This window comes from Argentina silus (assembly GCF_951799395.1).
Source record: "Argentina silus genome assembly, chromosome: X".
In the NCBI taxonomy this organism is placed as follows: Eukaryota; Metazoa; Chordata; class Actinopteri; order Argentiniformes; family Argentinidae; genus Argentina; species Argentina silus.
Window position 1 is genome coordinate 6,118,754 of NC_139653.1, and position 72,089 is coordinate 6,190,842.

At 42.7% G+C, this 72,089-nt stretch overlaps 2 protein-coding genes and 1 pseudogene across 3 annotated transcripts; 1 reads left to right on the forward strand and 2 right to left on the reverse strand.

Moving 5' to 3' along the window:
- Positions 1 to 19,839: 19,839 nt before the first annotated feature.
- comtd1 (catechol-O-methyltransferase domain containing 1) lies at positions 19,840 to 22,364 on the forward strand (the record flags this gene model as incomplete). The annotated part of the gene is made up of 6 exons (XM_083696198.1): positions 19,840 to 19,983; positions 20,346 to 20,451; positions 20,554 to 20,672; positions 21,761 to 21,815; positions 21,908 to 22,041; positions 22,212 to 22,364. 6 exons carry the CDS (start codon positions 19,840 to 19,842, stop codon positions 22,362 to 22,364), a joined length of 711 nt encoding a protein of 236 aa, XP_083552324.1.
- A 17,953-nt stretch (positions 22,365 to 40,317) lies between these two features.
- vdac2 (voltage-dependent anion channel 2) lies at positions 40,318 to 49,428 on the reverse strand. The gene is made up of 9 exons (XM_083694530.1): positions 49,318 to 49,428; positions 47,701 to 47,772; positions 47,400 to 47,449; positions 47,126 to 47,278; positions 46,892 to 46,944; positions 45,922 to 46,149; positions 45,251 to 45,401; positions 43,084 to 43,141; positions 40,318 to 41,501 (listed from the first exon to the last, which is right to left on the reverse strand). The coding sequence occupies exons 2-9, from the start codon at positions 47,765 to 47,767 to the stop codon at positions 41,410 to 41,412; spliced, it is 852 nt and encodes a 283-aa protein (XP_083550656.1). The 5' UTR covers positions 47,768 to 47,772; positions 49,318 to 49,428; the 3' UTR covers positions 40,318 to 41,409.
- Positions 49,429 to 54,648: 5,220 nt separating this feature from the next.
- On the reverse strand, positions 54,649 to 55,567 carry LOC310823355 (phosphatidylinositol 3,4,5-trisphosphate 3-phosphatase and dual-specificity protein phosphatase PTEN-like; annotated as a pseudogene). The gene has a single exon. The product of its transcript is annotated as a phosphatidylinositol 3,4,5-trisphosphate 3-phosphatase and dual-specificity protein phosphatase PTEN-like (transcript).
- Positions 55,568 to 72,089: the final 16,522 nt, after the last annotated feature.

The following is a 72,089-nucleotide window of genomic DNA, read 5'->3' on the forward strand; positions in this document are numbered from 1 at the left end:
TTAGAGCATGCCAACATGTGCCTCTTGGCCCCAGGCCAGCAGGGCTTGTGTAGGAGGGATGAGCACATGAGAATAGTATGTCCACTGAAAAAAACAGGGCCAGACACCAGCTCCATGTACAGGATTTAGCATAGATATGTATGCTTTCTTATCACTTTGCATTACTACTAGTTATTAACTAATGTCATTTCTTGAGCACAGTTTGCAATGTTGAAAAGAGATAATGTACTCAATCAACAGTTTGCAGTAGCTTCGGGTCCTATACTGCTAAAATGCGTACCACCCTCAATTTGTCTTGTCTCCAAGCAGACGCCATCCATGAGGTGGCAGCACTCCGTGGTAAATTGTAATACACACTAACAGATTATAACAAAGTATGATCTGTCACGTGAATCTTTGAATTAGCTGATAGGGATCTTAATTTGTAAAACCTCTGTAACATTGGAAATATAAAAGCATGAAACAGCTATACAGATTCAAATGATATGAAATGATTTTATTACGATAACAACTCACAGTCCATTCTTGCTGTTGACATCAGAGAGAAGGACATTCTCTGTGTTTGTAAATCATGTGACAAAAACACCACCAAAATAAAACACCACCAAAATAAACGCTTCACTGTTGATGAAACACCCACAGAGTTCATTAAATAACGGCCTTGCTTTGTCTCTCTGTGTCTCTGAATCCAGGATGTTGTCTTTTTCTTGGAGAGGATAGGAGGATGCCCTGTGGACACATGCAGCCTTCTTCTGCTCCCCTCCCCTCCCCTCCCCTCAACCTCCCCTCTCTTCTCTTCTCTTCTCTTCTCTTCTCTTCTCTTCTCTTCTCTTCTCTTCTCTTCTCCCCTCCCCTCCCCTCCTCTCCTCTTCTGTCCTCTCTGCTCTGACAGTCAATATGAGGGCCCAGGGTTTGGAAGTGCGGACTAAACTGTGAACATCATGCAAATGACACTGAAGCATTCAAGACCAAGACCAAGACTACAACCAAGACTGAGACAAGACCGAGACTACAATCAAGACAATCAAGACCAAGACAAGACCAAGACTACAACCAAGACCAAGACAAGACCAAGACTACAATCAAGACCAAGACAAGACCAAGACTACAATCAAGACCAAGACAAGACTAAGACTACAATCAAGACCAATACAAGACCAAGACTACAATCGAGACCAAGACAAGACCAAGACTACAATCAAGACAAAGACTACAATCAAGACCAAGACTACAATCAAGACCAAGAATACAACCAAGACCAAAACAAGACCAAGACTACAACCAAGACCAAGACCAAGACCAAGACTACAACCAAGACCAAGACCAAGACCAAGACTACAATCAAGACCAAGACTACAACCAAGACAAAGACTACAATCAAGACCAAGACAAGACCAAGACCACAATCAAGACCAAGACTACAATCAAGACTAAGACATGACCAAGACTATAATCAAGACCAAGACCAAGACTACAACCACGATCAAGACCAGGGGCCCGGGGGTGAGGGCGCAAGAGAGAGAGAGAGAGAGAAAAAGATTTAGAGGGGAGCTTGGAGCTCAGTTCAGAGGAATACCCTGAGGTTAAGGCCAACCAATCCTGGCTGGTGGGTGGGTGGCGGAGAGGGGGGTTAGTATATAAGCTTAGAGTAGACAAGCCCTGTTCAATGTAGGCACTCTGTTTAATAATAATTATTCTGAAATATTTATCACAATGGAGACATAACACGGCCTGAGATCGATGTCTCGAACTTCACATAAAATTGATGAACAAGAAGTTTTTAGTTCTTTATTCAAGGTTCAGGTAAGGGTAATGCTCAAGGCCAAAGATAAAACATGGACTGTGGGTAGAAGTGCCCATGAACAGAAGAAAAGCCTTGGAATAGAACATTAGCCCATTGTAGGGCCAACAGGGGGGAAATTCTAAAATAATCTAGACACAGTACATGACGTAATACTGTAGTAGCAGGCATTTAACATGGTTTGAGTGGAGAATGATGAATGTGCATAAGGACCTCACCAAATCCTCCCGGCACTGTGGCCCATATATCCTCATGCAGTCAGCGCTGAATTGTAAATCAACTGTCTCTCAATTCCATAAGTGATTCATTACTATTTATCGGTGATCATTTACGGAAGTGGTTTCAGATGCTTTTTACTTGGTGGTGGCAGTAATTTACAAACTATGAAAAAAAACAATGCAGCTCTATTTTTTCTTTTTTCTCCTCGGCTGTGGCCAATGTGGTGCAGTCTGGAGGATAAATTATATAGGATGTGAAGGCTCATCGATTCAAATGCTTGATGTTGTTGGTAACGCAAGAGAAATATCTTCCAGGCCTCCTCTTCGGCGTAGAATGCAGTGAAGGTACACAGCTCTGACGTTTACTGTTCAAATACACAGGCAGTACAGCAGGGATGTTTTGATAGCTGATCCAACAAACTAAAAAAGCCAAAAACAGAATAACAGGATCTACAAAAGATATTCAGCTATCCTTGAAAGGAAAATATATAGCCTAGTAGTATAACAGTAAAAAACTAATCAAACTGATATTGTACAAAGGTTGTGAGAGTATTGTTTTTGAAAGTTTTTTAAACATTAAAATGCAAATGCTGGAGCTCTGTTGCTTTTGCAATGTTGTAATTTGATGGTTGTTGGTTACTCCCATGTTGGTTGGAAAACAGTTTATTAGATGTTGTTTTGTGATGGTTATTTTTCAACATTGACTTAAGGTTGTTATCTAATGTTGCTGCATGACTGCACATGCTTAACACTGGCAGTTGATGGTCAGCATCAGATCATCTCACAGTTGAAAATAATAGTTTTTAAAATGTTGCCTATTTGAGTAAATACAATTTTAAAAGTCTAATATTGATGTAACATGAACTTCCTAACCAAATGAATACCTAAATAAAAAATGCTAAAATAATTTCTATTTGTTCCCCATGGTATTTCACTTATCTGAGCAATTGTGTCATTGATATGATGACATCTTTTACAATTAGGATTACATTTTACATTTGAAGTCATTGTACTCACTTTTTCATTGTCCTCACTTGGGATTTGAACTTATAATATACAGTATATTACCTCTTGTAACATACATGCCTTATTTTGTGCACCTCCAGGTCAGTGCAGAATTCAAATTAGACCCTCATGACTACATTTTGGGAAGACCACACATCTGCACTTTGTTAAAAGTTGCCCTGGGCACTGTTATCTAGTGTTTCAGTTAATCTACATTCTAACCATTGATTTAATTGACATCAACATATATATTTCAACAGCTTCAGTGTTTGCATAGTTGTCTAAGGTTGGTAGCATATCGTTCTGTTCTGTTACATACTGAGGATTTCTTAATCCTCAAAGTGTGAATAATGTATGAGTGTACATTATTTAACCTTGTTAATGTTACTCGCCCATTACTAAAATGTAAAAAAAGTCCAGAAACATAGATTATACAACTCCATTAGGCAAAAAATTTTTAAGAAGTTTAAAAAATGAACACGATACATAGCCTACAGTATATCACTAATAGGATAATGTAACAGTACTAAACACTCCATGCACATGAGGTTAAAAACATAAAAGAACATAAAAACAATTAATGAATATTTATCTAAAAATAGACAGTAAAATTTGTAAAAAAGTTTACATTTCAGACCATGCTGAAAAGGCTATTACACCAACAACAACAAACATTTCTTCTTACAACGTTACAATGTTGGATCATGACTGTCAAATAATGACATGTAATGTAGAAAACATCCTTTACAGACCACATGCAACCTTGTCACAATGTTGTGTGATGACTGTCAAATGCAGATTTTTTTTTGCTGAAAACCTGTAATAGGCAACATTTTAAAAACTATTATTTTCATCTCTGAGAAGGTCTGATGCTGACCATAAACTGCCAACGTTAAGAAAACTTTCATTTTCAACCCATGATAAACAATGTAGCAACGTTGGATGATGACCATCAAATGACAACCATAAACCAATATGATATGATGGTGTTCCCTCATTCTACTGTGCAATGTTTGTTTTTAATGTGGTCCCACAGTTATATTCCATAATCTCTCTATGGTTGGTATAAGACAGTGAATCAACTTCCTTTTACAAACCTTTGGAGGTCTGGAGAATTTTAGATTAGCCAATCTGGCTTGGATTGAACTGGACAGAGCGATGGGAGAATGTGCTCGCAATTTCATTGGATTTTACATTCCGAGAACCCTCCCCCACATGCCCATAGAACAGTTGCTTGTTGTTATGTGCGTCATTTTTTCCGACCGAGTAGGACGATAGGCGTGCATGTGTGCATGTGTGTATGTCCTGTGTCGTTCTCCATCCCTCCCACAGATGCTGTGGTGGACCTCCACTGCTCTTTCTGGAGCTGTGTGACACTCACAACGTCAACTACAATCCCCTTCCCTCTTCACAGTCACTGGAAAGGTCAGGGCAAATTAGCGGGATGTGTAAGAAAGCCCTGTCGTTCTGCATTAGCTTCCTGGCCTCAGGCACTCTGGCAGACGAGGCCTAAACATCAGACCAGGGTCATTATTTCAAACACACAACCACTTAACTTCTTTACTCCCCTCCTCTGAGGACAAGAGGGTGGAGGGGTGGGTGGATGAGGAGTGAGAAGGGAAGGGGAGGACACCTACAGTAGTTGCGTTTTGTCCCCAAAGTAGGCTCCAGTATAAAGGCTTTTTTTCTTGTCTCTCAACTGAGCGTAATTCCAGCACACCCTGGGTGAATTAATTAATTACAAAGCTGGCTGGGTATCAAAGGTAAATCTGATTTAATTATATTCCCTACGTCTTTGTTAAGAAGCCAACTGTCAGGCTATGGTAAGTGGGCTGTGGCCCTCTGTGGTGCCCGAGGCATGTGTGTGTGTGTGTGTGTGTGTGTGTGTGTGTGTGTGGGTAAGCCGTGATCAGCCGAGTGGGAGAAACAGGAATTAACAGGTACATGGAGATGGAGGGATACCCAGGTCTCCCGGGTGAACCGGGTGGGTGAGTGGCACATCCCTGACAGTTCTAAAGTCCCAATGAACAAGAGCAACGTCCCCTTGCTACATTCTGGGGGAAAACACAGGTACAGTGCAGATTGACACACTTTCTCTCCAGCAAAGATACTACAGGGACTTTCACTCCAACGGTAGGACCATCTCAATGCACAATATATTGATATTCCATGATAAATCTGGCTTGCAAATCACACATACATGAAACTTACACTCCCTAACTATCACAACATGCAGAAGGAAAGACAACGGTCGAGAGACAGTCATACATTCATTCATACACTCAGTACAGTAGTAGGACAATGACAATTACATCCTATAGAAAACACATAGAATCAACTGACTCCTCAACTGACACCCCATGTATTGATCAGACATCAGATACAGTTAATGTTTATGGGAGATTAAACACATGTCAAATGCCAGCCGCAATAACACTCAGTCATACTTTGTCCACAAGCCTAGGGTCGACACACCCACTGTATTGGAAGAGGTCACATTTTCACATGTACTAGTAGTACAGTATATGAGTATGTAGGAACATCAACAGTATGTCTATGTGGTTCATAGTTCTTACAATATTTTACTTTAGTTTGCTTGCAGTGTGTTTTATCTGATAGTGAAGTCTTTGTGTGTGTGTGTGTGTGTGTGTGTGTGTGTGTGTGTGTGTGTGTGTGTGTGTGTGTGTGTGTGTGTGTGTGTGTGTGATATAACTCATTTATCTAGAGAGGACATCATCACTGACGACCACATGACCTATAGGCCAGAAAGAGAGGGTGCTTTGAGGGGTTTGTCACCGGTCCACGATGCTGTTTATAGCACAGAGGCCTCAGATAAACCATTTGTTGGGCAAACGAGGTAAATGAAGCATAATTGGAAGCCCATTACCAAATTGAAAAAACAGGTGCCTTTTGTATTAACTGTGTTAGAATCGAAGAGAGGGTGCCTCTTCTACTCTGTAAACCAGAATCAAACGGCTGGGCTCAATAATTATAATGTTCTGAATCCTACTGAGGGGCAAGAGAAATCAATAGACTAAGGACAAAGAACCTATAGCCATCACTTAATTCTCTTATCACAGTGATTTAGGGGAAGAGGAGGATGTTAAATAACTGTAAATCTTTATCTATGACTTTGAGGGTGCTTTATGGCAGCTCTTGCAGGCGTCGCACAGACAGAATGTCCATACCTTCTGCAGGACACACAATTTATAGCTTTATTACCCTTTGTCTTAAAGAGCACAGAGACATACCATGGAGGAAGGAGATAACAGCCAGCGAGGAGGAGGTGGGGGGGTGGGGGGTGGAAAAAAGAATCGGATGCCATCATCGCCAGAGACATATCTCTGTGACAGGTTTATAGTCCAGGTTTTTTTTTTTTGGGGGGGTGGGAGCCCTCCCCTCATCTCCACCTGCACCGCCACATTCCCCACTCCACCCTCCTTAAAACCCTGCCCCTTGTGAAATGAGCGGGATTCCATTTTCAGATTTATTTTAGCGTTCACATGCCACCGCCACACCCCCCCCCCATTAGACCTAGAGGTCACTGGGAGGACTGAGAGGTTGGGGGGTGGTGAGAGCAGGGAAGGAGGAGGGTAGGAGGGAGGGAGAGAGGGTTCTTTTTCAACACAGTCATGAGTTCCTCTAAGCAGGGCAGATGCTTCCTCATATTTTCTGGCCTCCCTGACAAGCGGCTTATTGTTTCCCTTGATAAGGCTGCAGTGTTCCCTGGTAATGGGAATTAGAGGGAGGCGTAAGTCACCCAGATGCTGGGTGAGACTGAATCAATAGATAATGGGAGATTTCTTGTGGATGCTAAAGGCACTGTTATTATCTGGGCCGTTAAAAAGAGCTAGGCCCTTGTTTGTCTTGAGGGAGCACTCGTGGGCAGTGTGAAGAGCAGAAATATGGGTTACACTTGACTTGAACCCTCTGTCAAAAGGACTAACAGTGTCCGCCTATAAAAACTGACTGTAGACTGCTGTTGACTTTAAACGTGTCTACATCACGACTGTGTGGAGTCAGTTGTCATAAACTGTCATCATCAGATGTCATTACAATTTTACAGCATTTGTTATGTCATTATCATGACAGTGTTATTCTAATTATGTGTAGTCTGATTGTCAGATTAACAATCATTCTACTATATCTAGTCAAGAAAGGTGTTAGTAGTGGTCATGTTACTGACAGGTGAGGGGGTCAACTTATAAAGAAAAAGTCAAGGTCAATAACTGTAAGAAGACATTTCAGTATGATGGTCTATTGCTTAGGATAAACATAGCAACCATAACACAACATGATAGTTTGTTATTCCCATTCAGATGATTGAACAATATCAGCATCAAGTGAATGTGTTTGTGTCCCGTAGTTTGCTAAGTTATTACCACCAGCTGCTCTGACAGAATGTGGCCGTTGGCCAGAGAGCCTCTCTGCGTGTGTGCAGGAGTCAACAGGGAGTACAGAAAACAGTAGTACTCTGATGAACTAAACACTAAGTGAGCCCAAGAGGTTCAAGGGCCAGGACCTAGAGACCTCTGGGTAACAGCAGTGTTTCTCAACCAGTGTATCTCTACACATAGGTGTGCCATGACATACGATCAGATATGCCACAAAAATGTACCCTTAATTAAGTCACTCGTAGCTGGGAACCTCTAGCTGTAATCATGAAGGCATCAGTAAACAGAGAGAGAGAGAGAGAGAGAGAGAGAGAGAGAGAGAGAGAGAGAGAGAGAGAGAGAGAGAGAGAGAGAGAGAGAGAGAGAGAGAGAGAGAGAGAGAGAGAGAGAGAGAGAGAGAGAGAGAGAGAGAGAGAGAGAGAGAGAGAGAGAGAGAGACTAGGACAGCTCCCCCTGCAGCTCTGGATCACATTAGCATCTCGGGTCTGAGGTGGTGTTGGAAAAAATTACTCACTGAAGCCATGTGACACCCTCAATAAATTCAACTCCCTCCTTAAGTTTTAAAGGCAAATGCATATTGTGGCCATCACTTAGCGTCTGCCCTCTCCGTGTATGTGGATAATTTGTTGTAACAATGTGTTACCACAACTTGGTAACCAGACCCAGCAGCTGACTACAGTCCAGTGAGCAATGTGCCAATAAAGAGCCGAAAAAAAAACCTCTGGAGATTAATTAGTGTATTAATGGTGGCGCATGTGTCTTCACAATTAATAAATTCCACTCCATCAAGCAGTAATTTAATTATGAATTATGTATTCGTCCGCCATGAATCATTTGTACACTTTATTAGTTAAATTGGGGGATAGAATCCAGGCATATCATAGTGATTTAAATTAATCCTTTGGTACATTTTTATTCCGGATAGTGGAATGTGTGAGGAGTTACTGACCTAAGACAAAACGATGTTGAGAATGCTGTTGCTAATGGCGATAAAAGGAAATGTAATCACAATATAATAATTGACAAATTAAGCAGAGGGAGCTGCATTCTTTTTTGGCAATGACTTTGTGAGCCATCAAATCTGTTTCTCAAACAGCTGCATGTCCAAAAGAGGTAATTACATTCTCGGTAAACACGCATAAAACCTAACCAAACACATCAAGCACCCGGCTGCAGATTAAGACTGATATGGAGATTTTATTCTGTCCTCACAACGCCACATCTGGATGGTAAATCAAGAATAATGTTCTATTTTCAATATCAACTCATGTAATGGATATCGTCCCGTTGTAGTTATTAATCTACTTGTCCACACGTCATAGTAGTACTGTGTGTTTGTCAAAGTATGGAAATTAAATTAAATTAAATTATTTATACTAACATATAAAATGCTTCCCCATTGGTCAATAATTAATGGGATTAGTACTTTGGGTTTTACTGCTAGGAAATGTGTTGCTTTAAATCTCTACATTTCCTCCCAAAGCTGATTTCAAACAAAGAAAATACATTCAAGTCTGAAACACCAACCCATGCTGACTGGAACTAATATAAATAATAATAATAATAATAATAATAATAATAATAATAATAATAATAATACATAGAATTTAGTATGTGCTTCAAACAATCTCAAAGTGCTACAGTGAGTGCGCTAAAAATAAATAAAAACAAAAACACAGCTGACACTAAAAGGGCAGGGACAACAAGGGACACATCTTAAACTAAGGCCTTCCTAAAGAGGAGGTATTTTTGGTGCTGTATGTGTACCCTGTTTCACTTTAGGGGTTTTAATGGAAGATTATTGTTTATTATGACTTACGGGCAAGTAATGCTAACCTTCCACCAAGATAAGGGTTATCTTGGTGGAAGGTTAGCATTACTTGCCCGTAAGTGAATATAAACTCTAGGGTCTCTCTCTCTCTCTCTCTCTCTCTCTCTCTCTCTCTCTCTCTCTCTCTCTCTCTCTCTCTCCTTCTATCTCTCTCTGTGTCTCTCTCTCTCTCTCTCTCTCTTTCTCTATCTCTCTCTCTCTCTCTCTCTCTCTCCCTCCCTCCCTCCCTCTCTCAGTCTGAGTCTACTCCGTCCTATATCCTTGTCCTATATCTCAGCTACTGCCATTCATTTTAATTTGTAAGTGAGTGAATTTGAAAGAGGTTTGAAGGTTTTAATGCACTAAGCTGTCCTCTTTCAGCTTTGATTAATTTGTTTCAGGAAATGAAAAGTAATTTAAGTGTGTCAACTGATAGCGTAATATCGGGTTGAACTTGTTGCTCAGAAGACAGCCAGTCTGACTGAGGCTGACGAAACACTGCGACAATCAGAGAAATCCAGAGCGTGTGTGTGTGTGTGTGTGCACAATGTGCATGTGTGTGTGCAATGTGCGTGTGTGTGTGTGCAATGTGCGTGTGTGTGTGTGTGTGCAATGTGTGTGTGTGTGTGTGTGCAATGTGTGTGTGTGTGTGTAAGCAAACTAGACTGACTGTCATTTCAGAAGCATTATTTTTTTTTCAATAGGTAAGTGAACTACAAAAGCATAACAGATAATTTGTCTTTTCTGCCAATTTAAGCATAAAAAGTCACAAAATACTTCACCAGTCAAAATCAAGGTCAGAAAAGTCAAAGTTAGTAGGTATTGTAAGTAGATGTTCTTGTGGTACAGAACAATGTGTGAAAGTATTGATTCCCCCCCCCCCCCCAAAAAAAAAATGTCCCCCTAAAACTGTATAAATGTTCACTGTGTCCTGACCAAAACAACACCTCATAATGACAGGTGCTGGTTTAAGACATCTGTCTCTTCATCTCTCCATCTCCTTACTTTCTCCTGACAGGGAGATAGGAGAGAGAGAGAGAGAAAGAGAGAGAGAGAGAGAGAGAGACAGAGACAGAGATAGAGAAAAGAGAGAGAAGAGAGAGAGAGAGAGAGTGAGAGAGACGCACAGGGGACCAGGAGTGTGTTTAGGAAGGAGATGGCTGTCAGACAGTAGCTGTCAGTCGGCCCTTTTTGATGCCATCATCTTGGCGCAGGCCTGTCTGTCTCACAGTATGACTGCTATCAAAGACGCACTCAGAGCTGAGACAGCTAGGCACAGGATGGAGAGAGGCAGGAAATCCACACCTTCTCCCCATTTACACCTGGCAAATAGTTTCTTTTTTCAAATCCAACATTTCGGAAATCTGGGTCTCTGTGCATTTTGATGAACGCCATCACACTCATCCTGCCTTGTAAGCAGAATGTTCGCTGAAAAGCAACAGACATATTTAAAAGTTATTACGGAGTGCACACTTTATTCTCAGATTTCTGCAGACCAAATAATAGGTTCTTTGTGAACATATTATACTAACTATACTATACGCCACGTAAGTTATAATTAAAGATACAATTAACTCTCAGTAACGTATCTTATAATTCATGTAACTCTCATGCAATGTATCTTCAGTTTTTGACATATATTTCAGCACAGATAATACATGCACACAGAACTCTTTGGTCTGCAGAAAAACATTTATTTTAAACTGGTGCTAACACTAGCATTGGTTGTACATTGCTTTGTGATAGCATCCCATCTGTTCTCATTTCTGGTGTCTGCTTTTCATCGTGACCCGGACAGATCCCTCAGAGAGAGCACTGGGCCTTAGTTCCCACACCACACCTCTGATAGTCCCTAAAAACCAGCAGGATGACTCTGCCCAGATGACGAGATGACTGCTGCTGGGTTATACATGCTCACACACACACACACACACACACACACACACACACACACACACACACACACACACACACACACACACACACACACACACACACACACACACACACACACACACACACACGCCTTCTGAGCTCCAGAGAGGAGTGATGTTCCTGCCAAGACAATGTTTCCATTCTCCCTGCTCTGGTCTGTCTATCAGGTAAACAGCCAGACAGTTCAGCTCCCCAGATGGGAGCCTCTCTGTCTGTTCTGAATGTGTATCTGACTATGTGAACTACTGTCAACACTCAACAATTGGCCTTGAAATGGAGCTAAACTATTGAATTCATCATACATACATAAAATGTTAAAGATGTACCCAAAAGCTTGGGTTGTCTGTTTATTGGCACTCACAACCCCATAAAGGGTTTCCATCCTTTCCGAAACACATGCGCCATAGAATCGTTGACGGCATTTTACACAGAATATAAACCATAAAAAGCAATAATAAACATAACTGGAGCAAATAAATCGGATTCATAATAACCATAAAGTGGGATTTATGTAAGCTAAGATAGAGTCTTTGCCATAATTGATGGCATAAGCCGCGTCAAGGCATCAGCGAGGCACTAATATAGTCTTATAAACACACCACAAGCACTGCTAGAGTACCTCCATCTCTCCTCTTTGGCCCGCCTAAGTGCATAAGTAATGTATTGCTTTCATAAGAGCGTGCAACTTTGTAGCACTAACTTGGGCGGAAATATGTCTCAATCCTTTGGGCAGTGTGATTAAGAATAAAATACTGCGCACATTACCTCTGTATAAATTCAAATAACGACATAAGCAGAAAAGGGTTAGCTGCGCTGAGTGTTCAGACGGCTGTCGAGGAGAGGCCCCTGTGACAAAGGCAGCAGGCGCTGGAGGTATCCATCACAAATGCACACTGTCCCCCTGGCACCCAGGCTAATGTATCACCTCTAGATTACTGTAATATCTGTCTGATGGATGTGTGCTGAGCTGTGCAGGTCGGTGTATGCCCCAGACAGGAGCCTCCATCACTGGGTAGCTGTGTGAAGATAGGGCCCCTGGCCCTGGAGGTCCACACTGTTCCTCCACTCTCTTCTCCCCTTGAGCCTTCAAGGACCATAGCACCAGTTCCTTCACTCCCTCATCCCTCCTGTGTGTGTGTGTGTGTGTGTGTGTGTGTGTGTGTGTGTGTGTGTGTGTGTGTGTGTGTGTGTGCGTGCGTGCGTGCGTGCGTGCGTGTGTGTGTGTGTGAGTGACGGAGGCTGTGGGCACTGTGAGGCTCCTGGGAGCCACTTGAGCCTGCAGGAAGAGGGTTTGATAAGGCAGCCAGCTATTCGTCAACCCAAATGAAGGCAGTAAAGTTGAGTGGAGGAGCACAGGCATGGCCCCAGGTTGGCAGTCGGACCCTCAGAGGAGACCTGTGACTAACACACACACACACACACAACCACACACTCACACGCACACACACACACACACACACACACACACACACACACACACAGAACAGTATTTGCACAACCTACAGAGTATATTCCCACACACCCACAGCGTAGAAACATACACACACACACACACACACACACACACACACACACACACACACACACACACACACCAGCCAGCAAATCCATCATCTTTATTTCCCCCAATGTTCGGCTGCACACTGCACACAAAAATATTTATTTTCCCTGATACATTTTTTTTCCTCAAGAAACACAAAGAAATCACACCTCGCCTTCTCCTTGGCTCATGCCAAAATAATCAATGCTTTCCAGAGAGGGACCCATGGCCCTGACGTGTGAGTAGGGAAGGCAGCAGGATGCAGACATAGCCCCAGGGCTCTCGTTGCAGATAATAAGTGAGGAGCAGTCTTTGGGTATGTTTTACAGCTATCAAGACTCATCATATTTGACATGCATTCTGGTGTTTACACAGTCTCCGCCGTAAAATCCTCTGCAGCTAGAGAGCCAAACAGAGCTGGGTGCAGAGGGAGGGAGCGCACACAACGCAGCGGAGCAGCAGCACACTGATTCTACTATGAAAAAGCGTTTTGAAAGCGAAGCCAGCCATGCTCTCTCTCTTTCTCTCTTTCTTCTGCATGTCCCATCTCTTATCCACGGCACTATTGGCGGCGTTAGCACCTGTCAGCTGACTGACTTCTTGTTCCCCGCGGCTTATGAAAAAATCATGGCTGTTGGGCTTCAGAGGCTGCATTCCCATCAATATGAATTCACCATGGTCTTCATGGAACATTAGGCCCAGGCCCTGTTTTCATACAAAATGCCCTGTGCTCCTCTGCCTCACAGATACATGGGGAAATGAAAAAAGTAAATAGTCCTTTTTTGAATGTTACATCCGCTCATGTGTGGAGTTGTGTCGCCTAGGAGAACCACACCATTAGCGGTTGATATGTTTGCCTCTTAGAAGCACATTGGTACCCTACAGAACATGTATCTCCAAGTGTTATAGAATGTACTCGATTAGAAAGTTCCCTGTTACTGTAAGTGAAACTGTATAATAGGCAACAAAGCCTTGCCGTGGCTGCCCCCCATGTTGTTTATAATCCTAACATGCATTTTCCCTTGCAGAAGAAAACTGTTTGGCTTTTTATCTTTGTACAGGTCTTCAGCAGAACGCACTGTGTAGTGATCATCAGATCCATCTCCAATATAAGGCTCGTACAGTATTATAGTTAATAACTTTAGGTTTAACACTCCCTTACCTTAAACATTAAAAAAATGTGGTTAACACTTTTAGGAATTAATTTGTAGTGTTTAATAAGTTTCTAATTAGGCTATTTCTTGGTTTTAGTAGCCATTTATTAAGTCTTTATTCAGTGTTTTCTTATTCTAACGTTATTAATCATGTAGTAGCTTGTGGTTACTTGCTAGCCTCCCTAACCTCAAGGCCAACCTTGCCCTCAACTCAATGTGTGTGTGTGTGTGTGTGTGTGTGTGTGTGTGTGTGTGTGTGTGTGTGTGTGTGTGTGTGTGTGTGTGTGTGTGTGTGTGTATGTATGTGTGTGTGTGTGTGTGTGTGTGTGTGTGTGTGTGTGTGTGTGTTTGTGTGTGTGTGTGTCTTGAGGGGCTGGGTAGAAAGCAAATATTTATATTTAGCTACAAATGAGTGTCTAATGTGTGTTCATTAAAATAAAGTGTTCCCAAAATTGGAAGTCTGGGCATGTTTCTGCCATTTTTCCTTTCTTAAATCACCATAAATCATTGTTTTATCTACTGTATAGGTGAAACTGTAAATCAGAGACCTAGGCCCCCAGTCTTTCTTCTCATTCGGAAAGCCTAGGGATTTTTCCCGGACACAGATTAAGCCTATAGTCTTGGACTAAATTACATGTACAATTCAACTTGGGGGAGTCAAAAGAAACAAAATTATATAAACATACTGTATAATGTCATCCCTCTCTCCCCTACATGTATGTTACCTCTTCCAGCCTGGCTGCAGATATCCCCAAATAGCAAAATAGAGGATAGCAACCTTTTACTGTTCCTTTGAGCCCTTTGGCTTCTAACAGCAAATAATGTGGTCCCTGTGTACAACAAAAGAAACTGACACTGTATTTGTTTTACATCTGCTTGGCTGGACTGTTCAGGCCTTTCTCCATCTCTTCCTATCTCTCCTTCCCTTTAAAGCATTTTGAAAGTCAATTATCAACGCCACTTCCCCCTGACATCATAGTGCTAATACAAGCTGCTCTTGACCTTATGTTTGTGTGTCTTCAGCGGATGAAAGCGTGGCGTCTCCTCCTGATTGGATTAACTTCAGATGTAGTGTGTGTCTGTGTCTATTACACTGGCTGCACTGTGATATCTACACACACTCCCACCCTCCGGTCACCCTCTCCCCTCCCCTCCCCAACATCCCCTGAAGCTATGCTAGCCCCGAACACCATCCATAACACGCATGCACGCACACACACACACACGCACACACACACGCACACACACACACACACACACACACACACACACACACACACACACACACACACACCTCTGCTCAGGGCTCCAAGCAGTCATATCTCATGTGTCTCTTCCTCAGTGATGAACAGCCTCCATCTCTTCATCCCTCCATCTCTCTCTTTCTGTTTCTTCAATCTCTCCACCCCTTCAGTCACTCCAGAGGGTTCATCTCTCTGAGAGAGCACATAATCGACTCAATTAAGAGTGTCCAATTGCCCTGGCAAATTATAACATTATCGTTGGCACTTCAAGTGTGGCGAGAGGAGGGGACTTTCCTTAGCCTGGAGAGTGATGGGGAGGGACGCTGGGGTGACTTGGGACAAAGGGAGACTCAGTCAGACTCCATGTCATTGCACACTGCGTGTAAGCAATGTGGAGTTAAAACAAAGGAGCTGTAACACCTAAAGGTTAACTGATGCTTTGTCGATCGACACTGCTGACATCTGTTGATCGACAGAAATTACATCGAGTCAACACTTTTGAGTGTCGCCATGGGGTGTCGTACACCTCTTGAACTTTCTTATGTCGCTGAAAATATGTCGAATGACATATTAAAAAGCATAAAACTTAAGTCTCCTTGTGAGGTGTATTCATGACATTAGAGATTAATTCAAGGGGAATTCTGTATAGGCCTATACTAGAACAATAGAAATGTTTATCTTAAAAACAACTGGTCCAACATGTCTGAATTGGTTACCAAATCACCAAGGCCAATGTGCATCTTGGTTTCCCTATTATGGTTATTGTGTTTATGTGAAAGTAAGAATGCAAATTATTTATTTAAGAAATATAGCAAGCTGCCTTCTTCAGTGTTTATGTGGCCACGTGCCACAATCCTCGCTGAGCAAATTCATACTTCAACAATTAAAGCATAACAATAACATCACATATTTGCCTTCTGTAGTTTACAAACTGATATTCTTCTACATTTCAAAACTGGCAACAAGAGATATGTTTCTCTGTAAGAAAACAGATATTTCTGCATCACATCTAATTCAGTTTCCCATGCCGCATCTACAGACAGAGTAGATCTCTCCACCACGCAGAGACTCCAGCCGTGACTGACATGGACTCTGAGGCTTCTGGAGCTGTTCATACGAGGAATAGGGAGCGTGCATGCATGCCACGCCAGCGATGGCACTCCTAGTCAGAGGATTAGACAGCCGGGAGACTCGCTGGCATCAAATCCGAGGGCTCACCCGCTAATTGTTTCTGAAGAAATGACATTTTGTCTTTTTTTGCACCTTGCTCAAGGTGTCAGCACCTATCCTAGGCCAGGTTTTACGGCGGCTGAGCTCACGTGCCCCGGAGCATCCTGTTTGATGTTTTTGAGGACTGTCACCTTGTCGCGTGACTCTATGGAAATTGAAATCTGTATTTATTTACATGCTAGGTTAATAGAAGGGATGCCTAAGTGATTTGAAAGTCAGACAACCATACCTGCCACTCAAGCCTTGTTTACCGCAATGGCAGACCCACCACATTGTTACAATGGGGGTTAGAGATACAAAAGGGGATGATAATGAATTTCATTGGATTATCTGTCTTCGTCACCCCCCCCCCCCCCCCCCCCCCACACACACACACACACACACACACACACACACACACACGCTATTTTAGTAGGCTACAGCAGGGTATTAATCCAGATTTTCCATTATTTAAAAGGAATGTTTTTGAAGTTGGTCTTTAACATCTCCATCTAAATTCAGCAAACTCTTGGAGTGACCTAGATGCGAAACAGAGGTTCTTTGTGTGTGTGTGTGTGTGTGTGTGTGTGTGTGTGTGTGTGTGTTTGTGTTTGTGTGAGTGCATGTGCAAAGAAACCCTTGTTGCTCTCGACAAACCACAGGTCTGAGCTCAGTCCAGCACAGTCACCCAGTCTCCCGCAGTGTATGTGTGTGTATGTGTTTGTGTGTCTGTGTGTCTGTGTGTCTGTGTGTGCGCGGTGGAATCTTTAAACAGACATGTCATGTTGGGAGACATCGCTGTCAAATGGAGGACAAATCTGAAGATGTCAATTGAACGCCAAGAAATTCTGTCTGTCAATCATCCTGGTGTCTCACTCCAGTCTAATTACCATCACTTAGCATTCATGCGTGCAGACCTTTCTGACTGCTGAGATGGTGTTACAGAATAATGCCTGCCAGGACTAGGGCTACCTACTAAGTGATGCGTCACAGCAATCCCAACATAAACATGATGACGATAATGTAATTCTTGTGACATTACAGGCATGTCAATATCTGAACCTCCCATGTACTTGGTAATGATGTCACAGGGTATATTCATAAAGGCCATGAAGCCATGACATGTTTCCAGATTTAACTGATAGGCCTGGCCTTCTTCAATTGTTGAGGAGGACCAAGGAGGCAACACTGGCTCATGGAGAACTGGGCATTAGCTTGATAACACTGCCACTTGCTGGTGTAAATCTGGTACTACACACATGAAGATATACTGTGTGTGTGTGTGTGTGTGTGTGTGTGTGTGTGTGTGTGTGTGTGTGTGTGTGTGTGTGTGTGCGTGCGTGCGTGCGTGCGTGCGTGCGTGCGTGCGTGCGTGCGTGCGTGCGTGCGTGCGTGCGTGTGTGTGTGTTTCCTCCTACTTTATTTACTACTTTCTTCTAAAGACATCAAAACAGGAACCTCTTGAATTATTTTGTTTCATATTAAACAGTTGTATGTGTCTTTTCTCCTTTCTTGTTTTTCCACTGCAGCCCCGTTACCTCTGAGAGAAACTTTGTGAGTGTGTATCGTTGTGACGTGTTGACAGCCACGGGCCAGGAGGGGGAAGAGTGGGGCGCCCACTGCAGATGGCAACATGCATCTTTTCATTCCTTAAACAGACACAAAAAGCAGCCGAGGGACCGGGTCCTGTCTGGTGAATGTGCCGGCGAACAGTAGGTACTTGGCACAAGTAGCAGAAATAATTAGTGTCACGTAAGCAAAGGCCCGGAGCAGTGGGGGAGTAAGGGGAGTGGGGGGGGGGCGGGGGGGAACAAGGCATCTCATTTTTGCAGGGAGGACCTAAGCTAAGCCGCATGCACACTCAGAGACATCCCTTCTCTTTCCCCGTGTCACAGGTTTTTTCAAAGACAGCTCAAGTCATGGCTCATTTAATTGATTGATTTAATTGATGTGTACTTGATGTGTCCTTAATTAGGGAATTGACAGAGAAAGTTTGTTGTCCATGGAGTGACCTCCTATCCCATCCACTTCCCCCAAAATTAGTATTGAAGTCTTTTTTTTCCATCATGGCGAAGTTGCAATGACATGTGTTAAACTATTGTTTTTGGCACACAGTAGGCCTAGTCGTGATCACCTCAAAGGAAGCATAGCCTAATAAACACACAGACAGAATCAAAACCCAATGGCCCTACAGAGGCCCAAAACTATGCTCTGTGAAATACAACTCACTTAGATAAAGATCCCTCTTAAAGGTAGACTCTGGAATATGTCATAGCAAAACACTAGTGGGGAGATGCTGCCAGAGACTTTCAAATACGGAGATGCAACAGACTAGAGAATAAAGCGTGTTGCGACAGAAACGCATCAAAAGGTTTTGTTTTGCAGAAAACCTCTCCGGTAGAATTAAAATATCTTTAGTTCTCATGCAGGCAGCTGTTTTCTATAGGCTAGTTTTCAGAGAAATTGAACCAATAAAGAAGAAACTGATGGACATGGAAAGAAAGAAAGTGAAAATGAAGGGCAGTGAAACGAGGGGACGCTCTTGTTCACTACAATATATTTCATGAAAGTTGCTGTTTTCACAGGTGTGACGTGATATCCCAGAGTCTACCGTTAAGGTTTATCACTGTAATTAATAGAAATAGAAATCTACCTGCCCTTTATTGCCATTAGCAGCAATACGTGTATTATTTTGGATTTATTTCACCCATACTATAAAAGAATGAGCTCTGAGCAGCAATGGGCACTAACACTTTAATTTAGAAAACTCCACTGTTACCACATATATAGTGTCAGGTGGTGTCAAATTCTTGCTTGTGCTGGAGAGCATCATGTCTGTTTGTGGTGCTGGAAAGTATGGTATGAAGAAAGTCTTCCTGTAAAACATGGCAAAATTGGGTAATTTGGGAAAACTAGGAATAGATCAACACTTTGATCAACCACTGTTCTATATTATTGATTGTCTGGACCTGTGTTAAGCCATGTGCTCTGATCAATAGTATTTTGTAAGATATACAGTACTGGTTAAATAACCGAGAATCATGTCTTCATACAGCATGGGTAGAGCCCACGAGTCTGCTATTTCACAAACCATTTATCACAATATTTGTAGACTGTAACTAACTATTTCATCATAGGCCAGTGGACTTTCCTGCCCTCTCTGTATAAATAAGAGACCCACATTCACACTCAGCATATCACTACTACACTCTCCGGTCTTTCCTTTACACAGCCAGATATACTCTGTTCCAAAATGGCTCCAGATATCAAGACTTGTTTCTGCATTTGGCTTGTTCTTGTACAAACAGGTAAATATGTTTTTAGGTTTTGTGGTTGATTAATCCAATATCAGAATTAGTTGGTGGTGGTAAGTAGACAGTAACTATAATTTTGCACTAAAAGCTGTTACAAATACCATCAAAGATGTGATATGCAATCTATGAATACAGGATTATTAGCTGGTTTTGTGTTAGGCCAACCTAGCATGTTTACATTTTGTTTCAAATGCACTGAGAATAGTGAGTCATGTATGTTTCATGTGACGACCGGGACAGGAATAGGCAGGTCTGCCTTCTCTGGTAAGAGCCACAGTGGAGGTAAAGATGACCCTGTGCTGCAGTACGTGGTGAACAACTCACTGAGGGAGCACCCTGTGCTGACCAAACTCAGACTGGTGAGACTGGATTATGAACTGAGAACACACACACACACACACACACAGACACACACACACACACACACAGACACACACACACACACACACAGACACACACACACACACACACACACACACACACACACACACACACACACACACACACCAATGCATAGGCCATACTTTTTACTTTTAATAATTGCATGCTTTGACCACTAGAGAGCAGTCTACTACCATAAAAAACACCTGAAACACATTGCTGTAAAACCAAAAGCCCCATTGTGCTCTACTGTACAAACACTTATGATCATTGTTTGATCTAACTGTGTCATTCCAAAAGTGTTTTTATAAAAAGGGATTTCTCCCTTTTTCTGCTGCAGAAAACCCTTGAGGACCCATGGAGTATCATGCTGGTTGCCAGTGAACAAGCTCAACTAATGGCAAACCTGGCCAAACTGATCAATTCCAGCAAAACCATTGAAATTGGTAAGATTGATCAATAAATGCAGTTGTTCTCCTTCTCATACTCAAGTTGTAAAAATAATCAAAATAGCTGTTGGTAATGAACTCTGTGTTTATGTTTCTCAGGAATGTACACAGGGTACAATACGCTGAGCCAGGCTTTGGTTCTGCCGGAGCATGGACGTGTCGTGGCCTGTGAGACAGAGGAGGACTATGTGAACATCGCCAAGCCTTTCTTTAAAGAGGTCAGAAGACATTTTCATTTTCATTTTCAACATCCTCTGGAAACATCATCTAGCCCTAGCCCCTTTCTTTTGCCTCCTAGCCCTTCCAATCGGTTAAACTGTCATCTTCTGGTACCTTCAGATTGACAAAAAACTAAAGGGGAAAGGTGCTAGGCTAAGGGACTTGGGAGTGTTTTTGACCAAACTAAGGTTATATAATAACATTATTGTGTATACTATATGTGGACTGTTTTTAAAGGAACAGGGCGTAAGTCTGTTGGACATTTGCCACCTCTGGCGATCACAGCGAAATTCAGTTTGAAGTTTCAAACAACAACATCCCTAATAATAATATAACCCCCCGAAATGGACATGCAGTGTCGGGCATTAGCTGTTGTGTTTCTGCAAATGTGCACGATGTGAATAGGCAGCCACCAGAAACAGAAAGCTGCAAACCAGTGAGACTACTCCTCTAGAACACCCCTGGTCAGTAACAACACGTTTGTATACGAACCGAGTGTCACGTCCGACACTGCATTTTAGAAAGCACCTTTCGGGACCAAAACAGCGTTGGTAAATGTAATATTTATTTTAAGGGATCTCATTCTTTGATTGCTACTAATTAACTTATTAATAAATAAAGTAATTACAACCATTTTACAGCGTCTAAAAAGCTTGAATCTTACATATTGCACATGAATGTATACTTTTGGAAATTCAGCAAGTCCATTTCCTCAATCATGTTTCAGCCAAACCTCTCATAAGGCAAACCTTTTTGAGTTAATAAATATTGATTTTCAGTGCAAAAGCACACAGTATACAGCACAAAATGAACAAAAAAGTCAGTCAGACTTAGAAGTAATCACAGGCTGTTTAAATGTTGTCTGCTCAGGAGACAGTGTCTACAAAAGAGGCAACATCAAGCAGCTGATTCCCTTCATCTCCTCAGTGAACTTATTGAACACTCCAAGCCCCACTGCAAGAAATGCAACAGGACACAATTAACATTGTGACAAGAAATGCTTGGTTTAGTATGTTGTCCATTCACACCATAATTCCAACCATCAAAACTAAACATACCATACATGTCTTCTTTCTTTCCACTCTAGGCCGGGGTTGAGGGTAAAATTGATGTTCAACTTCAAACTTGTATGAAAACACTGAGTAAGCGATTACAATTATCCCAAACATGATTTCTTGATGAAATACTGAGGCTCTTTAAGTGTGAAGTTTATGTTTGTTTTCATCTCAAACAGACATGCTCCTAGATGCTGGGGAAGCCGGGACCTATGACTTTGTGTTCATTGATGCTGATAAGAGGAACTATGACAGATATTATGAGAAGTCTCTAGAGCTTGTAAGACAAGGGGGCATCATTGCCATTGATAATGTGAGTATAACAAAACATTTTATTCAAACAAAAGACTAAAGAACAAACAGAGAGAATAGACAAATGGACACATAAGAGAGGGTTAGTAGTGGTGGGCAAATGGACATTTTTTATTTTGTATTCTTTATTGCATACACACATCTCACCTGTCTCCCCCCCTTTAACCCCAGGTCCTGTGGAGTGGTAAGGTGGTGGACCCTGCCCCAGATGACCTAACTTCCAAGACGCTGGATGCACTCAATAAGAAACTCCACAAGGATGAGAGGATCGATCTGAGCATGCTAACTGTGGGCGACGGACTGACCCTGGCCATTAAGCGCTAATACTAATTAATGCTTGTTGATAATCCCAAACATGCTAATCAAAAACAGAAGACTGTCTATTCCATAATGTTGCTTTACACATAAATATGTGTCATCATGATGTGTATATAAGCAAACAAACTCTAGAAAATATGCTATCACCATGTTCCTTGTCTTTATGGGGGCAAGCTGATAATATTGGTCAAATAAAATAAATAAAAAAACACAAATATGATTGTGACACATTAAACGATTAATTCCACACTTACACCCTTGTGAGCTTATAGGCATGATATGCTGTGATGTGTGTGTGGTTATTCTAGACTGACACTGAGTTTCATTTAACTGTGGTCTCTGTAATAGAAACTGAAACATAACTCAGTCTCACTGGTGCATCACATATCTCTTTATGGTTATTACATTCTCATACTGAGGACCTCAGGCTAAACTCTCTTTAGCATAGGCATCACTTTATCTAACAAATCCTTCAAACTGTCAGTTTTGGGGAACTCAACTTTTACAATGAGGTACATTTTTAGGTTTTTGAATGATTCCTGCTTATGGCAGGATATCATTTATACATTTACTCTTTTTCACTGTGGGACCTGAAGTATGTGCACAAACATACAGACTCTTGATGGTACTGTATTAGCTAAGACAATAGCCTGGCTTCGGACATAGTTACCACATGTCAACAGTGTACGTGATGTACCCAGAATGCCCCAGCCCGTGAACATGAACTTGACCTTAGCATTAACAGAGATGGTTGCGATCACCTTCGTAATGCCTGATACACTACACCAATAAAGAACAATACCCAAAAGGATACCTGTAAGTAACAATGTGACATAATGTGTGCAATACATTCATGTAGTTTTTATAAGCGGGGTCCGACATAGAACATAGTGTGGGCAACGTTTTTTCTTTGGCAGTCTTAGAATGAGGGCTGCCATAGTGTGAGTGTGAACAGTCCATAACTGGAATAAACAATGTAGCGTGTGTGTTACAGTCCATGAAGAGTGTCATAGTTCATTCAGCATAGTCTCTGTAAAAGGGGTTGGGCTTGGATACTCTCCCAGAGCGAGTGGTGACCACAGGCTCCTGTGCCTGCGCCACTATAGGCTCAGCAATGTCACACTGAGGGTCTTGTGGGGGTTGGAGGGTCGTAGTTGGTGCCTCTGCTGTCGTCTGAAGGGGATGGCGTCTGTTCCTCATATACGTGGCATCCCCAGCCTGGATCTGGTAGCTATGGGGCTGTGGAGCTCTTCCTATCACCGTTGCCGGCCTGTCGTAGCCTCGGGCTGTTTGCATTCTCACTGTTTGCCCTCTGTGCAGTGGACCCAGCAACCTAGCTGACTTGTCGTAGTGTGTTTTCCCTCTCTGTCTGGGCTGCGTTAAAGCCGCCTGGACCTTGGGCATGTAGATGGCTTTGGTCATGGGGATGAGTGTCTTAGTACACCTTGAAAGGTGACACTGAGCTGGTGATGGCAGTCCATCTCTTGGTGTGTTGTGGAGGTTGAGTAGAGTGTATATATCTGTGCTGTTACGTGCACATTTCTCCAGCATGTGTTTGGCTGAGCACACAGCTCTCTCTGCGAGCCCGTTTGACTGGGGGTAGTGGGGGCTGCTGGTGACATGGTCAAAGTCCCACATACGTGCAAACTCCTGGAACTCCCTGCTGGTAAACAATGCAGCATTGTCAGTCATTAGTTGCTGAGGAACCCCATGGGTAGCAAAGTGGTGTTTCAGCTTAGTGATCAGTGTTGCACTGGTTATGTTGGGGAGCTGGTCTATCTCAAACCAGCCAGAGTAGGAATCAACAAGCACAAGGTACTCTTTCTCCTGCCACTCAAAGACGTCCGCTGCAGTGAGGGACCCTGGCAGGTCAGGGATGTCATGTAGGTGAAGGGGCTCTTTCATCTGATGCGGTCTGAGAGCGTTGCAGGGGACACATCCGACAACCTCCCTTTCAATGTCACAGTACATAGTGGACCAGAACATGTTTTTTTTTTCTGGCTTTGCGCTTTGTGGCTTCAATACCAGGGTAGTCTTGGTGCAGCTGTTTCACATAGTAGTGCTGGAGTGAGTGTGGAATGATGAATCACTAACCACGGAACAGCAGGCCATCATCAGTGGTGAGTTCGTCTCTCATGTCATAGTATGGCCTCATGTCATAGTATGGCCTCATGTCATGTGGCAACTCCTTTGAAGAGTCGGGCCAGCCCATGGTGGTGACCTCAGAGAGGCATCTGCATGTGGGGTCAGCCAGAGTCTCATGTTTCAACTCCTCCAGTCTCTGGGAAGAAAAACCACCATCTCCACCACCGCCACCATCATTACATCATATTCCTTGACGGTCTCAGACTGGTCAGTGGGGGGCAGGTGTGCACAAGAGAGGGTGTCTGCAACATAGAGCTCTTTACCTCTTGTTGTTGGAGTTTGATTGTTTACCTCTTGTTGTTGGAGTTCGATGTTGGAGTTTGAACATCATCCTCTGGATGCGCGCTGAGGCTGTGTGTAGCGGCTTCCTCAGGATGGTGATCATTGGCTGATGATCAGCCTTGATGGTCACGGGCTGGCCATATATGTAGTCGTTGAACTTCTGGCAGGCATCGACCAGAGCTAGGAGCGCCTTCTTGATTTGGTCATAGCGTGATTAAGTCTCTGTGAGGGCACTTGAGGCAAACGCCATTGGTCTGCAGACAGACAGCACCAAGCCCATGCTAAGAGGCGTCAGTTAAACCACTTTTCTGTAATCTTCACTAAAGTAGTCATATTTTGGGGTAGTTTTCGTCCTGGCTGCACGTATTAGTTCTATTGAGAGAAGTGGTACGGCAGAGCTGTTCTACTAGAACGCCATTGTTCTATGTCACAATCAGTCTCCCAGACCGACCTTGTTCATCATGGTGACAATGATGTTTTTGACAATTCCATGCTATTTGGTTATCATGTCTGTTCTCAAAGTCCATAAAAAACATAAAACAGTCACCTCCAATCCCGAATGGGGAGAGCATGCAGTTATACTAAACAATGAAGAGAGGATACCCCATCAAAATTCATAGAACTACACAGTCAAGGTTAACAGTGTTATAATTAAAACCATAGATATACAAAACACATTTGTATTTGTTGTACACTTTATTCTGTGTTCATTTCATTCTATGGCTGACCCACAAAACAATGACATACGTTGGTTATCATGAACATATGAAAAAAGAGTACACCAAAAAACATTTAGCAAATGCAGTTTGAATCATGTTATATATGCAAATGTATTGTGCTGACATTGTGTCTTGTTAAAAAACTGTGTTTTGCAAATACCGATAATGAATTTCAGTGCAGTGTAGTAGCCAAATTCAACATATAGCCAAATTAAATATGTACTGTTCATAAAATGGCCACTGGATGGTGCTGATAGGACAAATACTGTACTGTACATTCTCTACTGGAATCAAACCAAACAGTATGGAGGCCCACTCACACAACTGGTGTGTTGAGATCGGTATTATGATTCATAGTAATATACACACACACACCACTTGTTGCACCTGTTGAGAGAGAAAAAACATAAGTATACAGTAAAGAATCTTATGATCAACATTTTACTAATACAGTCAGTACAATGATAGCTGTGTACAATTTGCTTCGTGTCGCACCAGCACTCATATTCAAGTGAATAGGCATCACAAGAGAGAGATTTGGTTAATTTTATTGTTTGGAACACAACAAGAAACATGAACACTGGACACAAACCTAAAAGCACTCTAAGGTAAAATAATAAAAACATCTGAGGCAACTCAGTAAAATAATAAAATAAAATGGAAAACAAACAAACAAACATCTAAAACCTGACCTACCACCCTAATGAAACAAAAAACGGCATAAATAATCAAAAAAATCCTCTGCTTGCCCTTGTAATTCAAATTAAGATGGTCAGGGCAAAAAAGAGAGGCAATTGGTTTTGAGCGCCTCAGAAATAATCTATTGGTCCTAAGGTCAATAACACCCTCAATTTCAAAGGACAGATGTTCCAGTAGCCAATTTGTGTCCCTAACTATGTATTTAGTGGTAGCATCATCCACTGGCCGGGGTAGAATGGAGCAAACAGCAAAAAGTACTTTATACCGATATACAGTTAGGTCCGGAAATATTTGGACAGTGACACAATTTTCATAATTTTTGGCTCTGTACACCACTACAATGGATTTGAAATGAAACAATGACTCGGCCATTGCAGAATATTCCACTTCTTTGCCTTAAAAAAACTCCTGGCTTTTTGTGTTGCCGAGCACACCAGTGCATTCTTTTTTTCCCAGAATGTACCAAACTGTTGATTTAGACACTCCTAATGTTGCCGCTATGTCTCTGATGGATTTTTTTTTGTTTTGCAGCCTAAGGATGCAGGAGAGCTCTGTTGACCGCATGTTGTGCGTTCACAGCAACAGCTTCCAAATGCACAAACAGCTAAAATAACAAAAATTGTGTCAGAGTCCAAATATATATGGACCTAACTGTATGTTAATACATTCAATTGCACTGCTTTCTTAATTAGCCTAGTTGTGGTCTAGTAATTGGGGAAAGTATGGTCATTTGAAGGCAATAAAAAGTATCACTGTAACCTTTCTACAGTCTCAACTATTGTGTTTATCCAGCACCAGCTCTTCCATTGCGCGGCCCACCTGACTGCTAAGGGCCCCCGACATGTTTTGCTTAGGGCCCCATAATAGGTAGAGCTGGCTCTGCATTTACCCAATTCATCCTCATGTGCTTCTTTATGTACCCACACTTAGCTATCAGAATGTCTTGATCAGGGGTGCCCAACCCTCCTTCTGGAGAGCTACCGTCCTGCAGGTTTTCATTCCAACACCTGATTCAGCTAAACAAGTGGCCTTTCTCAATAGTTTGAGACATGATTCCTCACATCCTCTCCTCCGTCCCCCACTCGTGTCCTACTGACAAAGTCACAGGGAAACAAGGAGAGGAAACAAGGAGAGTGAACGAGGCCATGAGAGTGAAAGGAAACAAGATCGTAAGAAATGAGATGTTCCTCAAGTGATTCTCTTCCACGTGAGAGGGGCCTATTACCAAATAAATGCTGATGGCGTGTGTTGACCACTGACTTCTAGCAACTGCACTGAAATATGAAAGCACTAATATCTATAATGGCCATAATCTATTATTGTAGATTAAAGTTAGCTTGGTGCCTTGCCTTAATACAGGTCTATACAAGTGAATAAGGAGTAGGGGTCAGGGTTTGTTTCTGGACATGGCCATGGACTACTACCAAAATTTACCTTGTGGAGTGCGACACTGACACACAGGTTTATAATTTGATGTTAAATAGTGTTGATAAATAAAGAATAGAATCTAATAGATTTTAATATTTTCGATATTATTAATATAGATTCATTTATAACAGAGCGTCAAGGTAGCTAGCTTGTAGGAATTATCTTTTATTTCTGGAGTGATCAGATGTCCTTCAGTTGAAAGATATGTGTTCTCTGACCTCCAATTGTGGAACTCTGCCCACCTACTTCCGGTCAACATAAATGTATGGAAATGGCGATTTCTTCCAAATAAAAATTCCCACATTGAACTTGTTTAAGCATTTAGAAATACTAAATATGGAAAACATAAACATTTAATCATCTCAATGTATTATTTGTGTTTTTAAGGGTTTGTAATTCTTCTAATATCCAAATTACCCTTGCTGCACTGCATAGTAGACACATAACGGACTGTACACAAAATATTTTCCCAGGCTCAACATGATTTTCACTACCACTGTACTCGACAACACTTCTAGTGTACATATCAACTGAGTTTCAACCATGAGGTGTTATGGTTCCCCCTTCTGACCAAGCCTCTGGCACCACCTCGAGGCCGCAGCAGTCATCACTGGAGCGCTCACTCCCCAGTCAACAGCGCACCTGCGACCCATCCCCAATCAGCACACCTGCGACCCATCCCCAATCAGCGCCCTATATAAACCCTGCCTTAACTTTCGTGTATCTAGTATCACTTATGCCAAAGCCTTCTCGAGTTCCTAGATCTCCTTGTGTGTTGCCTCCTCGTCATTTGTCTCACCCTTGTTTCCTGTGTTTCCCCTGCAGTCTCGACCCCCTTGGATTCTGCCCCAACCCTTTCACGAACCTAACCCCCTTCGTCTCCGCGACCCCTACCCTGTTCCACGAACCTAGCCCCTTGTCCCCACGGATCCTCTCCCTCCCCGTATACGGATCCTCTCCCCCCCAACCCCCCCCCCCCCCCAAAGACCCAGGACTGGCCCTAGACTGCTCTCCCTGGACTACGGATTACTTCCCCTAGCTATTTATTCCCATCCCTTGCCCCTCTTATTAAATGCGCCCGTTGGGCTAACAGTTACCTTCTGTCTCTTGTGACATCATTGGTTCCACCAGTTGTCTCTGGTGGAACCAATGATGTAACATGAGGGATGTCATACGAACAATTATTGCCACTTTATTGTGTCCCAACAGTTAAAAGTGCCTTGTCTAGGGCAGTGTTTTTCAACCTTTTTTGAGCCACGGCACATTTTTTACATTGAAAGAATCTTGCGGCACACCACCAACCAAAAATGTTACAAAATGACACTCTGTAGCCTGATACAATAATATCCGTAGACTCATCAAGTTGCAACGCAAATTTCCTACTGATGCGTATCTTTCCCAAAACATGAATTTCGATGTCTGTAGACATGTCATCAGTACGCCTGGCAATTGTGTTATCTGAGAGCGGGACTTTAGCTATGTCTTTAACCGCGTCAGGGCCGAGCATCTCGTTGACAATGGCTTTGCAGGCAGGTAGTATTAATGTCTCTGCCACAGAGTGGGACTTTTTTGATTTAGCTACGAGTTCGAGTGAAAGTAAATCCGAACGAAAGATAGCTTTCGCTGTATTGCCTCAAGCTTACCGTCTTTGCTTTCTTTTTACCACCACTCATACTAGGGCCTTTACCTGGGTCAGAATCTTGTCCAGGGCCCAGTTCGGAGTTTGCATTTTTCTTTTTTAAAAACTTCTCCATCACTGTCACCACGACCTGTCGCATGCGTCACTAATTCTCTTGTCTCTAAGAAGGAACGAGGCAATTAGCTACCTGCTGCCACCCGGACGAATATTACATTACTCTGCCAGTCACTATATTACAGCACAGACACTCGACAATGGCATATTATTTGCAGATAATAATTAATAAATGTTAGTGAAATTGGATAATTTCTCACGGCACACCCAACGATCTCTCACGGCACACTAGTGTGCCGCGGCACAGCGGTTGGGAAACGCTGGTCTAGGGAACAGGTGGCACTTTTAACCCATCTTTTTTAGTTAATTGACCATACCTGTTATTACTTATTATTTCTCCAGTTTATAAGCCTGACTTTTGCTTCACCTGTTGTTCTGTCTTGAACTAATGTTCTGAGGATGTACCTGTGTTTACCTGCGACAATTTAAGTAAAGCTACGTTTGATTTTGGCAACTCTGACTCCTGTCTACTCTCTGCTCTTGGGTCCACCGTAAACCACCTCTTACAGGGTGATGACGTCAGAGCACCACCAGGGTGCTCCATATGGGAGATGACGTCAGAGCACCGCGCCAAGTGCCGAGTACAGATACAGGTCGGCTTACATCAGGCCTCTACCACAGCCTCCACAGCCTCTACCACAGCCTCCACAGCCACCTGTCCTTCCGCCAGAGGTCCACAGTGAAAAGGCTTGGACCCTCCTCAAGTTCTCCAAGAACCACTACACAAGGTATGCAGGAAAATTGTGATTGTATTTAAGACTGATTGGTGTTGTAATATATTGTTGTAATATTAGCCTTGTGGAGTTAAATGAAGTGTTATATGATCCTCTCCTCTTTTCTTTTTCTTTCTTCACTTCTATTCTCTTTTCTCATCATCTCTCCCATTCCATTCCTCTCCTACCCTCTCCTCTCCTTTTCCCCTCTCATCTCCTCCCCTAAGAGCAAAGAGTGTTTCTCCGAGGCTCTGTGGAGGGAGGGAGTGTGTGTGTGTGTGTGTGTGTGTGTGTGTGTGTGTGTGTGTGTGTGTGTGTGTGTGAGAGAGAGAGAGAGAGAGTGTGTGTGTGTGTGGTTGTAATGTTACTGCAGCGTTAATGTCTCCACAGAGATAGTTGAGGTGGTGAGATGTGCTTCTGATCACAACTCTCTCATCATCACATTGATCAGATACGACATATACGATATAAGAGGCTGCCTTAGGAGGAGTCCCCCGCAGTCAAACAGCTGAAGAAGCATTCTCCATTTAGCAAATCCAGTGATTCACAGCTAGAGAGTACATGTAACAGGTATGGCAGTAATGTTGTGGTGATCTCCACAAAGCGTCCTATGGATATTGTTTGATAAATGGAAAACTAACCATCAAATTGAAACAACAAACTGGATGAGATAGCAGAGCTAGAACATTTCATTGATCATTGTAATGACATGCTGAATCAAATAACAAAACGTACAAGAACTGTCCTCCAGTGAAACAGACCAAACACAGCAACAACAGAGAAGTTATGGAAGAAGATTTACCAATCACATTTTCAAAATTCGACAGCAAACTTTTGGCGAACATAAATGAACAACTGAAAAAGCTCGATCTACTCCCTGGGGTGATATAGAGCCACTCAAGGTTGCAGTAGAATATAACAACAAACTAATAGAAGACATAAGAACAGAGAACAAGGCCCTCAAAGCCACGGTAACTACCTTCCAAACTACAAATACTGGAGTTAACATGCAGAAGTATGCGGCCTAACATCGTCATAATGGGAGTGGAATAGGGAGACAATGAGGATTACATGGTGATGGAAAACAAGTAAACACGTTTATGAAAGAAAATGAAACAACAACTCTGCATTGCAACAACTGTCAGCGGAGCAGGCTGAAAAGCTGGATTTTCAATGGGAGCATTGCTTTGGCAAAAAGATACCAATTGTTGCAATGCTTACCCATAAAAGTGGTGGTACTTCAAAGGAAGGAACTGAACGGAACTGAAAGGAACAAATTATTCTATCAATGAACAATATCAATAATATTATCAATAACAATAATAGGAAATTTGTTATGGACCCCCAAATCCTTACAAAGTTCTATAGATGCACCACAGAGAGTATCCTGACTGGCCGTATCACTGCCTGGTGCGGCAGCTGCACTGCCCTCGACCTAAACGCTCTATAGAGGGTGGTGAAGATCATCAGGGACCCCAGCCACCCCAACCACGCCCTGTTCTCTCTGTTATCCTGACCTGGTCATCCTGACCTGGCATCCTGACCTGGTCCAAGAGGCTCCGGAACAGTTTCTACCCACAGGCCATAAGACTGCTCAATTGACCCCCCCACCCCCCCGCTCAACCGTCACTACCTCAAGCCGTCCTTGAATTTGAGCTCAATACTACCCCAGCCCCCCCCCCCCCCGCCCCCCCCCATCAGTAGACACTGCTCTTTGCACATCTGACATTATTGTCACTACATTTATTGCATCTTTGCACTATTACTGTAAATGATTGCTGCTACAGTACATACATTTGACGCTGTATTACTATTGTTATTATTACAGTCATTACTGCTGCTACTTACACTACATCAGGGGTCTCAAACTCGCAGCCGATATTTTGATATTTTGTGGCCCCCTACTTGACATTAAAGTTTAGTGTTAGTGCGGCCCGCACGTTTTTCTCACACGCACCTTTTTGGCGAGTCGTTGCCCTGGGCGTTTTATATTTTTTTATCACTTATGGGCTACCATAGCTCAGGCTCGTGACAGCTTCCAGTGGTGTTTGTTGACAAGTTAGCCAACGCGGTGAGAAGTATGCTGATGCCATTGTAAAGCTACAGGAGGAATTTTAACACAGGTTTGCAGACTTCAAGACACACAGAGCCACTTTTCAAATTTTTGCTGACCCCTTCTTGTTCGATGTGCAATATGGAAATGGAGCTATTTGACCTGCAGTGCAATTCTGAACTCAAAGCCAAGTTCAGGGAGGTGAGTGGAAAAGCAGACAAGCTTGGACAATTTTTGAGAGAATTGCCCCCCACCTTCCCTGAGCTTTCCAGGATGTTCAAGCGGACCATGTGCCTTTTTGGGAGCACATATCTGTGTGAAAAGCTCTTCTCCACCATGAACTTTAATAAGTCAAAGTACAGGTCCAAACTTACTGATAAGCATCTTCAAGCCATATTGAGGGTCTCAATTGCTTCCTCCCTCAAGCCAAATGTGGCTCAGCTATGTAAGAGGAAGCGCTGCCAGGTCTCTGGCAGCAAGGAGTAGGTAAGAGAAGCCTATGTTCTGAACTGTTATTAATAAAGATTGAGAAGATTGGATCAGTTGTACTTTTTTTTGGAATACTTGAAACCCTTTTTTTGTGGAATACTTGATGCGGCCCAGCCTCACCCAGACTCTACCTCCAGCGGCCCCCAGGTAAGTTGAGTTTGAGACCCCTGCACTACATCCTTATGCACTATATTATATTGTATTGATGATTTATTGATTGTTGCCCACTGCTGTTGAATGAGGAGCAAGATCCCAATATAAATTACAGCTGTATGCGATGTACCTGACAAATACAATTTGATTTGATTTGAATATCCCCGGGAAATCATGTAGAGATGATGCACACTATATCCAATTCTCAAACAACATAGGTTGCAGGGCATGAAGCTCCGGCTGGTTTTGGACAAATGATACATCTTATACACAACAACGAACTCTTCAGGGATCCCAAGATAACAACCTGTCTGTGAGTATCCCTGCCATGCTGTGTCAGCAGCTAAATTCCAAACCACACAAAACTTTTCTCTTTCTAGCACTAACGGACCACTGTTAATATTTCATTCTCTATCTACAGTTTGGTAACTGTAGACATTAAATACTAAAATGATTCACGAGGGACAATTTCAAGTTAAAGGGAAACACCAGGCCTGTTCTTCATAGCGGATTTCGAAAAGGCTTTTGACGAAGAGCAATTACATTTTATCTACAAATACCTTGACTTTTTTAATTTTGGAGAATTCCTTATAAAATGAGTACAGTTATGTATAGCAACCCCAGGTGTAAAATAATTTTTATATTATACTTCTCTGGGAGTATTGAACTGTCAAGAGGTGTAAAACAAAGTTGTCCGTTGTCACCATATTTGTTTGTAGTGGCCATTGAAATACTAGCAACAAAAATCTGATCCAATAATATGGTCAAGGGATTAGATAGTCAGGGCTTGAACACAAAAGTGTCAATGTATGCGGACAACTCAAGCTTTTTCTTGAGTTCTCAATCCAGATCACAGCTAGGTCTTATTAAGGCTAGGCTAATAGTAATAATAATTAAAAAAAACATTAAAAAAAACAATGATGGCTTGGCAATGTAATATGTCTGTCCAGGTGGGACAGTTTATGAAAAAGGAGCGGTGTTATGAGGAGGCCCTAGCAGTACTGAGGGGGATGCAGCAGAGGGCTCCAAACTCGCCTGCACCACGAGATTGCCAACAACTACCACTGGAGAGCCAAACAGAGTGGGGACCACACAACCAAACGCTGCTCAAACTCCTGGAGGAGGGGGCACACCTCAACCCCCAGATCGGGGTTGGCATCATATGATTATTATTTAATTATACAAAAATAAATAATAATAATAATAATAATAATAATAATAATAATAATAATAATAATAATAAATGTTTAATTCTAAACATGATGATGGGTACTATTGTTTCACTGTTTACTGTGGGTTGATACAGTATAGGCAAAACTACTCAAAGAGAGGTAGACCTGGCATCGCATGTATGGGGACATCCAGATGTACTGCCTGTGGTCTGAGGGCACAGACATCGGACAATACAAGGAGGTGATGATGCTACAGAACATTTCAACTGGATGGTATCAGTGTAGAATCAGACTGCCCAAGGTGCTCAGAGGCAGCAGAGGAAGAGAGATGACCCATATCAGATTAGAGAGTTAATTAACTCCTTCACAAGAAATTTTGGAGTTGGAGTCTCTGGCTTCTCACAACAGTCACAGACCCAAGAGACATCACCAGACCTTTATTTTGTTTGTTTTCATAATTGATGAAATGACAATGAATGATAATTAATGATTAACTGATAATGTACTGATTGTGTTCATATACAATTATCACAACTATCAAATTGCACTAGCTATATATAATAATTACTTTGTGTCATTACATATGTAACATACAGTATGAGAGGTGACTTCAAAATTGATTATGTGGTTATTGTGTAAGATGAACTATTAACTAATTAATAATAACAATCTGTTTGTTGAAACACAGCTTATTGCAGTCTATAATTGTAGGCATACAATATTACGCATATACATATGTTTTACTACATGTTCCAAACATTACATGTTGTATGTATCAAACCATAACTCATTGGTCAAGCATAATAACATTTATAATCAGGAAAGTAAATCTACCATCATTTGATATCATATTTGTATTATTCACTCAAAAATGATACATATTACAGTGGAATAGCAGATAGCAGAGCAGATATAAGGCTTGTTACAAGTGAAGTCTGCATAGTTGGAACCCCTCCAGGCCATTTGCTTGTTTCTGACTTTTTCAGCGTGCCTGTACAGTATGTGCCAAGCTGACTCATGCATTTCCCTCCTGTAGACATTTGTAAAAAGGTGCAAGTACTGCTTGGCTGTGAAATGAGAAGTTATGTCAAATTGACTATTCTCCACTGACCAATAATGATTAACACATAGGTCTACAAACATTATAATCTGGACAGACTGATTACAGAATATAGATGTGCTGAATTTACCAAACTGATTAGACTGTGTTAGACTTACTCAGACAAACTCTAAATTTAAATGCATTTAAACTCAAATAAATGCATTGATTGCAATGTGTTTACAACATATGTCTTTTCTTGTGCATCCTGGTCGAAAGTGGTGCAGTACAGTAGAGGCCTATTGTCCACCAATACCATTATCAACAACTCAAGACAACTAATGTATCATTGTGCAGCGGCAACCGTTTGAAGGGGAATTATCATCTACGTCACAGCTGTCTGCAACATAAACAAGAAAAGAAGCGATGGATGGGACGAGTGCGCTGACAGCCAGTCAAGCTAACACCTGATTCTTTACATTTTCAGCACGATGGACAGTTCCATTCTGCAGCTCGAGTGGACGGGGGAGGTATAAAAGGCTCGAGGCATCGCTTATCCTGCACACCTTCACTGCTGTTCTACACAGCAACACCATGAGCCTCAGAATGGAGTTTAAAGCGGGTTCTCCGCATAGGACAACTCAATCTGAGTATTCACGATACCAGACAAAACTGTCTGGATCCTGCGTCGCATCGCAACCGGCTTCAAGGATCTTCGAGGCGGCAGCCGCATCTCTGAACAGCGGCAATTTGCTTCAAAAGAGAGAATTCGGCTTGGTTCTGGGAGCATCGGAGAGCTTAGATTTAGCTCAACCAAAAATGAACGAGAAAGAATTGCTGCATGGGCTGAACGACCGGTTTGCTGGGTTCATCGAAAAGGTGCGTCAATTGGAGCATCAGAATCAATTGCTAGAGAGGGAAATCGAAGACATTAGGCAGAAAGCGCAATCCCCTTCGTCTTTGGCACAGCGGTATGAACCGGAGCTCAGGGATCTGAGAAAACTAGTAAATGACATCACGCTTCAGAAGCGTCAGATTGAACTAGAACATCAGGACCTGGAGGAAGATGTCCTCACCTTGAGGGAAAAATATAACCAAGAGGCGCATAACAGATCAGACGTTGAGAACAACATTATGGTGCTGAAAAAGGACATCAACGACGCATATTTGGCTAAGCTTCAGCTGGACAAGAAAGCGCAGTCGATGGTGGATGAGATACATTTCCTGAAGAAAAACCATAAGGTCGAAGTGTCAGGTATGTTGGCCCAGATGCAAGACACTCGGGTAAAGGTCGAAGCGCACGATTTCGGCATCACTGCGGCTCTCCGGGACATCCGGGCGCAATTAGAAGGTCACGCCGTGTCCGACATCCAGCAAGCGGAGGAATGTTTCCGTGTCCAGTTTGCGAAGTTGACCAAAGCTGCTGAGACCAACAGAGAAGCGCTGAATGCGACCAAACAAGAGATCCAGGAGCACAGACGGCGCCTGCAGGGAAAGAACATCGAACTGGACTGTGCAAAAGGAACGAGAGAGGCACTGACAAAGCAACTCAACGAGCTGGAGGACCGTCACAATGCGGAAATGGTTCATTACCAGGTATGCTGTGATTTATTGTGTAGGCCCCTACCTCTACTCACTGTACATAAATGAAGTAAGCATTATACATATTCATATCTGTATTTGAATACTTATTTTGTATCAGTAGTCTAAGTAAGCATATGTCTACAGGACAAAAACACGAATAGACTCAGAGAGGCTGATGAGAATAAACCCATTTCTTGATTGCTTTTATCCAGGATACTATCAGACAGCTGGAGAATGAGCTAACAAATACCAAATTTGACATGTCTGGTCACCTACGGGAATTCCAGGACCTGCTGAATGTGAAAATGGCGTTGGATGTGGAGATTATCTCCTATAGGTAAAACTATAGCTCTGCCTGTATGACAGATAAGGCTAATGACATGACTCTTTGTTATGAAGAGCTTTCGTTTCGTGTGCTTAGTAAATCCTTTACTCTATACAGTAGTATTGTAGACAGAAGGAAAAGTGTACAATAATAATTCATAGTGACTTTCAAAGACAGTAAGATACCACTATAACTACTATAATAACAAACAATGAACAAGAATATAACACTTCACAACATGAAACACTTCATTGTATTACACTGTTTAATTAATGGTATTATATGAACAGACCATAGATGATACCGCACAATACTACACAATCAAACTTTATTTGTTTCATACACAAATGCAATACAATGTGCTTTACAGGATAAATAAATACATAAACGTTATATATATATATTTTTATAAATGAAGACTTAACTATCTCTCTCCCCGTAGGCAACTCTTGGAGGGTGAGGAGAATCGTCTGACCATCTCTGACACCCACATCTCAATGCCGTACATCTACCGCCAGTCCCCCGTCTACACTCTCCCGTGCCTGGCCCGGCAGGGGGGGCCCACCAGGAGAGCCGAGCCTCAGTACAAGTTTGTGGAAGAGATCATCACAGAGACCACCAGAGAAGTGGAGATGTCCGAGTTTGAGGAGACAGGGTCAGAGGAGACAGTTGGAGGAGAAGGAGAGGATCAGAGGAAGAGGGAGGAGCATGCCAAAGCTGAGAGGGGAAGCAGTGAGGAAGTGGATGAGGAAGAAGATAAGGAGGAAGATAAGGCTGCTTTCTGTGAGGAAGCCCCAGAGAAGGAAGATGAACAGGTAGAAACATTAGAGGAGGCCACAGAGCATGGAGATGGAGTTAGCCCAGTGGAGGCAGAAGAGGGTGATGAAGGAAAGGAGGAAACAGGGGATGAGCCAGATGCAGGAGACAGGAAGGAGGACACTGTCAACCCTATACAGAGTGAGGTTAATTCAGTTGAGGCCACCAGTGATGAAGAAAAGTATAAACTTGGCACAGCAGAGAATATAGATAATGATAAAAAGAATGCAGGGGAGAAATTACAAAAAGATGATCCCTCAAAACGAGAAGATTCACAAACTCCCATTGAGGATACAATCTCAAAAGTGCCCATAAGGTCAGAGCCAGAAGATAGCCAAAAACAAAGTCCCTTAAAAGAGAGCAAAGAGGTGGATGTGAAAGAGGCCATAACTCCACTGATGGAGCAGAAACCTGAGATGGACACTACCGACATGAAGGAGTTCAAAGACTCAGACCAGCCTACAGAGCCAGGTACAGTACAAGAGGAGGCTCTCCCTGTGCCCTCAGAGGAGACATCCACTGACAAGACATCCACTGAGGTCACAGCAGAGATGAAAGGTACTCTAACTAAGGAGATTGGGGGGGCTGTTAAGTCATCAGAGGACACCAAAGCACCAGAAGTCCCAGGCACAACACCTGAAAGGGAGATGAGTCCTGAAGAGCCAAACGTGAGCAGCAAGGATGAGAGTGTAAAAACCACTGAAGAGGAAACAAAAGATGACTCAAAGGATGAGAAATGTTTTAAAGAATCTGAGACGCCCCCAACACCAGATCTGATGGCCATTCCTAAAGAGGAGGAGATTAAAGAGAACAGCAGCGGAGACAAAGCTAAGACAGGTGCAGAGGAATCTATAGTACCAGAGCAACAGGTGACTGCAGTTGCAGAGAGCAAAGAGTCACACAGTGTGGCGCCAGAGAGCATTAAAACTCAGGTGAAATCAGAGGAGATTGCCCAAGAGCCTGAGAAAGTTCAGGTTCCAATAGATCTTCCTAACAAAACAGAGAGTGCCAAGACCAAGGAGTCTGAGGTAGTCACTAAAAGCCAAAAAGAGGCAACACCTGAACAGGTGGAAATATCTATCGCTAAGACTTCGGCAGTGAAAGAGGATGTGTCAGCCATGGGTTTGAAAGAGAAGGCAGTTGATGAGAAGAAGACAGAGAAAAAAGAGTCAAAAATAGAGAATGGCTTTTCTGAAGATCGTGTGAACAAAGATGACAAAACTGAGTACAAAACGAAGGAGCAAGCTGACCCAATCAAAGAGAAGAATGCTGAGCCTAAAACTTCTGTCTAGAATGACCAGTTTTTCTGAATAACAGCATGATTACTACAATCCTTTAAATCAATATGAATCCCTCTTTTGCAATTGCTTGGCCTTATTCAACTGAAATTTGTTATGAATCATACATTTTTGATGCATAAATTCACTTCAGAGAAAAGTACTGTAATATTGAATGTAACAAATCAAAAGCTGTATTTTGCTGGATCTATTTTCTTCTGCCCCACTGATGTGAATGGGGGTATGGATTGGCTGTGAAATAAATGCAATTCAAAGACCATGTATTTTTCAGCTGTTGTTACTTGCTGTGTGTATTTCATCTGTACTAGTATGCATTACATTACACATTTGACTCAGCCCTATTTGCCCCAGTGTGTCAGCTTGGGTGAGTTAGGTTAAGCCTGCCACTCATAAAACTGCAATAGCCTATATCTATACTCACCGAACACTTTATTAGGAACAGTATACAATTACTGGGTAGTGCCTCCCATTGCTCTCAAAACAGCCTCAATTCTTTGCGGCATTGATTCCACAAGATGTTGGAAACATTCCTTTGAGATTCTGGTCCATGATGGCATGATTGCATCAACGCAATTCCTGCAGATTTTTCAGGTGCACTTTCAAGCTGTGAATTTCCCGTTCTACCACATCCCAAAGGTGTTCTATTGGATTCACATCCACTGACTGGGAAGGCCACTGAAGAACACTGAACTCATTGTCATGTTCATAAAACCAGTTTGAGATGACTTTTGCTTTGTGACATGGCGCATTATCATGCTGGAAGTAGCCATTAGAAGATGGGTAAATTGTGGTCATGAAGGGATGCACATGGTCAGTAACAATACTCAAATAGGCTGTGTCATTACACACCATTACACCACCTCCACCATGAGAAGGTGTACAGGTGTTCCTAATAAAATCCTTGGTGAGTCTGTCTTTATTTATAGACATTTGCATCCAGTAAGGTGAAACTCTATCCAAATGACTTAAATTCATGAACTTTGTCATGTAGCACAATGAAAACCTGCTCACTCACTTAAATGTTTGATTGACTTGTTTCCCCACCGTTGCTCTTTACACTCGCTAGTTACCAAGGTTACCCATGTGAGGTGTAGACTACACACAATTTCAGGAATGCAAAATGAACTGGTAGCCTTTTTCCATATTTTTCAATTTTGTGTCCCAATTCTCTACACTTTACCCTGAAGTGAGGACTTGTGCACCACTGATTCTGAACCTGTATTTAAAAGGAATGGACTGGTGGCATAGTTATGATGGAAACACCCTAAAATACACAAATCATATGCTTCCTTTTATTAAATCCATGGGGAGCAAACGTACACAACAGTGCACACTTCAGAGAAAAGGGTAAAGACTTGGGACAAAAACATGCATCAAGCATCTTTATAATAGACTAATTGAAAATAGCATTCCCTTGAATGACATTACCAATGCATTTAGAATTTGGGTTAGATTAAATACATAGAGTGGGTTTATCATCACCTGTTAATAAATAAAAGCATTTGTGGAGTTCAAAGACTTTATTGAAAAGTTAAACATACATATAAGGACCTCCCAGGTTTCCTGTGAGCAATGTCTCAGCCACCCAAGTGACAAGATGGTGTCAACGGGAGAGCCTATACAGAACTTACACCATATCTGGAACCTTGTCCAGTTTGGCATTACTGTGAACCTTAAATCTAGAAAACACAAACAGCCTGCCAGGTCCGCCAAGAACACCAGGCTCCGTCCCATACTTAAACAGACTCTCTGTTTAAGCCCCCCAAAAACTGCCCAGTTTAAGGGAGGGCTTAATGTATAGCTTTGATAACATCTCAAACCCTGACAGCTGACACAAAAAGCAGAACACAGCTTGTCCTTGTTGTGCATGGGAAGAAAAATGAGGTACAACAGTACTTAAATAATAGTGAAAGAAGCCTAGTGTTCTGAATAACATGGTTGGTTGTGAATAAAAATGTGCTCAGAAGACTGAGGAATATCAGATGATTGTAAAAATTGTAGAAAGAAGGTATGACCAAGCACCCAGCACAAAACTGAATGTCAAGGGTTGGTAACACAAAGGTGCCCAGGTGATAACACTGGAAGAATGATGTATACATTATTTCATTGTCATGGCAGTGCTGGATAGATACAATGACAGAAGATGTATAAATTATCGACCCACAACAAATGTATTTTTAATGGAAACAGTTACAAAGCAAAATGTACATGTACCAATGACAGAAGCACCGTCTGAAAACGGTACTGGAAAATGACAGAGTTTGTTGTTATAGCAGCCTTTGAACACATCCCTTGCTGATATCCCCTTGCTGGTTTGAGTTGGAAATACATTTAAGGCCAGATTCTTCTGATATTCCCTCGTCCCCTTCACCACGAGGAACACTTAGGCCTCAAGTTCCAACCCCAGACCCAGCTTGTGGCCTCCAGCATTGATGCTCTTTCCATCAACCAGGGCCGACAAGGTGAGTTTCACTCCTGCAGAGGTGAGAGAGGACATAAAATATGCATACATTTTCAGTATATATGGTCCCAGCAGGAATCAAACTCACAACCTAAGTGTTGTTAGCACCATGCTCTACCAACTGAGCCAGAGGACCAGATAATCAGGTAAGAGACATTAACCCGCTGAGCTGAAGCCATGGTGTTTGCTGTAGGGACTAGCACTAGTCTTCAGGTCTCAGAAAACCTTCACATCACATGAGCATTATTAAGAACAATGAACATTTGGAATGGTTTAGAGAATCTTAAAAAAAGGCTTTTTAGGCAGTACTGACTGCATGTATATGGAGGAAGCAGGAGTACTTATATAAATGACATGTAGTACTGTGTCAGTCATATTGAGAACTTGACATCAAAAGTAAAGTGGTGATTATACTGCAATGTGGGTTGGCTGAGCTATGTTGCCTCAGAGTGAGAAAAAGTGGACTATTGAGAATGGTGAGAAGTGTAGCAGCACCACACAAGGCTAAAATGGGTACTAAAGGAGGACTAGCCAGTGCTGCTAACATCATCATTCTGAGAAGCATTATTAAATATATGTAATTATAATATTGCCTTGATATCTAGTATAAGCTGTGTGTGTGAATTAGATGTTTTCTCCACTTTTAACAATCAAAATACAATTTAAAAGGCCATATAAACTTCATTATATGGAATAATGAAATAATTGATCTTTGATTATTATCAAATATTTAGTTATTGTTGTTCGCCAGGTATGGGCCACAAATTTGGGTGCTTCCTTCAGCGGGAGCCATTGGTGCAACAGCACAGAAGCTGAAACGCAGCGTTTAGATTTGCATATAAGGCAAAAAGAAAAACAGCTTAGAGCTGTTCAATGCAAGACGGACAACACTGGCTGGGATTTCACTGAGGTCTTAAAGAGGCAGTGTTGTACTTTAGAAAAGACAGATCATTTCATCATTAGGCTACAACTGAATATGCAGCATGTTTATTAAAGCCACAGTGTAATTTTACCAATAATGTTTACTGTATAGGCCTACCCCTGGATTTTGATAAATATGACAAATAGCATAACAGGTTTCTCACAACTTTCTCACCTATCCATAACCCAAAAAAACAATGACTTCAGCTTAGATCTCGCCTAGGGACCTGAAATTCACTAATGTTAATGTATTTAATAATCAGACTGAAATGTAGTCTGTTCATCATATTTATTCATCTGAGCTGGATATTTGTACAAACGATACTGTTTTATTTCCCCCCGCTTGCCTCACTTTTCTGAAAATGAAATCTGTTAAACAATTAAACAATGGTTAGGTGGTGGATGGATGGCATTAGGTACATTAGAGGGGGACTCAAGTTTAAGGACTCTGCCTTTACATGGTTGGGGGGGGTTTACATTTTTGTTGGTTTTCTTTCATTATATTTAATTAATTATTTGTTTTCTTCTCTGTTTTTCTACATTTCTGATGTGGTTTCTGCTTTGTGGTATATCATTTAGAAGTTATAAAGTAAAAAAAAAAGAAAAAGAAAAGAAAAGAAAAAAAGAGATCATGTCAGACAGTAATAAGATGTATTCCACCGTATTATATCCTACCTGGTCTAAGCGTCTGGGTGTAGCCAACGCCAACAAGGCTGGTGTTGTTCACTTTAGCCTAGAAAGACCAAAACACAAATGCATCTTAATGTCATGTATTTTGCTACAATACAGCACAATCTCCATCCCACCCAATTAAAATCATTGGCTGCACATCACAATGGTCTACCATGGCTTCCTCTCTTATTTATCCACACTGATTAGAAAACATGACAGGTGAACGCAATATGGTGGATACCACAGGGAGAGGCCTTCACCTGGCCGGTTATTTCAGTGAGGATAAGGGAAAGGACACAAGTAGAAGCCGTTTTAGATACGATACATAGCCTTAGTTATTCCCCAATAACAGCTTGTGGTAGATTCTGATGAAGCTACCCAAAGAACTGTATTTTTCCCTCTAATGAGGTTTGTGTATGTGGGATCATCTGATCATAGATGCAGCTTCTACCCATGCGTGTTGGATGTACAGTGGGGGAAATAATTATTTGATCCCCTGCTGATTTTGTTAGTTTGCCTGATTACAAAGAAATGAGCGGTCTATAATTTTTATGGTACTTTTATTTTAACAAATAGAGACAGAATATCAACAAAGAAGTCCAGAAAAAACACATTATATAAAGTTATAAATTCATTTGCATTTGATCGAAGGAAATAAGTATTTGATCCCCTACAAACCAGCAAGAATTCTGGCTCATACAGACCGGTTATATGCCCATGAGGCACACAGATTACTCCTGTCACTTTAAGAAAGTACTCCCAATCTCTGCTTGTTATGGGTATAAAAGACACCTGTCAATAGAATCAATCTCTTCCATTCCAACCTCTCCACCACCATGGGCAAGACCAAAGAACATTCAAAGGACATCAGGGTAAGAGTTGTAGACCTGCACAAGGCTGGAATGGGCTACAAGACCATCAGCAAGAAGCTTGGTGAGAAGGAGACAACTGTTGGTGCAATTATTAGAAAATGGAAGAAATACAAAATAACCATCAATTGCCCTCGGCCTGGAGATCCATGCAAGATCTCGCCTCATGGGGTAAGGATGATCATGAGAAGGGTGAGGGATCAGCCCAGAACTACACGGGAGGAGCTTGGTAATGATATTAAGGCAGCTGGGACCACAGTCGCCAAGAAAACCATTGGTAACACACTACACTGTAACGGATTGAAATCCTGCAGTGCCCGCAAGGTCCCCCTGCTCAAGAAGGCACATGTACAGGCCCATCTGAAGTTTGCCAATGAACACTTAAATGATTCAGAGAAGGCTTGGGAGAAGGTGATGTGGTCAGATGAGACCAAAATTGAACTCTTTGGCATAAATTCGACTCTTCGTGTTTGGAGGGAGAGAAATGCTGAATGCTACAATCCCAAGAACACCATCCCCACCGTCAAACACGGAGGTGGAAACATTATGCTTTGGGGTTGTTTCTCTGCTAAGGGTACAGGACGACTTCACTGTATTGAGGGGCCAATGGACGGGGCCATGTACCGTAAGATCTTGGACGAGAACCTCCTTCCCTCAGCCAGAGCACTGAGGATGGGTCATGGATGGGTCTTCCAGCATGACAATGACCCAAAACATACGGCCAAGGCAACAAAGGAGTGGCTCAAGAAGAAGCACACTAAGGTCATGGAGTGGCCTATCTAGTCTCCAGACCTTAATCCTATCGAAAATGTGTGGAGGGAGCTGAAGCTTCGAGTTGCCAAGCAAAAGCCTTGAAACCTTCAGGATTTGGAGAGGATCTGTAAAGAGGAGTGGACCAAAATCCCTCCTGAGATGTGTGCAAACCTGGTGACCAACTACAAGAAACGTCTGACTTCTGTGCTTGCCAACAAGGGTTTCTCCACCAAGTACTAAGTCATGTTTTGCTTGGGGATCAAATACTTATTTCCTTCGATCAAATGCAAATTAATTTATAACTTTATATAATATGTTTTTCTGGACTTTTTTTTTTTATATTCTGTGTCTATTTGTTAAAATAAAAGTACCATAAAAATTATAGACCACTCATTTCTTTGTAATCGGCCAAACTAACAAAATCAGCAGGGGATCAAATAATTATTTCCCCCACTGTATGCTGCCACTATTAATGCCCAGTACAGTTGCCCCTCTGGTATGGATAAAGTATTTTGAAATGAATGTGGCGCCCCTGCTGTGGTACTCACACTGAGGGCGGCATCCTTGTCCAGCTGATATTTGGCTGCGATGCCGAAGCGTGTGCTGTTGCTACCTGAGGTCCAGGCCAGGTTCACTGCCGTCTCCAGTTTGTCGCTCACTTTCTGGTAGATGGAGCCTCCGAACTCGGCTCCGTCATTACTGCAGAGAGGGGTAGAGGAGGTGTAGGAACGGGAGTGGGACAGCGTGTCATTTATATTCAATGCGTCCCATTCCCTTTGTTATCATCTCTATTCTACATAATACTTTAACCCCTCTGATTGTGTCTTGAGTCTCCTATAAACATTTCTCTGGGTCGGTCAGTCCCCAGAAGTCTCCAAACATGGTCTTGTTTTATCTAAACATACACCTACCCTGTTGTAAATTCACTGTTATGCTCTGAAAAAATGTGTTATGCCTTCCGGCTGGGTCCGAGAAAGGTTTGACTCCAGAAACGATTCTGTTTAATAAAAGCCTCAATATTTGATTGGACAAAACTCTTGAACGTCTCTTCTCCTTTTTCTAGACCCCAACATACTGACAATGAAATGTTGCTCAAATGGGTAGACCTAGTTATGCTACTACCAGAAAATAATTTAGATGAACTGTAATACTTCCATTTCAAACTTTGAACTAATACTCTGTTGTGAATGTTTGTTCCCTGCCACTCTCTCTTCCTTACACATTGGTGTGCAGCTGGAAGTCTCCAGTCTTGTATCCCACGGCAAAGTTGTTCTGGGTCATCTTAGACTTGGCGGTGTCAAAGGTCATCTGGTAGCCGGCGAGCCAGCCCTCGTAACCGACAACGGCAGCTCCATGGATGGCAGGGCCAGCGAAGTCGAAGTCGACGTCACAGCCGAGGTTGACAAACTCACGCTTATAGGCAGTCTTGACTTTGCCACTCTTCTTGCTGTTGATGGGTGAGAAAAAACAACATTGGTTACTTTCTACCCTGCTGAAACACCCTGCTTTTACACGATTTTCTGTATTCATGATAAATATTTCAGTCCTCATTACAATAATTCTTAGCCATGCATTTCACACATGCAAAACATACCCACAGCGCACTAACACAGCATACACAGATCACATCATTCATATAGTAGCATTAGGGAGAGACAACAATACCAGACTTATGAGTCCCTGTGGTAATGCTACTAAGCCCAGTTATTAACAGCTAGCGTGAGCAGCACGATGCTATTAACCTTGAATGGACATGCAGTGTCAACGTGATGACTCTCCCCCCCCCCCCCGCAATAACATGAAAGGAGACTCCTCCACTGGGCATGTATCATATTCCTCACATGATTTACACTTCCCAGAAAGCCAATACTACTTGGTCTGGCTGGGCCTCTAGGAAGGCCATGTAGCATGAGTGGAGGGGGGCCATGAGAAATAATAATAATAAACAGCTACATTCAATTGACAGCAAACAACTGAACATAAACCAGCTCATAATAATTTTGATACCTCTCTGACAAGTTGTTAGACCTCTAGTACCCACAACAATGTGCAGCATCGATCATGTTGCCAATAACAGTCGTGTAGGGAAGCTATGTGCAGAAGTCTGTACCATAGAGCCTACTAGTACAGGCAAGGAAAGCTCAAGTATTACTGCAGTCCTCTGCATTGGCAATAGTAAATATTCTTACCCAGTGTTTGGTGAGAAGGTTGTATCAAAGGTCAGCTTCAGGCCCTTGGCAATCTGGTGGAAACATGAACAAAGAGTTACTAAATATCTGCAAGACAGTGTCTTGGTTACATTGAATGTTTATAAAATTGATATCCCTCTATATATAATAGAGCAATGTAATATTGTTTGAATCAACTTTTGTTAAATAAAATGTGAAGTGGATTGTGAAACTAAATAATGACGTTTTCCACACCTGGTCTTCGACAGTGATCTCTGTTCCCAGGGTGTTGTCAGTGTTCCACTTTTCGGTGAAGGTCAGGCCGTATTCAGACCTCTTGTATTTGGTTTCCAGGCTGCCTGCTACTTTGCTGGTGTCAGTGTTGGAGGAACCAGCTGTTTTGAACTCCTACATAAGATAACAGAACAAAGGATGAATAAACACAATGCTTCACAAAAGAACATGCAGATGTTATCCTGTTGTTGTTACACATGTTCCCTGTCTCTGTAGTTAGAAATTAACAACTTACCACACCACTGACAGACTTAGTCTTGACATCAAGTTTCACCAGGCCAAAGCCTAAAAATAGGAAGCAAAACATTTTCTACTACTGTCTGATAGGCCACGAAAAAGCAGTTGTTAGAGTCAGCACATAATCTAAACAGACATTACTCCTACATCTCACATGAGAATTTTGATGGTAATCTTTTGATGGAATCAAAGACGTTGCTTCAGCAGTCACCCCTCCCTCCTATAATCCCCATTGGTCCACTTACTTTATCCCTGTCTTTTTTACCACTCTACAACACTTCAGTACAGCTGGTACGTACCATAGCCTTTGTTGAAGATGTCCTTGGCAGATTTGCCCAGATCACCATATGATGGAGGCACAGCCATTCTACCTGCAGGGGAAGAAAAATGAAGATATTATTCATAACAAATAATGGGCTTTTTTGTTTTTTAAAGCATGCCTGTGCAACTAAGTCTGAAAACAAGGTAACAAAATGCAGAATCTTCAAACTAGGCCTTTGGACTAAATTAGATGTTTTTACACCCTCTCACCTGTAATACAATAATGGGTGTGGTAGCACATCTGGAACCATATCTATGAACCAGTGCATTGCTTTCCTTGCAACTGGCAGATTATCTGACTGGGTTTGATAAGTAGCCAGTGTGACTGCATCTGTATGGCTGGCTAATCTGAACTCACAGGAACACACCTCTGTGACTCACTCAAGAGTGGAGGAATCCATTCTAGGAGGCTGCAAGCAAAGCACTCCCATCTAGCCTATATATCCACACATTTTATTCCACTGAATGTCAATCAATAACTGGGAGGATTAATTCAGAGGTTCTTCCCATTTTAGTTAAGGAAGCTTTTTCTTGGACATTGATAAAGGGTGTTGGCCTCAAAAGCTACACGATCATAAAACAAGGTGTCATATTCAAGGTTAATATTTAAAAAAAGACCAAGGATTATACAGCAGTTTACATGAGGACATTGGTTAGATGGTGGCATTCTGCTGTTCACCAGCTGAGCGAGTATCAGCCTGCATAAACTACAGTGCAATTTGACATTGGCCATCACTCTACTCCATGCTGCAAGGAATGTCCAGTCCTTCATAGAAGTTCTGATATTTACATGTCAGCAGTCTCACTTTCATAAACCATTTACCAACATTTTTGTTTAAACTCAGTTGCTTGTGTCTGGCATAAGGGGACCAACATTAGACAATTGACGTGTGTGGTGTCTGACGCTACATAGTCTACTGATTTATAGTAGGAACTCTATGGCACATGTATACAACTGAATGGAAATATAGCAATCTAGCAGCCCAGGCAATGACAGCAATGCAAAGATCTGCCAGAGCAAAGTGGGCAAGGTTAAGAGAGGGAAGCCATTTTGACATAGCTTAGCTATATTAGCTTGACATGACAATGCGTTCCAACCAGATTATCATACTCCTCATCATACAGTTAACATAACGTTACAATTTCAAATTGAACAAATTAGCAAGGGAAGCAACTATATAAGTGGGAGCATGGTTGGTTGGGTAGCTGGCTAGCTGGAATTGCCCAACAACAAGCTACTTTCGCATTACTTTTCCACATATCATCATGCCACACACATCTGTAACTGTCAATTCACCAGAACGTCATGCAACTAGCTCTCTTGCCAATGTAATCTGCATTTAATCTGACATCCCGTTGAACCTGCCACTAGGGCTTCTGGAGCTGTGCTGCTAACACACTTCTGCCAGTTGTCCTTTCTCGTAACTGAAGGCCCTGCATTTTCAGCTTGTTAGCTAGCTAATACTAACCGGTTAGCTAGGGTACGTTAGCGCGTCAAGCATGATACAAGGAAAGCATGGCCATACACCGCGAAAACAAACGAATATTTGTTTTAGTATGGCACGTATGAAAAACATATCGGTATTGTCGCTTACCGGTAAAAGTGGAAGCTAGCGGTAAACTAAAGTTACTTTAATTCAGACGTTCGTGGCGCCGCAGACTTCACCGGTTGGAGGACGAACTGAAGGAGACTGCAATGTAACGAGATCCCAACCTATCATATCCTGCAACCATAGGACCCATATCAGCCACATGTTCGCCTGTCAAGAAATGCTCGTGGTAAAATGTAAAAGCACATAACACATAAAATGTAAAAACAATTATTTTGGGCTGTTTCTTTGACTATTTTGTACTATGTCAATAGTGAACTATTGTCAGTTATATTAATGAATGCATTTATGCTGTTTTGTTATTAATATTATTCATATTCATATTGTCATTATTATTATTATTATTATTATTATTATTAATAATAATAATAATAATAATAATAATAATAATAATGTTTCAGCAAGTCCAACTATTGTTCATCCTATTACTTATTAGTGGGCTTGTTTCAGCAAGTCCAACTTGCTCATACTGTAATTAATAGTGGGCTTGCTTCAGCAGTTTAAAGTTGGATTAGACTGCCAATTCTAAAAGATGAAAGAGGAGTAGCGTTTTGAGAATGACCATAGCAAATGTATGCTCTTATCTGGAAACACTGTTCATTTATGCGACTATACCTTTCTCCTCTGTTCATCATCCATTATTATAGTGTTCACGGCCAAATTTGGCCGGCCTGTTTTAACTGCTCTTACATAAACGTAAAAACCATAAATCACCACCAAATTTTGTTTAACACCTTTTTAAGCTGTGAAACCATGTCTTCAGCTAGTGGTTAACATGAGTAACTGCAGTGAATATACAAAGAACAGACACTGAAAATGTATCTACATTTCGATGTATTATTTCCTATTGTGTATGTATGTTTTCTTTACATTACATTACCTATTCATTTCATATGGCGGTCATTTTAGACCCGGAACCCCACAGGTGTGACAAAGTTGACTAAACCACTCAAAATTCAATGAAAGTGGTGATCAGCAATTTTATATGTTCAAATGCCTCGTGTGGAGGAAATCATAGTCTTGAGGCAATCAGATGAAAAACACAATATTTATATTTAGGAAAAGTTGTAAATCGGTCAGATTTGACCCGAACACAAGAGGAAAGACCTAATGTTTAAAACGTCTAAATAGTATAAAAGGTCTGAATGAAAGTTATTTCACTCAGTCTACATTTTAATTGGTTAATAGGTTAAGCAGTTTAGCCTGCACACAATTTGAGTTAATATTAAAAAGTGTAAATAGTGTAGTAAATATACTTAGATGAAGAAAGGAAGCTGCAGAGGTCCGGATGAGTCAGTTTAATCGTCTTTAATTAATCGTAACTTCATCATTACATACCACGGCCAGATGTGGGGGCTCCTGTCCAGTCAATATTGTCCCCCCCTATCTAGTCCAGCCGTTCAGTCTTTTATACAAAACAGCCTGCTTTGTCTTCCAGATTTGGGCATGGAATTCCCAGGTCCATGTTACCCTAAACATTTTCAACCTATACGATGGTGATGTTTACAGTTTTCACCAAATAAGGGTGTGCCTTTTGGTGTGGTTCACAGCTTTAACTAATTAAGGCTACCCCCACCACTATCTCTTCTTTGCCATCCCCCCAACCTACAGAGGTCAACTGCATGCTGCAACATTCCAAGGGCCTAACCCACTAGGCCCTTCTTTTGGTCAGAGCAAAATATACTACATATTCCCCCCTTTGGGACTTATTAAAGTCCCAACACAGAGAAATTGTACAACACGTACTCTAACCATATTGCATGCAGTTGTGTGTAACATGGTTCAAAGGGATATAAAAATAACAAGTAAACCACAAAAATTATTGTGAACTTAAGCCGTGGAAATTATCAACTAACAGTTTCTAAACAATCAACAGTCTATTCAATGTCCTATTAAAAGCCTACGCGTACATTAAGTCAAGCCTTGCTTATATGATTAAAATAAATTGCTACGGACATAAACATGCATAAGTATAGACTATTCTATGATACATACATGGTCCCATATACGTTCAACAAAGAATAATAAAGAGTAATAACAATACTTCAAAGAATAACAAAGAATGATAAAAATACTTCAGAGTAATAAATGAATGACGAAAATACTTCTCTTCAGGTCTTCGTTGCTTGATTTACCTTTACCTGGGGGTCAGAGGTTACTAGCACATAACCCCCCATATGAGGACAGTCTTTACCACTGCCTCGTTTGTGTAACAGACAGAGAATAGAAAGATAGAGAAAGACAGAGATTTGCTGAACACGAAGCCTCTAACTTCGAACTTCACCTCATCCAAAATGAGGATTTGCCTTCGGATCGTTCAACTTAATCTTCAGAATCCCTTCCATCTTCCTCATCGCTGTCATCGTCATCCAGATACCCAGGTTTTGGATATAATTCAGGACTATAATAGTCATCAGGCATTCCTGAATCTTTACGGTCTTCTCTTCTTCCCTTCATAACTGCCATTTGAAGTGCCTGAGTATTCATTGCCTTGTCAATTCCTCGTGTTATTAGTCCTCTTATGATTGGAATGCAACAGCAGATTATGAGGGCTAAGACAATCACACAGCCTAGCATGATGGCTCCTATTCTGGCGAAATAGGCTCCCCATTGTCCCATCATGTTCTCTATCCAGGAGGTCCATTTGCTTCATACTCCTCCTTTTTCTGCCAATAGAAAATCCAGTGCTTGTCTGTTTTGCCAAGCCATTTCACTCGTTGCTGCAAGCTGCCTTCCTAGAGACCCTAAAGCATCATGCGTGTAGTTTATGAATCTTTGCTGGTTATAGTAGATGTAGTTTATCCAGTCAGTATTGACATTTATTCCAGCTGAAAGAAGAAAGAAAGATGTGAATCCCATTGCTACGGAATTTATAGCCTTGTATTCACTAGGTATACCTCTAGGAATTCCCAAACTGTCTAAGCGTCTGTCCTCCTTATATTCCCTCCGAGATCTCGTAGATTTAGATTGTTCTTGGACTTCCAAGTCCTTTGTTGGGATGACAATGATAGGCTGGATCGCCTGCACCCGAGCACATCTCCCATTCCATCCTATCTGCAGGGTGTTCAGTAGATGTTCTCCATCACAGAGCCAATATTGATCTGCTACAGCTTGAGTGGCATAGTGGTCTTCTGTCCTTCTTTATAGTGTTGTCATAGTATTCTCTGGATCCAAGGAACTGCAAGCACTCTGCTTCGCAGAGTGGGGCAAAGGCAATTGCTTGAAATGGCTTTATCCCCAATGTTGTTCCTGCAATATCAGAGCCCTTCATTCTCTTCAGCCAGTCTGCTTTTAGCTCCCCACAGTTTTTCCAATTGAATTTGGTATTCATGATTATTAACGAGCTTTCTTTTGCTTTGGAGCATATATAACAGTCTTTTTGCTATGATTCTCTCCAGTGTATTTCATCCATTGATACCAGAGGTTCCTTCTTGCTTGTATCATCAGTGGATCTTGAATTAAGTCCTGTGCTAACCTTGTTTCATTCTCATTTATTTCCTCTCCATCTCTTCGACTTTCTTCATCGCCTCCAACTCCTTTCTCATCCATTCAAAATCCTTTTCTTTCTCCTTCTCACTCCTGTTTCTCTCTCTCTCCTCCTCTGCCCATTTCATCACCTCCATCCTCTCTTTCACTTGTTTCACGTCGCATTCTTTCTCCTCCAGAACTTTCTCCTTCTCTCTCCTCTTTTCCATATCCTCCCTGGTTATCTGTTCATCAATTGTGAGGTTTTTCTCAATAGTGAGTTCTTGTGTTACATCTGACTCCATTGTGGTAGTTTCCATCATCTTCTGAGTTTTAATCTCCATCGTCTGAGTTGATCCAATTTCATGTTCAACCATAAACATTGTAGGCTCATTCATGGTGGAAACAATTTCTTCTTGAACTAATGGGGTCACTATCTCAGCTTTGTCGACAGGTTCTGGCTCTGTGGTATATTCTTGTTCTATCACTGTAGGTTCAAACTCTAAAGTTGTTTGCACTTGTCTGTTAGTTGTATACGCGGTTACAGATTCTGGCTCTGGCTTAGGACTCGTCAACTCTTCTTGATATTTTTCTGATCGTGTTTTATACGTTGTTAGCTCCATTGACATTTCCACTTCCGGTTCCTTTGTTGTTGTCTCCAATTCCTATATTTCCTCAGTAACTGTATCTGTGAGGAATTCTAGTACTGACTACCAAAGCGTTGTTTAATCCCTAACTTTTGTATGATAAGTTTCACCGTCTTATCTACAAATTCTTTGCCATTGTCTGATGAAATTCGATCAGGAATTCCCCAGCGTGGTATCACCTCACGGCATAAGAATTTAGCAACTGACTGGGCATCTTTTCTTTTGGTTGGGCATGCTTCTACCCATCTGCTAAATCTATCGACAACAAATCTATCGACAACAACAATATCTTTTGCCTCCTACAGGGCGAATCATATCCACGTAGTCGAGGACTAGTTCTTTCATTGGCCCACTTGGTGTTGGGATGTGTCCTGGAGGAGTTAATACTCCTCTTCTAATATTGTTTTTCAAACAGATTGTGCATCTACCTATGACATGGTCAATTTGTTCTAGTAGGTATGGTGCCCAAAATCTGTATTCTTTTGTAATTTTCCTTCTCACTTCCCCCCTCGCTACATGGGCGAGCCCATGAGCGTCATGTATCAACAGTCCTAGCTAGTTAGGAGGTGCTACTATCAAACCCTCATGGTTCCTCCAGAGGCCTGTAGCATGCTGACTCGCTCCTCTGACAAGCCAAAAGTTCTTATCTAGTGCACTTGCTTCCTCTTGCAACATGGTCAAGTCTTTGGGAGTCATTGTCTCCTTTAACTCCACTTCGTGTGTCACCAAAAGAACTGCACCTGGTCTGTCTGCTCCAGTTGGCTGGGGGATGCTCAAAAATTGTTCCGTTCCCTCCTGATGTGGTATCTGAAGTTTTCAGGTGATGGGAATTCTCAAGTCTTGGTTCTGCCATCCTGGTAGGTTGGTGATGGGCTGTTACCTTACCACATCTCAGTTGTGCTCCTGAGCGGATTCAGCTAAAAGTGAATCAAAATATGTTTAGCTAAGTTTCGCAAAGTATCCTCTTTCTATGTCTCAAGATGAGCAACATATAGCTTACTTAAAAAAGTTAGATTTAACTTCGAAACACTCACTATCGCAAAGTTCTGAATGGCAACACTTGTTACTCCTCAAATGATTCGTCAGAGCTATTGTAGCTAACTATCGTAAACTATTTCAGTGCTGCTAGCAATCGTCGCCTTTTCCAAGTTGGAACTTCATCGCCACAACAGTGTCCAGTGTGCTATGGATTGTCCTAAATAAACTACACGTTCCTGGCAATATTGCAACTTCTTCTGAGAGGCTTTGTGTCCTTTTTCATCATCTTGTTCTGCTTGTGGAAGAACTCCACATTGATGTCTCCACAGACAGGCAGTGGCTGGGGGAACTCAAAGTACATATGCTTGTCCCCTCGCCTTGTGTGCACTGTGTTGGACGTATGGATCTTGATTTTTAGTTGATAAACCACAAACTGCGGATTCCAATGCCAGTTCCCTTTCTTGAAGCCCTGAGGAATCGGGTCACTCCTGTTTTTAACGGTACTGTCCCTGCAGGTGCCTCCACTAGACATGGGGAGCGTCTCAAACACCATTTTGTGGAAGAGCAGAGCGATGGGCTTGTATTCTAGCTGGTTCTTCAGAAAGTAGCTGTAGTAGTAGACATAGCGTCGCTGGCTTGGGATTGTGACTCCCTTCTTGTCTCTTGTCCGCACTTCCCCGTAGAAGTCGAGTGCTTCCTATGCCTCCAGGAACTTCCCTCGGTGGAGGAGATAAGTGCAGATCATGACACCGGTGAGGCCCTTCCCTGCCTTGCAGTGGATGGCCGCCACATGATGGTCATCCTCACTTAGTCACTGGTCCAGGTCTTCACAGAATGGCTTGATTAACTCCAGCTGAGGCTGGTTGTGGTCTTCAAAGGGGTACTGTGCAACTCTGCAGTTAAACTTTGCGGTGTCGTAATGTCGCTCAGTGCAAAGATTATATATCTTATAATGATTTTTGTGTTTTGAGTCCAGAAACCGTACTACATCGTCTATGTTGTTTCTGTAGACACTCTCAAGTCTTTCTGCAGGAAAGCCCATAGCAATTATATTCGGATAAATATAGGTCAAGTCCAAGTTAAAACCCATCTTCCTGGTATCTCCTTTTGTTTCGGCTGACAATTTCCTTTATTATTGCAGCCATATCTGTGACAGGAGTCCTTAAGGTATTGAGCTTAAGAGAGAGTATTGTTGTCTTTGTACGAGACGCTGCCAATATGTTTCTCCCTCGCAATCCCGTTGGTGTCACCACTAGCTAATGCTAGCTAGCTCTCTTTGTGGTTGTCTGGGATCTCAGGGTCAGACGACTGCGTGATGGAGGCCATGATAGGTGTCGTCTTAACTTTATTGGAGTGTATAGCGTCTCTATGTCTTCAAAATATGCTTAGTATAAAATCTGTGTAAAAAGTTTTGTTTCTATCTAACTATATGGTTTTTTCTTTGGCTGGTTTGCCTGTTACAGCTGAGAACTCAATCTACAGTTGAAATCACAAGGTGATTAGTTGATGTGATGTATGGTTGTGTCTATGTGCATGAGAGCTAGGGGAGAGATGAAGGAATGAAATGTTGCTGGTTTTGGTACATTCAGTCTCTTCCTTTCTCGGTTGCAGACTTCTCTGTAGTTATAACTTTATTTTTTGGATCCTTCTTTGTCTGCTTAGACACTACCAGCTGACACCCCCCTTTCAGATTCTCTGGGCACCCCTAAAACCCCCGTTCCGGGCCCCTGTTCGGGTTCACCAGTCCCTGTGATTGTTGTTGCTGTGGCCATTGCATTCGTCCCTGGGATGTATTCATTGGAGTTGGATAACGTCCCTTGTAGGCTTCTCTGCCGCATTCGCGGGCTCTTTTGTAACATTCCCGGATCATATGTCCATTCTTTCCACAATAGTAACACAGTGTTGCGCCTCGCTGGGGTCCTGGATTATAACCTCCTTGCCTAGTATATCCTTGACCCCCCTTTTTCCATTTCTGAGGTTGTGGGTATGGAGGCTGAGGAGCAGCCTGTATTACTGGTGTCAATTGAGGTTGTGTCTGTGGTTGAGGCAGGTTTTGCAGAACCGCAGCCTGTGTTTTTATGACAATCGTGATTTTAGTTTCTCCTGTCTCGAGTATTTGTTTATCTTCATCTTCCATGAGGTATCTTCCTTCTGGGTTGAGGATTGGTAGTTGTGGATAGCTGCTGGTGGGCGTATCCCTTTCCTCATATGGTGGTGGAGCCACAGTTGGGGTTTTGTGTGAGAAAGGAGTATTCGTCTCCTTCACTAATCTCCTGGTTTCCTCTTCCAGGCTCTTATCCACTGCTTTATCTCTTATTCCTTTTACCAATGGGTTGCTCTTTTCAACCTTTTGCACTGGAGTAGACGTCTTAGCTGAAGCCGCACCCATAATTGTTGTTCCTTCAACCGTTGACTTAGCTGAAGACACTTTTCCAGTAGGCACTTCCTTTGTTTACAGTTCAACTTCTTGGCTGAATGGTTGGTTACTTATTTTGTTGATTCTATATTAATGTCTTTAATCGACACATTCAGTCACCATACCAGTGTGAAACGTTCTTGCTCTGGCTATCTTCCTATCCAGAAGCTTACTTTCTAATCTCAACCCTAGTCTTCAGCACTTTGGCGGCGGGACAATTAAGCACTCCCTTGAGGGGACTCCACTGACCCAAGTAACTCAGGTTTGTGGAGGTGCGCCCGAGACAACTGCTCTAACCACCTCCGTGCCAAAAATAACAAATTAAAATAAAAAAGGTTCAGCAAAGACACCGAGATGCCTTTGTTGCTATGCCTGTCAGCAAGTCAGTTCCACACCCCACAATCATACACCTTTCAGACTCAGACGTCCCTCACAAGGATGTTTGTCCTGTTAATGCTAGCCAAATCAATCCTCCTGAAAATACTAAACAAACCACCAACCACGCTACAATTAGAATATTCAGTTTAAATTGTGATATGATTATATCGCAGTCATGCAAAAGCTTTATATCATTTCACAAGTGATGCACACATAGTATTGTTCAAGTCGGAGCATGCAAAAATTAGAAACAGATTAGATTGCCTGTATTATACATGTTCCATCAATGTCAGCATGATTATTCTATGCACTATAATTCACTACCATTATCTGTTAATGGAAGTGACTGATCAATAAGAGAGAGAGAGAGAGAACGAGAGGATCGCCTTATCTTAATTAAGCAACTAGCCAAACAATTACTCAATGGTTAATTATATTATTTTCACAATTAATAAATTTATTCATTGATTCATTACAAATCAATCACAAATAATCAATCACTAATTCAATTCAATTAACTAATCCTTGATCACAATTGACAATTGTCAGTTATCTCCAATGGAGCAGCCAATTAACCAATTTAACCATATAATCAATTAACTGATTGACCAACTAACCAATTACCCTATTACCAAATCGACCACTCAATCAAATCAATCAACCAATTAATCAAATCAGTAATTAATCAACCAATCAATAATCAAATTAATCAAATCAGTAGTCAATTAATAATCAATCAATCAAATCAGTAATCAACTAATAATCAATCAACCTTTTAACAGATCCCCAAATTAACCAACTAATCACCTAACCAATTAACCAAGAATCAATCGATCAATTAATCAGACAATCAAGCGGTCAATCAACAAGTCTACATAGCGAACTTCAAACATCAACCAAATAATAGCAGTCTTACTTTGACGTAGGCTATATGAGACGAGCTGTTCTGATGTCTCTCACAAATCTGTCTTTTTACTGCTATCTGGCGCTCTCTCTCTCAGAACCTCTGTCCCTCTCCTGTTTTGCTCGAAACAAAGCATTAATTTGATTAGTTCTCTTAAAATAATTAATCATTCAACACAAAACATACAGAAGATACTAGACTAAAATAAGATCAGAGATATGAAAAATAAACTTCATAAAATGGAACGTTACTTTTTCCCAATGTTAAAACAGTTTCCAACATCTCAACGCGCACTTGAAATGTTGGGAACAGGCCCATAAAAACACATCGTATATTTCATTGACATGCACCGCCTGGCACCAAGAGCCACGTAAGCATGTCCATATAGGGCGTATAGTATCGGCTATACTCTACAGCATTAAGGCCGCACCCAACCGACCAATAAATTTTACACTTATTTTTAACGAACAATGAATTTACACTTATTTTCAATGAACAATAAATTTACACTTTTTACAATATGCATATTCTATAGAGAAAGAACAGAGAGAAAGAGGGAATCTCAGAGAGGCACTATATGGTTTATGCTTCGTTTTCTGATCAGAAGCCGCTCAACCTCAAATCAGTCAGACGAACAAAAGGCCCTCGAGCGTTTGCGCGCTCGAAGTTCCCCGTCCGCTGAGACAAGAGGTCGAATTGCAACAGCCAGATCCCCGCACTCACGGAATAGAAATCCCCAATGAGAAAGAGAGAGAGAGAGAAAGAAAGAACAGAGAGGGAAGGTCTTTTAGATGAGATATTTACAGCTTGCACTGTGCACACCCAATCATATTGTTCAATTCAAATGTCTCTCTCTCAAATTTAAGAACACGTTCTCTGGAAGAAATTAGCTCAAATAGCCCAGAACAGGGGACCCGCCCCTGTCAGGGATCTGTAACTTTTCAAGCAGGCAACTATTCTATTTTTAGAACGAGAGAGCAGCTTTGCGCCTCTGTCCCAGGATGCATACATATATTTTATCAGGCCTTTGTTATCAGGAATTCAACCTGCATATGTACTGTTTTGTTGATTTATCAGGACTTGAACCTGAAAGGGGCTTTAACCCAAAACAATGTAGCCTGACTTTTAGACGAAATCACTGCACGGCGTCCCCCACAGTATCTATCTAGTCTCTACATCATTTAGTGTCTTCCTAAATTTAAGTGCACGACAACCAGCTGATCAGACCAGTTCACGACAACCAATTGATCAGACCAGTTCCGTAATGTTAAGTGACGTAACTCCAAATAATTCAAACTAATTACCGAGTTTTTTTTAGGGTTACATTGAAGGATCGTATCTCCAACAGTTAGGTCAACATAACATTTCACAGACACTTTGTTGTTTGTTTAAATTTAGCAGACATGCAACCACCTTCAATTCATCTACCTGGTTCTTTTAAAATTTGGTCGATAGCCCACAGTCAACTTGATACTTATCTTTTTGAGGCACACACCCAGCTGGTGGCCTGTTCTTCTGCACGGCTATCGGTTGGCCAAATCCTGTTCGTGACGCCAATTTGTAGTAAATATACTTAGATGAAGAAAGGAAGCTGCAGAGGTCCGGATGAGTCAGTTTAATCGTCTTTAATTAATCGTAACTTCATCATTACATACCACGGCCAGATGTGGGGGCTCCTGTCCAGTCAATATTGTCCCCCCCTATCTAGTCCAGCCGTTCAGTCTTTTATACAAAACAGCCTGCTTTGTCTTCCAGATTTGGGCATGGAATTCCCAGGTCCATGTTACCCTAAACATTTTCAACCTATACGATGGTGATGTTTACAGTTTTCACCAAATAAGGGTGTGCCTTTTGGTGTGGTTCACAGCTTTAACTAATTAAGGCTACCCCCACCACTATCTCTTCTTTGCCATCCCCCCAACCTACAGAGGTCAACTGCATGCTGCAACATTCCAAGGGCCTAACCCACTAGGCCCTTCTTTTGGTCAGAGCAAAATATACTACAATAGTATTAAAAAATCTTAATAAAAGTTATTTAAGTGGAGTCAGGCTACAAATATGTATTTTTTCTGTTTAAAAGGTATAAATGGTATGAAAAAGAGAGAAGAGAGATGCTATTATTATTGATCTATATGTACTACCTCACTAATGACTTACCTCAAAATTGTGAATTATATACTATACTGTTCCCTGAGATGATCTCACCTAACTCATATAACAGGCCCTCTCTGTCTGTGAAGCAGTGCCCAGTGGAATGTGGAGAGAAAGTAACTCATGAGGCCATCCTTGGACCAGCTGCATCCTTATCTCTCATGGTTGTTTGTGTCTTACTAAAATGTCCTGTCGAAGTAGAGACAGGCAGAGAGAATCATATTATTCTGCAGGCTGTTGTCTCTGCCTTGATCGATTTGTCTCTCCTCATTGCAATGTGCTATAATAAAGAAGCTTTTTACTTGATCACAATATTGAACCTGAGAGAACAGGGCGTGGCTGGGGTGGCTGCAGTCCCTGATGATCTTCCCGGCCTTCCTCTTGCACCTCCCGGAGTAGATGTCCTGTATGGCTGGGAGCTCATTGTGCATGATGAACTGGGCCGTTTCCACCACCCTCTGCAGAAGCGGTGCAGCTGCGGTACCAGGCGGTGATGCAGCCGGTCAGGATACTCTCTATGGTGCACCTGGAGAAGTTATGGTATAAGACCTTTTTAGGAAGTAAACACAGACCTTGTGTTTTGATAGCTATGATGCAGCTGCACACAAAATGATAGTTTGAGAGAGTATGCATTATGGATTGACCAGAATCAAACCAGATTGGTTTCACCATTTAGAAATTACAACCCTTTTTATACATAGTTTATACATTGCCCCCCTGTTTCAAAAAGTATTAGGGTTAGGCTTGACTGGTGTTTCTAGTTAGTCAGGAGTGTTCCGTCACATCACTGCAGGCATAAGATTTATGTCAATGTCTAGTATTGTATTTGCCTTCTTCTAGGCTTTGCATTTGCCTTTGGAGTCTGCTATTGGTGTCTGTCAACATGAGGACCAATGAGGTGTAAATGAAAGTCAAAGAAGCCATTATGAGGCTGAAATATCTGAAAAATTAGAAACATAGCCAAAACCTTAGACTTACCAAAATCAACAGTTTGGAAACTCATTAAAAAATAAAGAAAGCACTGGTGAACTTAGCAATTGCAAAAGGGCCGGAAGGCCAAGGAAAATGTCTACAGTGATCGAAGAATGCTCACCATAATTAAGAGACTACCGTGAGCAGAATACATCACCAGCTGAACTGCAGGGTGTAAACCACTAGTTATCCTCAAACAGGAGGAACGGTCTTGTGGACAGATAAGACAAATATTATCATGTACCTGAGTGATTGCGTTGAGTTTGGAGAAAAAATGAGCTACCCAAGATTTACAGCATACCATCTCATCTGTGAAACATGGTGGAGGGGGTGCTATGGTTTGGGCATGTATACTGTAGCTTCCACAATAACTGGCTAACTTGTCTGAATTGATAAAGTTAGCATTTTATTTTATTTTATTTTTTTACAATTGTTTATTATAAAAATCATGAACTGTGCAGAGACATTTTTTGTTTGTTTATTTACATTTTTCACCCCCCTTGCCTTCCTGCCTCCCCCTGTCATCCCACCTCCCCCCTCCTATTTCCCCCTCCCTTTCCAACAGACAAACAACGCAAGAGTAGATATAATACAATAAGAGAAAAAAACTGAAAAGAAAAACATCAACAACAAGAAAATATTATAATAGTAAATTAAAAAAAAGAAATGTTAACAGTAGCAAAACAGTTGTTGTTACAGTTCCCCCTCCTAACCCTCTGGCACCACCTTGCGGCCCCGGCGACCATCTGGGGCGTCCAGCTCCCAGTCGGCAACGCATCTATCCACACACCTACAACCCATCCCCAAAAAGCACCCTACAAGAACCTTGCCCGGACATCATGCCAGAGCCAGATCGTACTGTGACTCATGATACCTCGTCTTCCTTGGTTTCCCCTTGTCGACCCTTCCACGGACCTAGCCCCGTACCTGTTCTGGACCTCCCCGCCTGCTTGACCCTTGCTTGTCTGATTACCCATCTGCCTGCTTGACCCCTGCCTGTCTGACTACCCGTCTGCCTGCCCGACCCCTGCCTGTCTGACTACCCGCTCCCCTGCCGACCCTGGACCGACCCTGGACCGACCCTGGACTACCCTCTCCAGATTCTCCACTCTTCCCCCTTTCCTTTTCCTTATTATTATTATTACCATTAAATACTACCCTCTCTGCTTGTCGTCATTTGGTTCCTCAGACTTTCTGTGTAACAGAACGATCTGGCCACCAAATGTCGGAACCAGACGGCTCTAGGGACCCGGGTCTGGAGGAGGCAGGAGCCGGTGCCATCGACCATTCCCTATTCTCCATCATTCACCATCACGGCACCCCCCTGAACCGGGTCACGGACCAACTAGACGGCGCCTTCCGGCTCATAGACGAACGGCTCAGTCGACTCGAGTTCAACGCCTCGAACCTACCCCAAACCTCAGCACCGGCACCACTGTCTCAAGATGCGAGCTTAGCCCCCAGACCCAGTACCCAGATTCCCCCCAGCTTCCGGGAGCCTCACCTCGTGCCGCCTTGTCCCTTCGTAAGCGAGTTCGATCTCTGCGTTCGATTCCTGGCCCAATGCGAGCTCGCCTTCCTTTACCAGCCCAGCAGATTCCAATCCAGAGGGGACAAGGTGGCTTTCATCGTTGCTCTACTGACCGAGCAATTGCTGAAGTGGGCCCTCACTGCTCTGGGCAGTAACTCCGCGTTGACGTTCGACTATGAGGGCTTCAAGGCGGAGTTCCGGTTTATATTCGATCATCCCTGTGAGGGCTTTGACGCAGCTGCCCACCTCCACATCGTCCGCCAAGGGACTCGATCGGTGGCGGACTACACCGTGGAGTTCCGCACCCTCGCTGCTGAGAGCGGCTGGGGGGATAAGGCACTCCTCAGTGCTTACAAGCGGGGACTCAATAATAACATCAAGGATTGGCTCCTCAAGGACCGCCCCTCGTCCTACAATGAGCTGGTCACCCTCGCCCGAGATGGACGACTGTCTACGTGAGCATCGCTATGAACATAGCCAGGACAGGACTCCATCTCGCCGGCTGACGCCCACCCTCGGCCGTGTACCCCCCAGCTTCCTTCCCGGACCTCCCTAAGCTCACGTCCCCACAGGACGTGGAAGAACTTATGCAGGTTGGCAGGTCCCGTCTGTCCGCAGCGGAGCGCGAGCAGCGTTTCCAGGACCAGCATTGCCTCTACTGAGGGCAGACCGGTCATTACATCCGGGCCTGCCCGACCCGCCCTCGACCTTCCACGGCAAAAGACATGGCTTACCAGAGAGAGGGGTCCTGGTAAGCCATACAACATTCACCCACTCTGGCACCCCTCAAACTTGGCTCATTCCAACAACCCTCGCCTGGAATCAGGAGTCTTATGGTCTGGGCGCCCTCCTGGATTCCAGGGCCAAAGACAGCCTCATTGACGCTTCCCTGGCTAAGGAGGCTGGGATTCCCCTGCTTCCCCTAGATACTCCCATTCACGCTCAGGCTCTGGACGGCCGACCCATGGGTACCATAACCCATAGGAGAATCTCCCTCACCCTCACCCTATCAGGGAACCACCGTGAATCTCTCCAGCTCCTTGTCATCCCTGCGTCTACGCCCCCCCTGGTGTTGGGTAGACCTTGGCTAGAGAAGCTCAATCCCCACGTTTGCTGGACCACTGGGAGGATCCTGGGATAGAGCGTGGAGTGTCATGCCAACTGCCTCTGCTCTGCCCCCTCTCCACCGGGCCTCCCAGACCAATCGCCCCATCTCCAGACCTGTCCAGCGTGCCGCCCATCTACCACCTAGCCGAGGTCTTCAGTAAGGAACATGCCCTATCCCTTCCTCCTCATCACCCCTACGACTGTTCCATTGACCTCGTCCCTGGTGCCGCCCTCCCGTCTGGCCGACTATACAACCTCTCACTCCCGGAGAAGCAATCCATGAGGGAATACATCAGGAGTCCCTGGCCTTGGGCATCATCCGGCCCTCCTCCTCCCCGGTGGCAGTGGGGTTCTTCTTCGTTAAGAAAAAAGGAGGAGGAACTTCCTGTGACGTCATGGCCGAAGCAGCAGTCTGATTTTTAAGCTCCCCGAGGAGAACTTTTAAAAACTAGCCAAACATGTACTAAATCTTTTATTTTCTGCACAAACTACCTCACAATAACCAACCACAATGGCCAACAGTCGAAAAGACCGAAAAAAGATGAACAACAGAATTCAAAGGACGAGAGAGAAGAGAACATGGCGGCAGTGCTAGCCGAGCTGCGCACACTAAGAAGGGAGCATGCGGAATCCTCTAAAGAGACTAAAGACTCCTTAACAAGAGTAGAATCTGCACTTGCCAAAGTAGCTGAAAGGACGACAAAATTGGAACAACGAGTGACCGAATACGAAAAGAATATGAAAGAAGATGAGGAAGCTAACAAGGATATGCTGAGCTTCATAACCGATCTCATCCGAACCTCACTGACACTGCCAGAAGAGCTGAACCTAAATGTAGAGCTCACCGATCACTGACTATGAAACCGAAAGATCCAGATAGCCCCCCAAGGTCCATCATCGTCAGATTTCTGGACTACAGAATCAAAGAAACGGTAATCCAGGAAGCTTGGAAACATCGCGGAGGAGTGCCATATAATGGGCAGAAGATATTCTTTGACCAGGACTATACGTCAGATGTCCAAAAGAAACTAAAGCAAGTAAGAGATGTGATGAAACTGCTTAAAGAGAAGAACATCAAAGCTCAATCGCCCTTCCCTGCCAAGCTGAAAATTCACCTGGAATCCGGAACGAAGACCTTCATGACCCTCGCAGACGCGGCCACAACACTCAGAGAGATGGGTATCCATGTTCAAATCGACGAACGGGAGAAGCTCCAGGCGGAACTAATGCAGAATAAATGGACTGAGGCTTCAACCTCGAACCGGGCGAATTTAATGACCAATGCAGATCTGAAGAGCATTCTCGATGGTGAATAAGGACATTGAGAAACAAGCGAAACAATGCGGAACTGTGAGTAGCGATTATGATACAATGATAGAAACATGATATGATTTACTTGAACATGTGTTTTGGCTAGTTTTATCATTTAAAGTTAATCAATAAGAAACTATGGGTTCTCCTCTAGTCGAGGGGCTTCTTTTCCTTTATTTTTCTTCCTCGTTTACAAGGCAACTTATCAGCGTAGGCTATAGTTGCGATAGCACTGTGTGCACATCCCCGGAGAGACCGGTCACAACTCTCCGTCCTTGTTGAGACTGATTTTATGCTTATTAGAACAGTCGGTCTTTTGGAAGTTTGTTTTTTTCTTGTTCTATTTGTGTGTTCTTATTCTCCACAGTGGTGGATGTTCTATGTCATTTTCTTAATTAAGCAGTCACAAAAGGTCCTCTATGATCACGGGTATAGATCTACATTTGTCAAATTTATGATAACTCTGATGGACAAAATCATGGGATACTGGTACCCACATGGATAAACTGACAGTAGTGAGTTATAATGTCCATGGATTAAACCACCCTATCAAAAGGAAGAAAATATTCTCTCAGTTAAAAAAAATGCAATGCTCAATTGCTTTACTACAAGAAGCCCATTTATCAGAGAGCGAGCACATCAAATTAAGAAGGGAATGGGTTAACCTAGTATATAGTGCCTCAAATGGGAAAAAAAGAGGGGTGGCTATTTTAATTAACAGGAATTTGGCCTTTAGTGCAGAGAAGGTGATACAGGATAAATCAGGACGGTATGTCATGGTGACTGGGACTGCTGGAGGAACCGAGGTATCTATATTGAATGTATATGCTCCAAACGAATATGACCCAATGTTCTTTAGAGAAATCGCAAACATCATTACAGACAATTCGAAAGGGATACTAATAATAGGAGGGGACTTCAATGCAGTGCAGGATGGGAAAATGGATAAGATACCCATTGAGAAGGGATCTCAGTGCCCCAAAACAAAAACATTGAATAACTTCATGTCTGAACTGGGTCTTACAGACCCATGGAGAACTAAAAACCCAAAAGGGAAAGATTTCAGTTTTTTCTCTAACGTACACAATAGCTATTCAATGATTGACTTTTTCTGTCTCCCCCAACAATACATGTACAAAGTAATAGAATGTTTCATTGAACCTGTAACTTTAAGCGATCACGCACCCATTGTGCTGAAAGTAGATCTAGGTTTGCATTCCTTTTTCAGATACTGGAGGTTAAACGTATCACTGCTGAATAAGCCAAAAACAGTAGAAGATTTAAGTAAAACTCTAAAAGAATATTTTGAGATCAATGACAATGGCGAACTTAATCCTTCAATTTTGTGGGAGGGGGCAAAAGCAGTTATAAGAGGAAAAATCATACATATATCATCAAAAATAAAGAGACAGCGACTTGAGGGACAATTAAACCTAGAAAATAAAATAAAGATCCTAGAGACACAACACAAAACCACAAGAACAAGTAGCATTGCTACAGAACTTAAGGAGGCAAGAAAAGCCTTGGACAAACTCTTGTCGTATAAAGCTGAAGGGGCTTTAAGATTTACCAGACAGAGATATTACGAGATGGGGAATAGAGCTAGCCGCCTTCTAGCCTTCCAACTTCGTAAAGCTCAAGCCAATCGTACTGTCTCCAAAGTCTGTCACCCTACACTGAACAGAACAGTATCTCAACCCAAAGAGGTAGCAGATGCCTTTGCATCATTCTACCAGAATTTATACAAGGAACCCAGACTACACACATCAGCAGAGAATACTGATACCTTCCTCACTGGTTTAAACCTCCCCACATTATCAGAAGAAGCATCAAAACAGATGATAGCACCAATAACAGAAATAGAAATAAGAGATGCAATAAAAAGATTAAAAAGCAACAAGTCTCCAGGAGTCGATGGGCTTCCTGGAGAATTCTATAAATGCTTCATAATTGACCTAGCGCCCATACTAACTAAGGTGTTTAGATACTCCCTCTCCAAGAACAACCCTCCGGAGACATGGTCACAGGCCATTATATCTGTGATTCATAAAGAAGGGAAGGACCCAACACTCTGTGAAGGATACAGACCCATTAGCTTGATATGCAATGATCAGAAATTACTGACAAGTATTTTAGCACATAGAGTTCAAAAACATATTACTACCTTGATAAACCCAGACCAGACTGGATTCATTCCCAATAGGCAGGGTGCTAACAATATAAGAAGAACCCTAAACATCATTACTTGCGCTAAAAGAAACAAGCAAACATCAATGTTAATAAGCTTTGACGCACAGAAAGCATTTGACACCGTGAATTGGGATTTTTTTGTACAAAACACTATCTGCAATGGGATTTCACCCAAAATTTATAAATTGGGTCAGAGTTGTTTACAGCAAAGCCACGGGTATGTCCCCGTTCAAGTGCTCTCTGGGCAACCCCCCATGTTCCCCAGCCAGGAGGTAGAGGTGGCGGTTCCCTCCACCAGGGTCCACCTCCATCAGTATTGGCGGGTCTGGAGAAACGCTCGGGCCGCTTTGGAGAGAGCCACCGAGCGGTCCCGACACACCGCCAACCGCAGACCCGCCCCCACCTACTGTCCTGGTCAACGGGTTTGGCTACGGGCCAAGGACCTCAACCTCCCCTCCACCTCCCGGAAGCTCGCCCCATGCTACATGGGCCCCTTCACTGTCGACTGGATCATCAACCCCACCGCAGTACGTCTCACCCTCCCTACCTCCATGTCCATTCACCCTGTCTTCCACGTGTCCCAGCTCAAGCCCTGTCGGAGCCCCCCCTCCGCCCCGAGTGCTGGACGACGGCGACCCCGTGTGGACCGTGAGGGAGGTCCTGGCGGTCCACCGTAGGGGTCGTGGTTTCCAGTACCTGGTCGACTGGGAGAGCTATGGCCTGAGAATCCGGACTGTGTCCCGGCCTCCTACTTCACGGACCCCTCCTTGTTGGCCGACTTCTATCAGGCCCACCCAGATGCTCCAGGACGGTCGCCCGGTGTCTCCCGTAGGGAGGTGGGTCGACCCTGGACCGACCCTGGACTACTCTCTCCGGATTCTCCACTTTTCCCCCTTTTCCTTATTATTATTACCATTAAATACGCCTTCGGGCTAAATCCTACCCTCTCTGCCTGCCGTCATTTGGTTCCTCAGACTTTCTGTGTAACAGTTGTACTTCTGACATATTATTGTGAAACAATACAACCATTATTGCAATGCAATACAATAGTATAATACAATTACACAATACAAGCATGAGTATCAATTATACCAGGGGTTCCCAAACTTTTCAGCCCGCGACCCCCAAAATAAGGTGCCAGAGACTGGCGACCCCCACTATCCCCGGAGGTGACTGAAACATAAGAAAACGTGCGCACAGGACGCACGCACTAATAGGCGTATCCAAACACGGGCATAACGACAACACAAAAGAACAGAACAGCCTGACAACCATGATATGATTTTACATATAACAATTTACTATAAGATAAAAGCAGAATACGTCGGTCAAAGTAATCTCCAACTTATGAGTGAACATTGTTGCTGTCATGTGCAAACTTAATTTTGACACAATACTTTCATTTCCATGTTAGCAGAAGAATATCTCAGTCAAAGTAATAGCCATAAACTGTAGCACTGAGTAAACATGTGAACACTGTTGCGGTTCCCCACTTTGGGAACCCCTGAATTATACAACACAATACATGAGCAGGTAGTACGTGGCACTTAAGTACACAGCGGGTTTTAGAGAGGGAAATTAAGTCCTGTAAGCAGGAGAGTAGAGTGGACCAGCCAAAATGAATTTATGAGAGTTTAGTCAGGGGACAGAGATTGTAATCGGTCAAAGTAAGACATGAGTGGTTACCAGGATGTGTAAAACTTCTTAACAGATCCCCTGATTGTGAATTTGATTTTTTCCAAGTTTAGAAAGGACAAGACATTCTGTAACCAACATGTGGTTGGTGGGGAATCTCTGATTTCCAATGTAAGAGCACTCTTTGACGGGCAGTCAATGAGGTAAAAGCAATGCCACCTCCTCAGGAACCCCAAAAATAGCAATTTGAGGGGAAGGAACATTGGTCATCTCAAGTACCTCAGAGATGGTGTTGAAAAAGGACTTCCAGAATCCCGGGTATATTTTGGATAATATGGCCTTACTGTAATGAATTCTATGGAGCACTATGAATTTAATGAGACTGGCACTTGAGGAAGAGTTTACTCTTTCTAGGGCCTCCTACCACCACTGATCTGAGATTGTAATTCCTAATTCTGTTTCCCAGTTTGACCTGATTTTAACTAGAGCTGGGATTTCCTCCTTTAACATGACATCATAAAGGTATGAAATGTGGCCTTTATCCATATCTGCTGTAGAAAGTAGACGGTCAATACCGGAAACAGGCAGTGTGAGTTTTAACAAAATGTTGAATTTGAAAGTATCTAAAGCGCTCAGTGTACCTTATGTTATATGGTAATCTTATGGTAATTGAACTCTGCAAATTCACAATTCCTCCACATACAGACCCCTCAGGTCACTCAGACCCTCTTGGCCCCAGGCTGCAAACCGTCGAGTTTGGTAGGCAGGAAATGGTGATTGTTACATAATTTTTTGTCTAATTTGGGACCAAATTGTTAATGTAGAGCAGTGTTTTTCAACCTTTTTTGAGCCACAGCACATTTTTTACATTGAAAGAATCTTGCGGCACACCACCAACCAAAAATGTTACAAAATGACACTCTGTAGCCTGATACAATAATATCCGTAGACTCATCAAGTTGCAACGCAAATTTCCTACTGATGCGTATCTTTCCCAAAACATGACTTTCGATGTCTGTAGACATGTCATCAATACGCCTGGCAATTGTGTTATCTGAGAGCGGGACTTTAGCTATGTCTTTAACCGCGTCAGGGCCGAGCATCTCGTTGACAATGGCTTTGCAGGCAGGTAGTATTAATGTCTCTGCCACAGAGTGGGACTTTTTTGATTTAGCTACGAGTTCAGCAACTAGGTAACTAGCTTTGAGGGCTTTCTCATTTACCTTTGTGGTTTTTCCTCATAAAAGTTGCCTGTTTCTCTGTGTTTTCACGCAGGCGAACAAAATAGTCCATCGGCTTGTTTTGAAGCGACGGGTGTTTCGTTTGGAGATGGCGTTTAAGCTTGCTTGGCACCATGGCGCTGTTGGACAGCTTCTCGCCACACACCCAGCATAATGGAGTCGGTGTCGTCTCATCCCCGGTGAAAGTAAATCCGAACGAAAGATAGCTTTCGCTGTATTGCCTCAAGCTCACCGTCTTTGCTTTCTTGTTACCACCACTCATACTAGGGCCTTCACCTGGGTCAGAATCTTGTCCAGGGCCCAGTTCGGAGTTTGCATTTTTCCTTTTTAAAAACTTCTCCATCACTGTCACCACGACCTGTCGCATGCGTCACTAATTCTCTTGTCTCTAAGAAGGAATGAGGCAATTAGCTACCTGCTGCCACCCGGACGAATATTACATTACTCTGCCAGTCACTATATTACAGCACAGACACTCGACAATGGCATATTATTTGCAGATAATAATTAATAAATGTTAATAAAAAAAAAGAAGTGAAATTGGATAATTTCTCACGGCACACCCAACGATCTCTCACGGCACACTAGTGTGCCGCGGCACAACGGTTGGGAAACGCTGATGTAGAGAACACTATTGAATTGGTAGAGTGCTTGGAGTGTGAGAGAGGCAGACTACTGCACACCAACGCCTAAAGGTAGGACGAGCAGAAGGAGCTGGCACCAACTACTCTCTGGTTCAAGGAGCCAGAGTATAACCTTGTTTAGCTTGGCAGCCCAATAGTAGCACAGGAAGTGCTTGAGACCCCCACACTTTCTCACCCCAGCATTTTCCCACCCCAGATAATATGCTATCAATCTTATTGAAGAATGCTTTAGGAAGGAAGAGGGGGAGGCACTGAAATAAATACAGATATCTAGGTAATATGTTCATTTTCACTGAATGTACCCTGCCAGCCAGAGAGAGGGGACCTGTCACTCTGGTGTCAGGAGAACAGCCTCATCCTGAATGTCACCAAGACAAAGGAGCTGATTGTGGACTTCGGGAGAGCACAACAACTAAGGGCCTACACACCGCTGGACATCGGTGGGACTGCTGTGGACAGGGTGAGCAGTTTTAAATACCTGGGAGTCCACATCTCAGAAGACCTGACCTGGACTACCCACATCAGTTCTCTGGTGGGAAAGGCAAGGCAGCACCTGTTCCATCTCAGGCAGCTGAGGAAATTCAGAGTCTCCCGGAGGATCCTTCAGTCCTTCTACTCTGGAGCTGTGGAGAGCATCCTGGCTGGCAACATCACCGTCTGGTACAGTAACAGCACGGCCCAGGACAGGCGAGCTCTGCAAAGGGTGGTACGCCTGGCAGAAAAAACCATGGGAGCTCCAACCCCCCCTCTCTATGTCCTGTACACCAGGAGGTGTAGGACCAGAGCCTACAGGATTATGAAGGACCCTCACCACCCGAAACATGGACTGTTCCAGCTGCTGCGGTCAGGAAAACGCCTCCGCTGTCATGCAGCAAGAACAGAGAGGCTAAGGCTGAGTTTCTTCCCCCACGCCATCAGAATCATCAACGATGACCCCACCAGTGCCCCCCTCAAGTCACTCACACACACACTGTCATCATAACACATATGCACACACATAATCATCCATCTGCTATTTATATTGCTTACTGCTTATACTGTTCATATTGTTTATACTGTTTATACTGTCCATACTGTATATTTTTAGTACTTCTATTTTTATTTTTTATTCTATTTTTAAACTTATTGTATTGTTGCACTACTACTGTGGTACTGTCACTTTTGCATTTCACTGTATACTTGTATGC

Excerpts from the sequence above, each read along its gene's own strand:
- vdac2 (XM_083694530.1), bottom strand. The coding sequence starts at position 47,767 with ATGGCTGTGCCTCCATCATATGGTGATCTGGGCAAATCTGCCAAGGAC. Across the intron at positions 47,279-47,399 it reads CTAAGTCTGTCAGTGGTGTG|GAGTTCAAAACAGCTGGTTC; the intron begins GTAAGTTGTTAA and ends TATCTTATGTAG. Across the intron at positions 46,945-47,125 it reads AGATCACTGTCGAAGACCAG|ATTGCCAAGGGCCTGAAGCT; the intron begins GTGTGGAAAACG and ends TGTTTCCACCAG.